A 53678-nucleotide genomic window follows, 5' to 3' on the forward strand; every position below is an offset into this window, starting at 1 on the left:
ACCACTGCTCTAGTAGGGTCACAGGCCTGCTGGGCGCTAGTCCTTGTGGGCTCTGTTGGGGCTCCTCTTTGACATTTGACAGTCTGTGATGCTGAGGTTACCCCACATTTCTTCTGAGGCCCTTTCCCAGAGGTCTACCCTGCCCAGCTGCCCTGGTCTCTTCTCTATACCCACACTTGCTTTAACTCAGGGGCGTCTCCCCGAGGGGCAAAGAGAGCTCTTCAGAGCGTCAGAATGCAACGCAGAACCCTTGTGAGTCCCCGAGACTTTTTTGGGGCTCCGAAATACTAACTAATACTAATGACATAATGAAAACATGTGGCTTTTGTCACTCTGTTCCACAGAGACCACTGAAGAGGTGACAGTAGCATCCTGCTGCCTGGAAGAGTGTTGTTTCTGCAGGTCTCTCTGAGGAGCGAGGAGCATGGGGCTGGGGCAGCAAAGCCAAAGCAACTAAGCAAGGAACTGAGCAGAGTAGGATAAGACCAGAGACCAGATACTCTGGAGACACACACGCCCTCCTTCTCAGGGACAGTGAATCTTTGCCTGAGACCTCCCACAATGCCAACTTTACCCCAGGAATGATTGCCAGTGACTGAGGCGACCTTTGGTTCCCGGCATACTTAAAAAATAAATCTTTTGTCTGGGCAGTGGTTGTGCACACCCTTAATCCCAGCTCTCGGGATGCAGAGGCAGGCAGATCACTGTGAGTTTATGGCCAGCCTGGTCTACAAATCGAGTCCTGGACAGTCAAGGCCACACAGAGAAACCTTGTCTCAAAAAACAAACAAAACAAAACAAAAATCTTTTAAAAGATGGGGTCTTGGGGCTGGGGCTATAGCTCAGTGGGTAGTGTGTTTGTGAATCACGCGGGATTCCTAACAGTGCACCCACAGTATTAGTGCACCCAGTGTGTGGTGTGTGCTGGCAATCTTAGTGTGCCGACACCTGAGAGGCAAAGGCAGAGAGGTCAGAAGTTCTCGATCATAACTGACAAATGAGAAAGTTTGAGGGCAGCCTGGGATATGTGATAGCTTGTTTCCTAAACAAACAAACAAACAAAACCCAACAACAACAAAAAAGAAAAAAAAAAAGAAACGCCAGACACAGGGGCGCACCACTGTAACCCCAGCACTCTGGGAGGCAGAGGCAGGCTGATCTCTGTGAGTTTGAGGCCAGCCTGGTGGTCTACAAAATGAGTCCAGGATAGCCAAGGCTACACAGAGAGACCCTGTCTCCGGGGGGAAAAAAAAAGACCCTGTCTCAAAAAACAAAAACAAACAAGCAAACAAAGGGGAAGTAAGACTGCTCAGCGGGTAAGGGTGCTTGCTACCAAGCCTGGCTACCTGAGTTCCACCCCCAGGCATCACATGGTGGAAAGAAAGAACAGGCTCTCACTGCTTGTCCTCTGACCTCCACATGTGCTCTGTTGCATGCCTATTCACCTACACACACAGAGAATGCATACATTCATATATGAATAAATAAATGAGAATAAAAGCCAGAATAGAGCAAAACAAAAAATGAAAAGATGAGGCCTCACTATGTGGCTGGGGTTGGTCTTGAGTTCTTGGCTCAAGTCACCCACGGCCTCTGCTTCCCACACACCTGGACTTCCCAGGGTGTGCCACCATTTCTGCTAAAAGGCATTTTATCATATGAAGAGTTTCCTTTTTTATTTGTTTGTTTGTTTTGACACAGGGTTTCTCTGTCCAGCCCCAGCTGTCCTGGACTCACTTTTGTAGACTAGGCTGGCATTGACCTCACAGAGATCCACCTGCTTCTGCCTCCTCAGTGCTGGGATTACAGGCATGTGCCACCACGCCTGGCCACATGAAGAGTTTCTAAAAGAACAAACTTCTATACCTTCAAAAGAGAAAACATAGAAAAAGCAGGAACCTTGTAAGAAGGAGCCAGTAGCATCTAGAAGGAATTGCTGATTCAAATAAAGATGAGATACCCCTTCATAGCAAAGGCATTATTCATGGCCTGTCCATCAGTCGGTGTACAGCTGCCACACAGGGCACTTGAAGATAATTTACATGGACAACACATACTCTTTCTTAGACATTTCTGATAACACTACTTGTAGGAACCAGGCCCGACGGGGCTGCCTGCCTGTCTTGCTGTTTCATGTCCTGTTTCTAGCAGCTTCCATGTCTGTGTTTATCTTGGTTAGCTAGTCGTGTTTACTGCTCTGAGAACGCGCCCCTCCCTTCCTCGAGACTTTTCCTCCTGTGTGCAATCACTTCTTGAGGGATTTCACCTGGGAGGAGGATTCCTGTTTAGCTTCCTATAAGAAGGCTCTTTGGAACTCTGGGAAAAGAATAATAAACTGCTGCCGTGGCTGCTGCTCTCTTAGCATGAAGGACCTGCTGTGTTAGTGTGTGTGTATGTGTGTGTGTGTGTGTGTGCATGAGTTAAATCTGCAGTCCCTCGCCCTGGACTCGGTACCAGGGTGGTGCGGGTGCCACAACTACTAGCAGGCTTTTAAATCAGTTTAGTGACCTGTCTTCCCACGCCAGAAGGTTGTTTGCTCTCAGGAGCATTTATGTTTTCCCTTCAAATGGGAGGGAATGCCGTGTGCCATTTACCATAAGTCAAGCCCACCGCCTGTTTTTGGCACATGTCCACTTAATTTCTAAAGTCTCTCTGTTGGCTCTGTTTCTTAACAATTAGACTTTATTATACAATCCAACAATCCTATACAAGAGGGAAAAAGGGTTAAAGGGAAACAAGAGTAAACCTTCTGGTATCTGTTCCACAGGACGGGTCCCCAGGGGTCTCTGGCTTGCACGCTGGTCTGGCCTGTAAGCTGGTCTCCGCCCAAATCCTGTTCCAAAAGATGCAGCCGTCTCCTCTCTCCTCCACCTGCGTCTCTCTCGGGTGTGCAATGGCCGGTCTGGGTCAGGGTCCGTGCCCCCATCAATGCTCGATTAGAACACAACAGCCTGGCTAGAGTCCCCCAAGTCTACTTCCTGAATGTCAGACCCAGGACGGCTCCATTCAGTCTATCCGTGGTGTTTCCAAGGGCAAAGCCCGCCAAGACTGCTTTCACCTGGGACAAAGCTTACAATCCTTCCCACACCTCTCCCAGACAAAAAACATTCTTATCTTAAAAAAAGACAACTGAACAGGTTGAAAAAAGATACGTTTACATAAAAACAGTTTTAAAAAGTGGTTCTGTGTAGTCACACTTGGAATGGGAATTTTCTTCTATTGCAGACCAATGAGCGATCATCCTCGTAGTCCATAAAGCTGGCTGGTCCAGAGGAAGGTTCTAGAAGCCACAGTCCACACCAACAAAGGGTAGAGTTTAAAGTGCTCTGAAGACAGACTGGACTTAAGAAAGCAATGGGGGGGGGCATTCTAAATGCTGATAAATGTGAAATTCTATTGGTTGGAATAACTTAAAAAAAAAAAACCAGACAGACTTCACAAAGTATTTGCGATGAAACAAGGGCTTGAAGGTACTGTTGATGTACCAAGGCTTACACAAGCACATTTCCAGGACGGAGGTGAATTACACGGTGGCACTGGAGGGGCTGAGGGAGTGCCGAGCTGTGAGGCTGCTCCCATAAGCTAGTTGGTGGGAGGCTCTGGGCTCGCCTAGAAGTCCTATCTAGCTGGGAGGACACGTGTTCTTCGCGCACGCCGTGAGGGGCTTATGCCCAAACCTGAGAAGACACAGATAGAGCCTTTTTAATAGTTAATAATTTGTAAGACTTGAGACTAAAGTTTAAAGATAGGAAGTTGGGCTGCACACACACACACACACACACACACACACACACACACACACATACACACACACACACACTCTACCAAACAGGGCTCTCACGGGCTTCAGCATGCTTGACACCTATCTCCTCAGGGCCTGTCTGCAGGGCCTGGGTGACCTGCTCACCAGCCATTGGTGACTCCCTTAGATTGGGAACTGAACCGTGTGTATCTGCACAGCTCACTATGTACACCAACCCCTCCCTACCAAAGTAGTGAACTTTCATTTCCGCAACGTCACAAATTTCCTTATTTTATCTGTTCTAAAACTAGACATCCGCTGTACTCCCTGTAAAATGTGCAGAACACAAAAGGACTGCTTCCTTTCTAAGACCTTATTAAGAATAGCTTTCATTCATCTATTTACTGCGTATGTATCTGCATACATGTGCATGTGTGTACTACTGCATGTATGTACAGGTCAGTGGATCATTTGTGGGCCTCTCCTACCACTATGTGGTTTCTAGGAATCAGACGACAGCTGTCAACCTTGGCGGCGAGTGCCTCTACCCACTGAGACACCTCGTTTGGCTCCTCTAAGACTTTCTTCAAAATCCGCCCCTTACCCTCTCCCCAGCAATGACAAAATCAGCATGCTCCAGATATGTTCAAGACTAATCAAGCCTCCATCCAAAGATCCCTGAGCCCTCACACACATCCCGGCTCTCCCTGTGGGAGATGCTAAGCCTCTGTCAGATTTGGAATCCTGGAAAGCAGTGGGCAATGTACTTAGGGCTCACATGCTTCAGCTTGCCTTCCCCATCCCCCACCCCCGCCCCCTTGCCTGCTTGCTGTGGCGGTGGTACCCCAGGGGAGTTGAAAGTCTGACCAAAGCCACAAGGTCCTTTTCCTGGAATAGCATGGACACAGTCAGCAAATAACCCCAGGGGCCTTCACAGACCTCCCGGGGGTCTGTGACCTGACACATGCCAACTGTACTGGTGTGAAGAGTTGCTCAGCACAGGGAGTAGACTGGGAATCTCTGGCTTACTCAAGGCCAGGATCTAAGAAGCCAGACTTTTAGGTTTAAAAGAAATAACCCAAGCCCCCAAGCCCACTCCTCCCCCCCCCAAGCCTCCAAACCATTTGGGTTTTCTAGCTCCACTATTCCCTCAGCATCATGGGTACCCTGTGGCCTCTCTGAACACCTGTGTGGATGAAGCCCCTGACCTGGACACACCCCCTTGCTGTCTGCATCTCTGCACAGAGCCATCGTGAGAGTGCTCAGCAGGGCCACCAGTCCACCCTCTCCTTTTACACAGGAAAATGGCGCATCTCTCTTACCCTTAGGGTGTGATCCCACGATCCTGAGCAGAATGCTGTCCCATCAGGAGAGACTCGCAGAGTGCTGACACGGTTTTCATGTCCAAACAGGATGGAGACCCGGGAGCCCTTGAGAACATCCCAGACATTGATGGTATAGTCATTGTACCCAGCGAAGAGCAGGCGACCTGGAAGTAGAAGATACAATGGTTATACTGGTTCCTGTTTTTCCTTCCTTGACAGTCACTCATACACTCACTCACTCGTTCACTCACTCATTGATCCAGTCATTAATGAATTAATCCATCCATCCATCCACCCACCCGCCCACCCACCCAACAAACACAGACCCATCTAGGCCCACTGTATGGCAGGCAATGTGTGCTGCCTTCGGAATTCAGGAGAAATCGGTCACTGTCCTCTGGGGAAAGCAGGGGACAGACAGGAATACCACTGTAGCATCATTTGGTTGAAGCCACATGCCAGGGTCAAGTGTGTGTAGGATGACATTGGGCCGCAGAGGAAGCAGGAGCTTCTGCTGTCATTTCTAAACCTTCGATGAGTTTACAGAGGTTAAGGCAACGTGATCACTGCTTTTGAGGGCTAAGCAGTTATCTTGGGTGCTTGGGTAGAGGTGCCATAATGCGGCTGCAGTTTTGTGTGCAGAGGCACAGACTCAGAACGGGGGGAGCATCCCAGGAGCACTGGCTTAGCTTCGGCTAGCTGCCTTCCAGGTTTGTTTCAGAGAGCACAGACGGGAAGTGGCCAGGGAATGGGGTGAAGGGAGGGGTGCCTGAAGTCCCACAGGGCCTCAGCATACTGCCCCGCAGAAAGCTCAGTGATGGAAAGCGTGGCAGAGAGCTGCTTGTTTATTTTAGGTCTAGTCCTATCATCCTGAGGAGGTTTCTGAAATAAAATCTTACCGCTGAGGGAGAAGTCCACGCTCGACGCTCCAAATATGATGCTCTCCTTGGAGTAGATGGCTACCTCTCTGTCCGCCCGCAGGTCGTAGAGGCGACACTAGGGTGCAAAGAAACAGAGAAACATGCCATTACTTCTGGCTTCAAGTTGTCAAAATGCAGACCACAGAGCTACTATTTGGGACCAGAAGCTTTTGTAATTTAAGGCCTGACAGGGGAAAACCTCTTAAGTTTTCTCTCCTATTATTTTATCCTTTGGTCCTGTTTCTTGCTGTTCTCTATAGGTCAGCAGAGACTCAAAGAAACAGTAAGTGTAGAAAAATGTCTTCGGGTACAGAGACAAGCATAGAACCCTTCTTTCTTTTCCTTGGTGAAGTACAGTCATTGTAGATCATTCTGAAATACTTAGAAATTCATGCATGAGGAAATGAAAGTCACCCCAAGTCCTAGTGGCAATTGCTAGTGACTGAGATGTTCTTTTTTTAAAAAAAGATTTATTTATATATTTATTATGTATACAATGTTCTCTCTGCATGTGTGCCTGCCTGCCAGTAGAGGGCACCAGATCTCATTATAGATGGCTGTGAGCTACCATGTGGTTGCTGCTGGGAATTGAACTCAGGACCTTTGGAAGAGCAGAAAGTGCTCTTAACCTCTGAGCCATCTCTCCAGCCCTGACTGGGATGTTCTAAAGCCATCGGAATGGAGGGAGCCTCAACTAAGAAGATGCCTCCAATTTTAACTGGCTTGTAGGCAAGCCTGTAGGGTATCTTCTTAATTAGCGACTGGTGTCTCCCAGTCCATTGTGAATGGGGTACCCCTGGGCTGGTGGTTCTGGGTTCTATAAAAAAGCAGGCTGAGCAAGCACGAGGAACAGGCCAGTAAGCAACATCCCTCCATGGCCTCTGCATGAGCTCCTGCCTCCAGCTTCCCGCCCTGCCTGATGGTGAGCAGTGACATGGAAGTATAAATTAAATTAAATAAACCACTTCCTCCCCAACTTGCCTTTTGGTCATGGTGTTTCATCGCGGCAGTAGAAACCCTGACTGGGACTGTGTGGAAATGGGTGGGATGGGCACTGCTTTGCTGCCTCTGTCTGCAGTATGTGGTAATAATTTTCCAAAATTAGTCTTCAAAGAAGATGACTCACATACATGTCTGCCCAATATTCCCCATGAGGCTATGTCTCAATCTGTTAAGGCACGCCAGCTGATGTTCTTCTTATGGCTAAATTTTCTCTTTTATACATAATTTTATAATAAAGATTTTTTTTGTGTGGCAAGAAAACTGATTTTTCGAATATACTACGAGGAGCAATGGGCTAGGCAGAAACAATAGAACCGCACATAGCCAAGTGATGAACACTTTTATGTAAAAAATAGTTACATACATGTTGATGTCTCCCTTGCATTAGTGTATAATAGAACTGTTCTTCCTGGAAACGGTGTGGCCAAACGTGTGCCTTTATATTGTGTTACATATTTTTTGGGGCATGGTGGCGCACGCCTTTAATCCCAGCACTGGGGAGGCAGGGGCAGGTGGATTGCTGTGAGTTCGAGGCCAGCCTGGTATACAAAGTTGAGTCCAGGATAGCCAAGGCTACCCAGAGAAACCCTGTCTCAAAAACTAAACTAAACCAAACCAACCAACCAAATAAAAAACCAAACCAAACCAAACCAAAACCAAACAAACAAAAAACCAAACCAAACCAAAAAACACAAACAAACAAACAAACAAACCCCAAACAACAACAAACCCTTGTGGTGTTTCCTTAGGGAAAGAGAGAATTTCGTTTCCTCCGATTTTTATTCAGTTACTACATATGACTTCTGTGATCAGAAAACAAATTGTTTAAAAAAATTTAAAAAACCTAAGGGGCTGGAGAGACGGCTCCGCCATAAAGATCACTGGCTTTTCCGTCCAGAGGATCAGGGTTCGAGTCCGGGTACCAGATGGTGCTCACAACATTCTGTAACTCCAGCCTCAGGGCGTCCCAGGCCCCCCTTCCAGTCTCCAAGGGCATCAAGCATGCGTGTGGTGCACAGACACACATGCAGGCAAACATCCACACACAGACAAAAACATAAACAAAAACTGAAAGAAAAATAAAACCAAGACCTTATGTTTTCCCTTTTGTTACTTTGGTTTAAATAAAAATTCCTTGCGACTTTTGCAAACAATGAAACAAAAACAAGCTATTATTTCTCCCCTCCGCCTTGAAAGGGCTGTCAATAACTGAGAACCATACCGTTGCATCATCTGACCCGGAAGCAAAAGCATCTCCACTGGGGTAGTACCTGCGGAGAAAGTTAGTGGAAAGCCTGTTATGGGGAGCACCCATTCCCGGGACACCCCCTCTCAGAGCCCCCCAGAAGGCAGCCTGGCTCAGAGTCACAGAGCCAGCAGCTCCATTTCTGGGATGCAGGCCCGATGGGAGCCTCATGTGGTGGGGCCACCAGCCTCTCATGTTCCTAGGATAAGCCTGGGATGGCGGCTCTGACTTGCAGAGAGAGGCGTGCTGAGGGCCAAGTGAGGTCACTGTATGCACGTCACGTACTGAGCAGGGCAGGAGCCCTGTGATGCACCTGACTCCCAACATGTGGCTCGGAGCACAGGGACATGGAGTCACACGGACAGAGCCACATCAGCTGTCAGGACATGCGATACTCTGCACGGTGTCGTCATCTTTCCCAGCCTCGTTTCCTCGTCTGCAAGGGGAGGATACTAAATCCTGTCCACATGGTAAAGATCTAACAGGACAGTGAGTGCTGTGGCTATTCCTGCCGTGCTCCTCCTCTCAGTGCTCAGGAGGAAGTATGTATGCATGCATGCATGTATGTGTAAGTACATACACATGTATATATGCATGCATGCATTATGTGTGTATGCATGCATGTATGTGTATGCACACACACATGTATGTATGTATGTATGTGTATGTATGTATGTATGTATGTATGTATGTATGTATGTATGTGTGTGTGTATAGCTGGAGTCTCACGAAGCCCAGGCCAGCCCTGACCTCTGCATGTGAGTGACCCTGAGTCTGGTCCTCCTGCCTGCACCTCCTCTGTTCTGAGGGTACAGGAATAAGCCACCACAGCCGGGTTTATGCCATGCTAGCGAGAGAGTGTGCATTAGTTAAGCACTCTGCCAACTGAGCTACATCTCCTGAAAATGACGTGTCTTTACGTCATTTCCCCGACACTCAGATGTATCCCATTCCTTTCAATGCAACCTCTTTCTGATTACAAATGGCTCTCACCTTACAGCCTGTAATAGGGAGCTGATAGTTAAAGAAAGAAATTGCAAATAGGGAAGTTTTGTTGTCATTTTTAATGCATGTGTATGTGTTGTATGTGTGAGTGTGTGTGGTGTGTGTGAGTGTGTGGTGTGTATGTGAGTGTCCTGTTAGGACAACCCAACCCTCAGTAAAGCCCCAGACCAGAGGATCCCAAGCACGTTACTCACTGACCGGACACTATTCACATCAGATTCGTGGGTTTCGAAGGCTTGTACACACTGGCCAGAACGCATGTCCCACACCATAGCCTTCTTGTCACAACCCTACAGACAGAAAACAACCTTATTACACACTACGAGGATGGTGTACAGACGGGGAGGAATCTTAAGTTACTCCCCCCTCCCCTTGTTGCGCTCGAGGAGGCAGCATTTTCCAGGCTGGAGGAGCAGGAGGGCACATGACTTCCTCCTTCTGCGTGTTTCCTTCTTTCGTGTATTTCTGGCTTGGAGGTAAAGACCTTCGGTGTTTCCTCCTCATTTCTCCCAGGCTCCTCACTTTCCCTCACTCCTCTTCCCTTCTCTCCTCTTCCTACCCACTTTCCTAAGCTCAAAGGTGAGCAGATGTTGGCCCATGGGGTGGGGGTAGGGGTGGGGGGTTGGGGTGTCTAGGCTGGGGACACTAGGGACAGGTTGGTGGTTTCCAAACAGAGCATCCAAGAACCTCAGCTTTGCTGGGGTTATAGAGACAACAGTCAGCAGAGTTAGGAATGGGGCTCCTCTGGGCCACCTGCACCTCAGCAGCATGCTGATCTGGGAAGCGGCTGTCCCAGGGCCTCTTCATAGGCCGATTAGGGGAGAGGGCGCCAAGTCACACCCCCCCCCACTAGCCTTCTGCCTCAACTCTGAAGACTGATGCTCTCTCTGAGTCACACACAAGCCAGAAACCACAAATAAAGATTTTCCATATTATGCGATTCATGATTCTGGGAGCTTTTTGGTGAATTCCTACAGAGCTTGAATTGCAAAAGGCATTTTCTCAACAGCTAGGTGAACTGATGGCTTCAGAGACATGAAGAGGCAAAAGTGACGTGTTAGGAGCACCTGCCGTGGGGTATAGTAAGCACCCTGAGAGTTTCACTGAGGACAGAGAGTCAATAAAACTCAAGTACCTTCAGCTTCCCACTGGACACTAAGATGGCTGGAGCTCATGTGTGCAAAGAGACAATATCATCTATAGAGATGACGGTCATTTCAAGAGAGCGGGGATGAGGCAGTTATTCGAAGGCACAGATCAGAGGCATACATGGGTGGCCAAACACACAAGAGGAAAATCGGTCCCTCCCAATGAGCAATGGGAGGTTCCCTCAGGGCCTATGTGTTGATTCCTGTGGTTCCTCTTCTGTTTCCTTCATCTGAGTGTGAGAAGGGAATGGTGGCCAAGAGATGTGGGATGGGAGTGTCCCCAGCCCAGGGCTCTGTGACAGGCCAGCACTGGCTCTTCCTGCATGCACTACACATGCACAGTGGCCTATGGTTGAGCAGAGATGCAAACTTTATTTGAGGGATCTTAGGAACACTGTGACTGACTGACTGACTGACTGACTGACTGACATACACACACACACACACACACACACACACACACATCCCAAGTTGCAGCATTCAGACAGAACATTCTGGATCTCTACAGAGACTTCACACACACACACACACACACACACACACACACACACACACACACACACCAAGTTGCAGCATTCAGACAGAACATTCTGGATCTCTACAGAGACTTCACACACACACACACACACACACACACACACACACACACACACACACACACCAAGTTGCAGCATTCAGACAGAACATTCTGGATCTCTACAGAGACTTCACACACACACACACACACACACACACACACACACACACACACACACACAGAGAACATTCTAGATCTCTACAGAGACTTCTGTTGGTGACTGAAGGAAGGGGGCTCAGAGACAGTGCTGACACTGCTGCAGGCACTGGGGTCTAGCTGCAGGGAGCTGAAGACACTTCTAGGAAAGACACAGGACCAGGTCCAAGAACAAAACAGAACTGCTAGTATCTGCTTCCCTGTGGACAAAAGACCCCAGAGATTTTCCCTGCTTTTACCCCAGACACAAAGGTGTTTCCAGTTTCTGAGGGGGCCAGGTCCAAGCAGAGGACATCAGCCCCGTGCCCATGGAAGCTCTGCAACAGCTGGCCGCTCTCCACGTCCCACAGGGCGCATGTCCCATCACCGCTGGCTGTCAGGATCTGCATGAAGAAAAGAGTTTTGGGGAAGGTTAGCTAAAGGCTTAGCCTTCCACAGAGCGTAGCACACTACACACACACACACACACACACCACTGAGTTCAAACACAGAAAAGTCTCTCCTACACCTAAAAGTGTAGGACTGTGCTTTTAACGTCCCTAAGTCACAGGTCACACACATCCGCCAGAGCTGAAATCCCGGCGGTCTCGCTGCTGTGCCTCCAGGCAGGGTGCCATGCCTGCCTTGCCTGTAGGAGATGCTCCTACTTGTGGTGCTCAAGTGTTCTCTGGCATCAGCTCACACACAAATGCAGAGCGTTTGCGGAGGGCACATGTCTAGACAGGACCTAGGAGCCCGCATGTCCCTTAACTCCTCCGTGATGAGGCTGCTGGGGTCACTGGGGTCACTGGGGTCACTGGGGTCACTGGGTTGCATGTCGAGCACTGAGGGTGGAGGAAGCCTTCCTGTGCCTGTTATTCTCTGAGCAGGACACTGTTCAGAGGCTCCGTGTACACTCCTCATGTAACCTTTGCCGTCTGCTGCTACTGTCCAGCCTCTGGCTAAGGTGTCTGTGTCTGCAGGAACATCGCATGTTGGTCTCTGTTCTCCTGAAACTATTACAGGCCTGGCAGTAAGAATAATCTCTCTCTGTATATGATTTATTTATTTGTTTGTTTATTTATTATGTATACAATGTTTTGCCTGCATGTACACCTGCAGGCCAGAAGAGGGCACCAGATCTCATTCTAGATGGTTGTGAGCCACCATGTGGTTGCTGGGAATTGAACTCAGGACCTTTGGAAGAGCAGGCAGTGCTCTTAACGGCTGAGCCATCTCTCCAGCCCAAGAATAATTTCATGTCAGTGTAACTTCCTGTCACTGTGTCAAATGACCCTGGGACTCCATGTGCGTTCCTGTTACTGTCTCGTGCAAGTGTGAGGAGCTGAGGTGGAGCCCCACACCTATGTAAGAAGCTAGGCATGACGGTGCACACTTGTAATCCTGAAGCTCAGCGGCTGCCCTACAAGCGGCACTCTGACCCTCACCTAAGCAGAGCAGAGCACTCTCTACAGCACCCTGGGTCTATCTTGGCTCTACATCAGTAACCTTGGTTTTCCTCTTTCTGATTTTACTAGGAACAGCAACCAAGGAGAAACGGCAGGTGCCTCCCCTGGAGCCTGTGCCACACAGAGCACGCCTTACCCCACAGTTCCCAGACGTGCTTGGCAAGGGTTGTGCCCCAGGGTGAAGTGTGCACGTACCTGCATGTCCGAGTTGGTAAAGCTGCAGGCAGATAGGTAGTTGGTGTGCATAGCGACCGACTTCTTCTTGGCAGCCATGTTCTCATTTTTGTCAAATGTGAGTGGGTACACAGAACACTTGTTATCCAGGCCACTGGCGCAGGAGACAGAGGACCCAAAGGTTGACATGGAAGGGTGGGAGACACACCTCCTCTTCTCATTTATACTGGCTGGGCAAATGCTTTTCCTCAGCAGTATCTTACATTGCAATCTTTCCTCCTTTACTCAATACCTTCTAATCTACAGTCACACTGAAACAGACCGACCGAAATGAATTTGAAACCTCTTTCCTCAGATTCACAAGCAGCTTGCCAAGTGAGTGGGAGAACCATGTGAATACAAACGAGGCGTTCTACCTCTACCTAGATCAAAGTGCACATTTACGTGTCTCCCGAGTAAGAACTCTCCTCATGCATCTGCTGTGTCTTTATCACAGCTGAGAGAGTCGCAAGGGCTCCCTATCAGCTAGTAAGGAGCCATGGAGCTAAGAACCTAACGGCTGGACTGATGGTTCAGTGGTTAAGAACACACTGGCTGCTCTTACAGAGGACCTGGGTCCAATTCCCAGCACCCCCATGGCAGCTCACAACCACCTGTGACTTCAGTTGCAGGGGCTCCCAAGTTCTCTTCTGGCCTCTGAGGGCACCAGGACGTATGCAGTGCACAGATTATACAAATACTCACAATAAAAATAAATAAGCATAAAAACAGCAAATGCAAATTATCTACAAAACTGTTATAAACGTGAATATTTTTAAAGGCTCATTTGTTGCTTTTGCAGAGGGCCCAGTTCATTTGCCACCTGGTGGCTCACACTCATCTTTAACTTTAGTTCCAGAGGCTCCAACGCCCTCTACTGACCTGTATACTGCACATACACACATGCAGGCAAACACCCACACACATGTAATAAAATAAATCTAAATTTTTAATTGAAAAAGTACCATTACTATTTTGTGTGCGTGTGGCTGGGGGGGGGGGGGAAGTACTACAGCATCCTCTGTCCTGTCAGAGGACAACTTTCAAGAGTCAGCTGTCTCCTTCCACAGTGGGACCCAGGGGTTGGACTCCCGCCATCAGCTTGCCCAGGAGGCTTCTTTACTCCTGACCCATCTTGAGGGTCTGGGGCCAGCTTTTCACGCGGGTGATGGGGTCTGAACTCACGTCCTTACATTCATTTGTCCTCTGAGCCATCTCCCTGGATCTCTGACTGTTTTTTTTTTTTTTCTTGTTCAGGATAGCTCTTGGCTAGCTATTAAGGGCTGCTCACTCTGGATTCAACTGTTTTTCATGGTTACAAAGTACAGGCCTGGACCAGAAATGTTTCAGACTGTTTAGATTTTGGGATATTTGCCTATATAGAGCAGAACAGCCTTTTGTGGCTAATGAGACATTTGGAAAACTTACCCACAAGCGATGGCACACCCTGACGGAGCGTAAGCGCACGCCATCACCCAGGTGCAGGGCATGGTGACCGCATGCTCCTGAAACATTAGCACCAACAGGAGTGAGTAACACGCACCTCCACACAGGTCTTAATGTCTGAGCTTTTACTAAACACAACCACCAGAGTCCCTGAAGGATCGTCACTGTTTACACAGCAGTGGCAAGGGATGGAAGTGGGCTTCACAGTGACAACGGGCCTCAGCCTTCCAGTACCAACCAAATCTCAGCTGGTAAGAAACAGCAATATTTCGCGTCACTGTTTTCTTGTCATTTGCCAGGGGTTTGACAGGTTTCCCTTGCTGTTGCCCTATCTGGTCTGGGGTCGTGGTCCTCTAGGGGGGTCAGCATTAGGGGGTGCGGGCAGAGTTGCTGTTTTCATGGGGGCCCTAACGGGGAGAGTCAGGCTGGGAAGCCGAGGCCGAGGATGTATCTGGGAGGGACACCTCACCTTGTTCGTGGTGAAGGAATCCCACACAATCACCTTCCCATCCTGGAGAGAGAAGAAACAACACGTTAGGAGCCAGCACCTGGCAGCGTGTTCCTACCCATAATGACCTAGATGTCCTCAGAGTACCCTGACCTGCCCCAACTCTCTCACCCCCTTACTCGCAAGCAGGCTGGATTTCCCAGTCAGCTCTCCACTTTATTTATTTTATTTTATTTTTTGTCTAGATAAAATGAGAGAAAGCAAGACTCTGATACTATTTTTTATTGGACAGGGTCTCCTGTAGCTTAGGTTGGCTTAGACCTTGCTATGTAGCCGAGGATGACATTGGATCTGACTGTTTTTGTCTCCTGAGTGCTGAGGTTGCACCCTCAGGCCTGGCTCGAACTCAAGTCTATCAACCCCCTGAGCCATTTGGAAGTAAAGGTGGTGAATGGCACAGGGAAGGTGCCTGAAAAATGCCCCTGAGGACAGAAGCAAGGTCTGATGTAACAGTGGCAGAATGTTCCTCCATCACATCTGATGGCTGGACGGACAAAGCGCATAGTTTAGGGCCCTTCAGCATCCCTGGCCTCACATGTCTTTAGGTCTAAATTTCTGCCTAAATGGCCAAGCAGAACACAGAGGATGCGTTAGGGAAGACAGTCATTTGTGACATGACAGGGGCTCTGCACTGCACGCGAGGGTCCTCTGCACCTGCAGTCCACCCTCCCTAGACACGGACACTGCGTCAATGTGGTTGTTTCCTCTGCCTCGCTGCCTGCCATTTCCCACCGCCTACCTGCCGTGTGCGCTGACGTCTCATTAAACTCAATGTGAGCTTCCACAAGCTGATGCACTTGCCAGGTGCCCACATACCTGGGGAGAACTTACCTCCACCCCCAGACCCTAGTCCCACTCATCAGGGTGATCAAGTCTCCTTTGTTAAAGGGACAAGGGTGCTGGTAATCCAAAGATCCTTCAGTGTTCCAGAATCTTCAAACCAGCTTGTGGTGGTTTGAATAGGAATGGGACCCACAGGACTCATGTGTGTGAATGCTCGGCCTATAGGGAGAGTGGTACTAGTAGGTGGGGTGACCTTGTTAGAGTAGGTGTGGCCTTGTTGGAGAAAGAGTGTCACTTGGAGGAAGGGCTTTGAGGTCTTTTTTTTTTTTTTTTTTTTGGTTTTTCGAGACAGGGTTTCTCTGTGTAGCCTTGGCCATCCTGGACTCACTTTGTAGACCAGGCTGGCCTCGAACTCACAGGAATCCACCTGCCTCTGCCTCCCGAGTGCTGGGATTAAAGGCGTGCGCCACCATGCCCGGCTCTTTGAGGTCTTATAAGCTCAAGTCTGGCCAGTGTGACACACCGTCTCCTTCTGCCGCCTGTGGATTCAGATGTAGCACTCTCAGCTCCTTTTCCAGCACCATGTCTGCCTACACACCACCGTGTTTGCCACCATGACAGTAATGGACTAAGCCAGCCCCAATGAAATGTCGTCCTTTATAAGAGCTGCTGTGGTCGCCGTGCCTCTTCACAGCAATAGAACACTGACTGATACAAGCCTCCATCCCACACTTCCATGCACATCCCCCTACCTCTCTGGAGCAGAGAGGGCTGCATGAAGTGTGCTCAGAATTGCCCATGTGGTCCTGCCTCTCTCCCTCTTTCTCCAATAGGGGTGGCGCCTGAGGGGCTGGGGATGTACTTGAGGTAGTAGAGCGGTGGCCTGGGATGCCTGAAGGCCGGGGTTCAGGTTTCAGCACTCCACAAAGGGGGTGTGGTGGTGCGCTTGGGGGTAGAGGCAGGAGGGTCAGGAGTTCAAGGTTATCCAAGGTAACATAGTGATTTTGAGGCCAGCCTAGGAAACAGGAGACTCTTGTCTTAAAAAAAAAAAAAAAAAAAAAGGCATGTGAGTGCCAGAAAGTCCCCCACACTTGGCATACTTGCAAAGACTGAAAAGTCAAATAGCTAAGTAGCAATCACTTTATAAAACTAAGTAGAGACTAGACAGGGATGCTCTAAATTGGGAAGTTGGGTATGATGATATAAGTCTGCAGTCTCAGCATTCAGGGAGTTGAGGCAGGAGGATGTAGCCTATAAGCCTACAAAGCAAGACTTATCTAAAAAAATAAATAAAAAAGAAAATAAAAAGAAACCTAAACAATAAATAAAATTTAATTAAGATAATGACTAATGCCGGGCGTGGTGGCGCAAGCCTTTAATCCCAGGACTCTGGAGGCAGAGGTAGGTGGATTGCTGTGAGTTCGAGGCTAGCCTGGTCTACAAAGTGAGTCCAGGACAGCCAAGCCAAGGCTACACAGAGAAACCTTGTCTCGAAAAAACAAAAAACAAAAACAAACAAACAAACGACAATGACTGAAACAGGGGAGTCAAAACTGTGCCTTACTCTCAGGTGTTTTTAATATGCATGGGTGATAAATTTATTATAGATGAAAATAAAAGACGAGTGCAACATGACTTAGTACTGCCGGACACACAGCAAATTGGTAACACCCATGCCACACAGCAGGCCACTGACAGAGACTCTACAGCAGGTGGGTCATCTGCAGCACGTGCCTTTTCTTTTTCTTTTTACTTATGTGTTTATGTGTACATCTATGTGTGGGTATGTAGATGTTTATGTGCACATCCGTGTGTGGGTATGTACATGTTTATGTGCACATCCGTGTGTGGGTATGTACATGTTTATGTGCACATCTGTGTGTACGTGTGAATGTACTGTCTGCAGAGGCCAAAGGAAGTCACTGCATCTCCTGGAGATGGAATTATAGGGTATTGTGAGCTACCTGACGTGGGTGATGGGAACTGAACCTGGGTCCGCTGCAGAAGCATTACAAATCCCTCCATCTCAGAACATGTACACTTTCATACCTTCACAAAGGTTACTAAGAAAAGATGAGCCTTCTTTTGAAAAAGCTGAAGGGAAGCCAGGTGTCAGGGGAAATCTATATTGATCCTAAGAACCTGATCTACAGAATATGACAAAAGACTTCAGTCCATAGGCTTCTGCTTGAGACAAGGTGGCATGTAGCCCAGGCTGCTCTTAAACTCATGGAACCAAGGATGACCTGGTCTCTCGATCCTCCTGCCTCCACGTCTCAGGTGCTGGGGTTGCAGGTGTGTGCAAGAGACCAGCATCACTGAAAAAAGAACTTTCTGGGAAGCGTTTCCTCAGGGTCAGGACATGGCGGCTATGGCCCAGATGTAGCCCAGGCTGAACCGCATGCTGGCAGCCTAACTTGGTAGTGTGTAAGAGTCACTCAGGCGGTCCTGATTTTGAAGGTGCAAACGGGGTCATGGAGAGAGGTTGAGGCTTGGCACTGCATTGCAAGAATGAAGTCCCGGATGGAGAGGCCATTGGAGAAGCTCAGCCTTGGTAGCGGTGGAAGGCCCAAGGTTAAAGGGGTCATTAAAGACAAGTTAAGGTATGCCACTATGCGGCAGGGTTGTAGCCCCTGAAGAGAGCCCAGAAGAAGCTACTGGTGAGGGCGCAGTGCAGTTGCAATGGCGACACCAACATTTTGGAGGTGATAATACCATGTGTCAACTACCAGGGACAGCAGTTGTGGCGTGGAGCTGGCTTGAGTCTAGGAGCAAGCCAGGGAGCAGCGTTCCTTATGGCCCCCACTTCACTTCCTGTCTCCAGGTTCATGTCTTGGGTTCCTGCCTTGAATTCCTGTCATGACAGACTGGTGATTGGAACACGTGAGCTAAAATTCCCTTTCCTTCCCAAAGTCGTGGTGTTTTATCACAGCAATAGAAATCTAGATAAAAAGACACCTAACCTAAAAATACACATACACATTACTAAGCTATGGAAGTCAGTTTCTGTTCCTATTTTATCAGGGACGTTCTACGTGTCCAACCCAATGGTAACAGAAATTACAGAATGCCAGTTCCAAGGCTCGGTCACAAAAGAGCATGGCTCTGCTTCTGTTGCCTGCCCTTGGGTCATTTGCTGTTAAGGGGTGTCGGCTACCAAGTTGTGAGAAGAAACTATGGAAAGGTTCATGTGGCAAGAAACAAAGGCGCAGCCAATAGCCACCACGTGAGCAAGGCACCCTGAGAGAGTGCGCACCTCCATCACTCAGGTAGCCAACTGCAGTCACACCTACATCTTTAGTAACCTCACAGCTGAGTAAGAACCGATGCCTACCTGTTGGATGCTCAGAAGCCCTGTGATCTGTGACGTCCTTGTGCTAGGCTGCTTAACTCAGGGGTGATTTATTTCAGTGCTGGAGATGGAAGCCAGGGCTTCGTGCTTGCCAGGCAAGTGCTGGGCCACAAAGCTAAATCTTTTGGAGTGATGTGTTAGGCAGCAATACACAACGAACACGTAAGGTATAAAAAATAAACTGCAGCCAGGTTGGTGGCGCACACCTTTTATCCCAGCACTTGGGAGGCAGAGGCAGGTGGATCACTGTGAGTTCGAGGCCAGCCTGGTCTACAAAGTGAGTATAAGACAGCCAAGGCTACACAGAGGAACCCTGTCTCAAAAACCAACCAACCAAACAAACAAACAAACCTGCATAAGCTATGTGAAGAAACTATACATCCCAAAAAGTTATGTTAAATTTCTTCTTATTAAACACAATAGGAATTAATAAACTACTGGGCATGGTGGTGCACGCCTTCAATCCCAGCACTCAGGAGACAGAGGCAGGCAGATCTCTTTAAATTCAAAGAAAGCCTGGTCTACATAGCAATTTCCAGGATAGCCAGAACTAAACAGTGAGACCCTGTAAAAAACCAAATCCAATATCAAAACCAAAAAAAAAAAAAAAAAGCCATATGTTGTTATAGTAAAAAAAAGCCATTAGTGGAATCTCAATAATTTATGTCTCCCCTTAAAGTGAGGAAAGGCTTTTAAAAAATGGGTTCATTTACAAGTGGGGCATTGTACTATGCTTAGGGAGAAATGGACCTTGAATGCTTTATCAAAGCAGCCAGGCACAGTCCACACTGTTTCTTCCATCACTAACTCAAAACCAGTGACATTCTCTTGGATGCACTGCACCTGTGTGTCCAGCCCTGGGGACCACGCCCAAGGCACGGGGCGTGCCAGACAAGGGCTCTAACACTGACGCACACCTTCACTGCTGCAGGAGAAGTCTTTGTCCACGTACATCCCTTGGAGAAGAAACAAAGTCATAGGGAGGAGATGGGGGGGGGGGGCTGTGACAGGACGGCTCTTCCTTCCTTAGCTGTGCGATCAGATAATCCACTGAGGCTGCACGGCAAGTGTGACGCGGCAGGCGCATGCGCAGTACCTGTGACGAACTCACGATCCTCCTCTTGTCTTTGCACCAATCCATGCACAGGACCTTGTTCCCGTGGCCTTTGAGGGTCCTTCTGGTCTTCATGACAAACTGGCCCAGGGCCTCCACCCGCTCAGCTACCTGGTGCACTGCAGGAACAAACACCACAGTCAGTTCTGTCACCCAGGGCCCGGCTCTCAGCCCCAGCAGGCCCAGGAAGGGCTTTGTCTCCCCAGAGGTGAATGATCGTATCCTTAGGCCTTGCAAAGCTTTCTTCTAAGGTTGGAGAGCAGAGGCAGCGGGGGGGGGGGGGGGGCAGGGGGGGGCCTCTCTTCTGCAGTTCTTAAAGTATTTCTGTATGCGCCTGTTCTGAGACTAACAAGACAGCTTCGTATTTCTAAAGCACCACTTAGACTTTCCCCTTGGTTCTGAGAAACAGGCAGGGCCGGCAGTAGAGTATGGCGGCTGCTTCCATGTGACAGCTAGACGTCAGGACTCACAGACTCTTGGGCTAATATAAGTCTGTACAAGTTGCTGGGAGCCAGGCTGGGATGTGAGGATTTTACCTTTCATTTCTTTTCGGGGGAGTGTGTGTGTGTGTGTATGTGTGTGTGGTGTGTATGTGTGGTGTGTATGTATGTGCGCGCGTGTGTGTGGTGTGTATGTATGTGCGCATGTGTGTGTGGTGTGTATGTGTGTGTGTAGTGTATGTGTGTGTGTGTGGTGTGTATGTATGTGCGCGCGTGTGTGTGGTGTGTATGTATGTGCGCATGTGTGTGTGGTGTGTATGTGTGTGTGTAGTGTATGTGTGTGTGTGTGGTGTGTATGTATGTGCGCGTGTGTGTGTTGTGTGTGTATGTGTGTGTGTGGTGTGTATGTGGTGTGTGTGTGTATGTGTGGGGTGTATGTGTGGAGTGTGTGTGTGTGTGGTGTGTGTGTGTGGTGTGTATGTGGTGTGTGTGTATGTGTGGGGTGTATGTGTGGAGTGTGTGTGTGTGGTGTGTGTGTGGTGTGTATGTGGTGTGTGTGTATGTGTGGGGTGTATGTGTGGAGTGTGTGTGTGTGGTGTGTGTGTGTAGTGTATGTGTGTGGTGTGTATGTGTGTGTGTGGTGTGTGTGTATGTGTGTGTGTGTGTGTGTGGTGTGTGTATGTGTGGGGTGTATGTGTGGAGTGTGTGTGTGTGTGTGTGTGTATGTCTGTGTACATTCCAGAAGACAACCTCAGATGCCATCTTCAGGGATGTCTACGTCTTTGAGACAGGGTCTCTCATTTGGCTTGTAATTCACCAACTAGGCTGGGTGGGCTGGCTATGTGGCCCGCCCTCCGTCTACCTCCCAACACTAGGGTTACAAGCACAAGCTATCACACCAGGCAGCTTGATGGCAAGCATTTTACTGACTGAACCATACCCAGCCTCAACCCCCTTTTTTTATGAAACTGACTTCATAAAACCCACCCCACACTGTGCACCTTGGGCCTGGCGGTAAGTGCTATATCTAACTGTCTCTGGGCCTAGCAAACGCCTGGGGCACGGTGGGAGCTGCAGGGAACAGCAGACAGGCACTGAGCAAGTGATGCACGTGTGAGGTCGCTGAGGAGCTCCGAGCCCACAGAAATCAACCCTGTCCTAAAAATCTGGACAGAATCTGCTCGCGATGTCAGAGCTCCACACAGCTTTCTCCTGTGGGGAGCGGTGGTGGTGGCTGGGACCTGCGTACTTTTCCCGAGGCCAAGAAATTGCTCATGTGCTAAGAGATGTGCGGCTAATGCTAGTCAAGTGACAGGAAATAAAAAGGCCACCGTGAAGCTGATTTGAGACGGAGGTCTGCAGGGTTCAGGGACTCCCCTCTGTGGTACGCAGTTGAGGGGTACTGCTCCCTTGCTGGGTTAGTAGCTGGACCAGGACAGGCCTGGGCTCCTGCGCCTTTCTGCAGTCAGAGGGACTAGGAGACAGCCAACAAAAGGCCTGGTTTTTGAACAGTCAGGGTAGGGGGCTGTCAGAGTGTTGAGCTGCTTCCTCCATAGACAGGTTGATGGGGACTTCTCCCTTTCTACAGCTGGAAACCAGGGCTATGACAACTGTGCCCCCAGGGACATCTTTCCTGCCTCTCTTCCTGGGCTCACACTGCCTCTCTGAGTCTTATGAAGTCATCGTGTAGTGATCTGCATGAGGGAATTGATGCTGGCTAATGTACAGGCCCTGCTATACGCTATCCCAACAACACCCTTTGTAGCAAGGGTGCATTTAAGGCCACTCACAGCATCCTCTGGGGCCCTTCAGCACCTGTCTGGTGTTGCGCACTCACGATGAGGTAATGCCTAGGCACACCTGTCGGGAACCCCACAGGGAGGCGACATGACTGCTACCCTCCGCTATTCTGTCCCTCTGCTGTTGATGGTGACTTTGGCCACTTGTTACCATTCCCCCTTCTACCGTGAAAAACTACCTTTCCGGGAGGCACCCTGGGTCACGGTCTCTGGAGGTTTTTGGGCTCCCCCCCCCCCCCCGCCAGCTCATTTCTCACCTCCCTGCTCCCCCTCTTCTACCCAGGGCACATCTAGCCAACCACTCATTTGACCTAGTGAACCCCCAGCTTTGGACCAGTGCCTTCTGAGGGAACATTGTTGATTTGTTCAGTGCAGCATCTCTAAGGGTCGAGGTGAGCCGTCATCAGGGACAGTGGAGGACCGCATCTCAGAGAGCACACCTGAAACAGTTGTTATCTGTTGACTGTTGGCGTTCTGTCATCAGAGGGATACGGATCTATCATTTTGTGGCTGTCCCTCCCTGGCTGCAGCGTGGCATAGTGACACACCAGGGGCTGGCAAACTGTGTGAGTAAAAGATAGGTGTGTGTGTGTGTGTGTGTGTGTGTGTGTGTGTGTCTGTCTGTCTGTCTGTCTGTCTATCTGTCTGTCTGTCTCTTGACAGAGAGATGCAGGAAGCAGAGATATGGAGGTTGAGGGGATCCTGAAATGAGGGGTGGAAAGAAGCTGACCCTAGTCACCAAGTGAGTGAACTGTTCTGTCTGCAGAGACCGGAAAAAGGCGTCAGATCCCCCTGGAACTGGAGTTCCGGACTGGCGAGCTGCAGGCGTGGTTGACTTAAAGGGACCACAGGTCAGAGATCAAATGCTGTTATCTCTGCAGAGGGTTCTCTCGGTGTTGGGAACTGATTCAGGCTCCTCTGGGAGAGGAGCCAGTGCTCTCAGCCCCTGAGCCGTTACCCCGTGCCCACACTCCCACAGCCTCTCTTGCTTCAGCATTAGGGGGTGCCTTAGCTTTTCAACACCCCTCTTAAAAAAAAAAAAAAAAAGACAAGATGTCTCACTGACTGAAAGAGAGCCCTCGTTATGTAAGTCTTATTTTAACACATTCCAACTATCAATTATCTTTTCTCTTCGTGCCTTCCCTTCCCACACGGATTCACTCCCAACCCACTCCATCCTGCTTCTATCTGCCAAACCTTGCAAGCATTGAATTAAAGAATTACAAAAAAAATTAAATAACAGAAAAATTGGAAATGAGCTAAATATGTATTTGTGGGGCTGGGGCAGGTATGACTCCTCCAGTGTCTTCTGGCAGATTGTTCCCCCAGAATATGATATATATATATATATGTGTGTGTGTGTATATATATATATAATAAAGAAGCGAGGAGCACACTGGTTTCTACAACAGGAATGCTAACTGGTAGGGAAATTTGGCTAGCAGGTAAGCTTCAGGAAGACAGTGGTGCGTACTGTTTGAGCCACCTGTGGGGACTGAGAGATGGCCACACAGCCATATGCCTTCTGGCAAGCCATCTCTCCCCCTTGAGGGTCTGATCCATTCTCAGTCCCTCTCACTAGTTTCTCAAGCCTGCTACAGAGGGGGTACTTGCTGAACCAGAGATGAGGACACAGAGAGCCTCTCTGGACAGCAGGAGGCTGCACTGGGTCTATGTAAGGGGTTTTCAGTGGGCATGCTCAGTGAGGAAAGGTGAGCCGTCATCAGGGACAGTGGAGGACCGCATCTCAGAGAGCACACCTGAAACAGTTGTTATCTGTTGACTGTTGGTGTTCTGTTATCAGAGGGATCTATCATTTTGTGGCTGTCCCTGGCTGCAGCATAGCATAAGTGGTAACACTGGGGAGAGAAACCAGCCAGAAGACTGCTCTTTCGGAGAACCCTCTACAGAGATAACAGCATTTGATCTCTGACCTGTGGTCCCGCTAAGTCAGCCGCGCCTGCAGCAGCCTTGAAGCTGATCCAAAGGAGCCTGTGCCCTGACCCATGCTCAGGGGGTTCACCTGTCCCCTGACCCATGCCCAGGGGTCCACCTATCCCCTAACCCATGCTCAGGGGGTTCACCTGTCCCCTGACCCATGCCCAGGGAGTCTACCTGTCCCCTGACCCATGCTCAGGGGGGTCACCTGTCCCCTGACCCATGCCCAGGGGTCCACCTGTCCCCTGACCCATGCCTGAGAGGTCCACTTTCTTCACCATCCTTCTGCTCAGGTGGGGCCCATGCAGCTTAAACTGCTAAATATTCTGGAACCAGAAGCTGGGGCCGTGCTCAACTCTGTATTAAGCACCGTGCCAAATACCTTCGTGCAAGAATAAGGCTGTCTCTGCTCTCAGGAGGCTCACAGCCTGGAACTAAGCAACAGGGCAACACCAGGTACCAAGCACTCTGTAGTGTGACAGGGACTGAGGCTGTTACATGAGGTGACGGAGCGGCAGGGTGCTATGGCTGACTTGCTGTCAGGCCATCAGAGGCAATGCCAGGAGAGCCTGAGCGTAAAGGAGTCATAAAAACTGGGGTATGGAAAAACAGGTGCCACCACATGTGCCCAGACTTTTGATGTATTTGGATAATATCCTCCATTTATTGCATTGGGTTGGGCAGGGGGCTTTATATAACAGCTTGAGGACACAGATTTTTTTTTTATTTTGAAAAAGATGTATTTATATATCTATTTTTATGTATGAATGCTCTACTTGCACGTATGCCTGCATGACAGGGAGGACATCAAATCCCACTATAGATAGATGGTTGTGAGTCACCATGTGGCTGCAGGGAAATGAACTCAGGACCTCTGGAAGAGCAGCCAGTGCTGCTCTTGGCTGTCCCGGACCTCATTTTGTAGACCAGCCTGGCCTCGAACTCAGAGATCTGCCTGCCTCTGCCTCCCGAGTGCTGGATTAAAGGCGTGTGCCGCCGCCACCACCACCACCACCACCACCACCAGGTGAGGACAGTTTTAAAGCTCTATTTCTACAGGTGACGAAGCCAAAACTCAGAAGCGCTGAGGACTTTCTGAGCGCACACTTCAGCCCTTGAGAACAGGTATACACACCCTCCAAGAATGAGGTCGACTTTATGCCAAGCGGCTGTGAGCCTTCAGGAGATTAAGGACAATGACATTCAAGCATGAAAGACACCCTCTGGAGACACCATATGGGAGGAAGCCAGATCGGCCCGTCTCAGGGTTGGTCAAGAGACTGCCTGGTCCTCCCTTGACCTCTATCTGGTTGTGGGAAGTTACCACGGTGCGTATGTACGCAGCATCTTCAGTAGCCACGCCCTGTGCTGAGCTCCAGGCCTGCGGGGCTGAACAGGATGACCAGTTCCAGCTGCATGGAGCTCGAGATCTGCTGAGCACGGCACAGTGGTTTTCAGACTTCCATCTACACCACAGAAGTGAAGTCTCCCTCCACGTTTCCTTAGAAGTGAAATCTCACCAGACACTGGTGTAGACAAACACAGAAGTGAGCCTGGACCATGAAAACACCAGGCAGAGGAGCAGCTGGGCTCCAAGGCTGGCCACACCACAAGGGGGAGGCAGCGAGCCACACTGGCTTCCCTACCTCTCCGTCAGGGCAAGGCTAACGGAAAGACATTCTTGTTAATTCCACGGAAGCCAGCAGGCTCCTTTGAGCTTCCGCTGCCCTCCCTGAAAGGCAAGTATTAGGGTTCTCTAGCTGGGACTGTGGGAGTAGTCTCTCACCCTGGGGACCACCCTTCCACCAGGACAAAAACGTCTTTCAGCTTTCAGTCAACACTGAGTAGCTGGCTGTGGGGGTGCACACCTGGAATCCCGGCATCTGGGAGGCGAAAGCATTAGAGTGAGAAGTTCAAGGTCATCCTCAGCTACATAGCATAGCTGGAGACCAGGCTGGGAAAGATGAGCTTCTGTCGCTCCACTTGTCCCCAGACAGTTTCTCCTGTACACACAGCAGGAAGTAACTATTGAGTTAAATGTAAAATGTATCTCAAGTGCATTGAATACAATCTCAAGAATGCTTAAAAAACTATAAACATAAAAGCAAGCCACGAGGGCTATCAAAGCATGGAAAGAGGTGCCCTGCAGGTGTGGGGCTACAAAGACTCTCCTCCTTTGCTTTAACTGCCCTACAGGGATCGGATACTGAGAGGACCCATTAGAAAGACTTCCCATCAGTTTGTGCAGGCTCAGGGCTTCCTCAAGACCCAGCTATTCCACTCCTTGGAATATACCTAGAAGATGCTCCACCACACAACAAGGACATATGCTCAACCATATTCATAGCAGCCTTATTCATAATAGCCAGAACATGGAAACGGCCTAAATGTCCCTCAGTAGAAGAATGGATAAAGAAACTGCAGACATTTACACTATGGAATACTACTCAGCTATTAAAAACAAGGAAATCCTGAAATTTGTGGACAAATGGATGGAACTAGAAAAGATCATACTGAGTGAGTTAACCCAGAAGCAGAAAGACTCACATGGTATATACTCACTTATAATTGGGCACTAGCCCAAAAGGCATGTCCCATGAAAGTCTTCACTTACCAGCAGATTGGGATAGATGTGAGGACATCCTACTGAGACTCTAGGTAAGAGAAATAAAGGAGATGGGGAAATAGAAGGACCCAGAGGGTCCTAGAAACCTACAAGAAGAACATCGTGACGTGTGGATCAGGGCCCAGGGGAGTCTGCTCAAACTATTGCCCTAACCAAGGACAATACAAGTAGTAAACGTCAAACCCCTACTCTGATCTACCCAATGGACAGGACATTCTCCACAGTTATGTGGAGAGCAGGGACTGACTCTGACATGAACTCTGGTGCCCCATATTTGACCACCTCTCCTTGGTGGGGAGGCTTGGCGGCACTCAGAGAAAGAATAAGCAGGCTACCAAGATGAGACTTGATAGCCTATGACCATATAGTGAGGGAGGAGGTCCCCCTCAGTCATAGACCTAGGGGAGGGGAATAGGGTAAAAGTGGGAGGGAGGGAGGAACGGGAGGATACAAGTGATGGGATAATAACTGAGCTGTAATTTGAACAAATTAATAAAATTAAAATAAAAAAGAACAATGCATGCAGAGAACCAAGACCCCCCTGTTCAGATTTAGCCAATGTGATGGACTGCCGATTCTCCGCACGAGGGGGAGGGGGAGTGCTGCTGAACCTCTGACATGCACTTGGGTACCCACAATTTAGTCCCTGCTCCTTGGCAAGACAGTCTAGTGGGCACACAGTAGAAGGGGATGGAGGCTAGCCTGATGAGACTTAAGAGGCTGGTGCCAGAGGTCTAGGGGAGGGGAATAGGGAGAAGAGAGAGGGAGGGTGGGAAAGGGAAGATAAGAGGGAGGGGATAGCAATCGGGAGGCAATGTGAATTAATTATAATAAATCAAATATATATTTTAAAAAATCTGGGCAGAGGAGGAGGTTGCTGTAGAGACTGATGCACCAACCAAGGACCATGCATGGCTGAAGATGATGCTCCAAAGTTACAGAGAGTTTTGGGTGACTGTTCAGGCAGCAAACTGTCTCTGTATTTTTTTTTTTAAACTTGAGAACCTGCTAACCTGCACTTCCTGTTTACTTAGGTAATTAATTTTATTCCTTCTCAAGTCTCTGATGGGGTTGAAGACCAGACAGTTTAGTTTTACAATTAAGCTTAATTGTTTGGGGGCTAAAATGCCTCTGTGTCTAGATAGATGTTTTACGTTGATAGAGATGAGATATGATAGATATTGATTTACATTCAGAATTTTTTTAGACACACCAAGATAGGAAAGATGTTTTCTTCAAGGTTGCCAAATACAAATAGCCAAAACACTATGAATGTAACATTAATATAATTCTGAGTGTTTCGTGGTTCTTCTTGCTGTATGTAGCTTATTTTATATATGTGTAATAATATAAATGTATATGTAAAAAAATTTAAAAAATATTTTTAAAAAAAGAAAGAAAGACTTCCCCTAGCGAGCATGCTCCAAGCCATGACTGCAGAGCAGAGGAAAGTGCACAGGAAGTGAAAGGCGGGCTGGCATTCTGCTCCCGCCCCAGGTATTATCAGAGGGCAGAGCCGCAGGCAGCAGGCCATCTGTCAGGGCATCGGCTTTCCCTCAGCCTGGGTACTGGGGCTGCCTTTCCTCAGAACACGGCCAAGCAAATGACACATTTGCTGCAGGCCTGTCTAGAGTGTGCTTCTGCCTAAATTTCCCCCCTAAGCCACGAGATCAGATTAGTACAGAGCTCCAACCATGGAGTGTTTAAGGGGAAAACCTTTCACAAGAGCATCCTCAGGACAGACAGAAAAGCCAACGCCCTCACCGGTAAATCCTGTGACTAACCCAAATGGAGTCTGGATTTAGGAAAAGTCACGTAAATTTACTTCTGCAGCTTTGTTCTTTAACAAAATTAACAGCTGTCTCGAAGGAGCTGGGACTCTGTATAACAAAGCTCACACAGCCCAGGATGCTGCTGCCTGCCAGCTCTTCCCGCTGTCAGACGGCCTTCCAGATCATTCCTCACTCTTGAGACTCGAACGTGGAGCTGTGTCTCCCCCACCCCCCCCACTGTCTTGACACTATCCCCACACCCCACCCTTCCCACCGTCCGTACTTGCCCTATATTCACATTGCTCTTTTAATTAACAAAACAAAACAACACAAAACATCTCTGCTCTCTAGAACACAGCGGAACACGGAGAGGCGCGACCTGTAGCTTTCTCACCTAAAGTGAGTGGTAGAAGTATGCTTCTGCATCAGGGGTCCGAGGCTGAAGAAGGTCCCTTCCTGACCCCTCAGGACTGTTGACAGGCTCTCCACCCGTTGCTTCTGATGAGGCTCACATCCTTAGAAACCGAGGATGTCACCTCATGTGGCAAAAGGGCTTTTGCAGACGCCACGAATGTTAAAAAGATTTTGAGATGAGACTGTCATGCGGACGAACCCAATGTGACCCCCAAGGGTCCGTTTTATAGGGGAGAGCAGAGGGAGCCACAGAGGGTGACGTGAGAAGCAATGGTCGGAATAAAGCGGGCTGGCTGTGAAGCAGGGGAGGGGCCTTTATAGATCAGCGGTTCTCAACCTGTGGGTCACGTGACCCCTCAAATCACTCCCTCTCAGGGGTCGCCTATCAGAAAAAAATCACAGCTGTGAAGTAGTGACAAAATAATTTTATGGTGTGTGTGGGGGGGGGGTCACCACAGCATGAGGAACTGTATTAAAAGGTCGCATCGTTAGGAAGGTTGAGAACCACAGCTCTAGCTGAGCCAAAACTGTAAGGCGAGGACCACGCCATCCTCAGGCTGTGGACATACGGAGAGGCTCTCTCCACAGCCTCTGAACCTGCTGACCCATTTAGACTTCTGGCTGCCCGAACTAACAGCTCTTGGCCCGTGGGAGTCTGTGCAGCAACGGCTGGTCAGGTAAATAGGAAGCTAACACAAGCCCTGCGACAAGGCTGCCCTCCCCAGTAGTGGATTGTCAGTGGGTGGGAGGCAGGGTGGGAGGCTCTGGGGAGGAGAAGGAACTCTGCCAGAAGGCTGGTGTGACAGGAACTTCTGGCTGTGCGACTTAGGCACACCGACTCCCTGTCATCCAAGCCATATGAGCTACTCCAGGCATGCCAGGCTGGCCAAGGATCTGCCTGGGGATGACGTCTACAGAGAAGGCGCTGGTCTGTCAGGGGCTGAGGACAGAGTGGGAACCAGGAGCTGAACATCCCCTTCTTGTTTTCATCTCCAACTGTCGCACTGCCTTAAGAATATTTATGTACGCGTTTATTTGTTTTTTAAACAGGATCTCAGGCAGCCCAGGTTGGCCACAAACTCAGCTGTAGTTGAGGACAAGCCTGACCTTCTTTCTGATCCTCAACCTCCCAAGTGCTGGGATTTACAGGCCCGCATTGCAGACGTGGTTTACATGGTGCAGAGAATGGAACCCAGGCCTTGTATACTCTAGGCAAGCCCTCCACCAACTGATTTTTCACTCATCTTTAAATTCCTTTCAAAATTACATTTATTTATTCATTCACTTATTTTGTGTGTGTATGTGTGTGTGTGTGTGCACATGTGTCCTAGGTGGACCTCAGATTGTCTCTCCTTCAACCACGGGGGTCCTAAGGATGCAACTGTGGTCCTTAGGTCTTAGCCACAACCTGCTGAGCTATCTCACTGGCCCCATTGGAAGGTTTTAAAAGAATTTTGACTTAATTTTCTGTGTTCTGTAAGAGTGCATATACACAAATAAAAAATGAAAAGTAATTTTTTTAAAAAACCCTGAAAAACAAACATGCCAGCGGTTCAGTTCACTCAGGCTTTTAAGAAACCCAAGTCCCAGGGCTGTGGAGATGGCACTTGAGTCCAGACCTGAGTGTGAATTCAGTTGTTAGAGTGGCTCGTGCTTGTAATACTAGGGAGCTGGGGACAGGAGGATCTGGGAACCCACTGGCAAGCTGGCTTACTTGGTCTAGGTAAAGGGGAGAGGCCTTTAAAAGACCAAGGTGGACAGCATTCTGAAGAACCCAACCTGTGGTTGACCTCAGGCCTCTCTCTCACTGTCTGGAAGTTTCTGAGCTCCCACACAGCTCATTTCCCGCCTCCGCCCCTCTATCCAGAGCACATAGCCTAGCCTACCACTTATTTGACCTATTGAACTCCTGACTCCCAGCTTTGGACCAGTGCCTTCTGAGGGAACAGTCTTGATTTGTTCACTGCAGCATCTCGAAGGGCCAAGCAGAGCCTGACACACCAGGGCTAGCAAACTGTGTGAGTAAAAGGTGTGTGGTGTGTCTGTCTGTCTGTCTGTCAACAGAGGCAGGAAGCCAAGAGATGGAGGGAAAACTAAGTATGAGGTGATTGTGGGGATCCGGAGACTAGGCGTGGGAAGAAGCTGACCCTAGGCTAGGGGGTTTGGAGCTACGAACTCAGGGGCCAGCTTTCTACCTCCCATTTTCTATGGAAGAAGTATGAAGTGGGCAGGACAGAGACCAATGTCTGACAAGAGCCAGGGTAGCGGGCTAAAGATCCTTCAGGTGTGACAGCCACTGAGCACAGCGGCCTCCTGGTGCTCTCTTCCCAGCAGCCTTTGGAGCGCAGCTGCAGAAGGAAGGATGTGGCGCCAGCCAGAGCTGAGGAGGAGGCAGGAGGGCCAGAGGCATGGTCCCTGGGCAAGACTTTTGGAAGTTGATGCCAGGGAAGGCCCGGACGCCAGGGCAGGGCTGAGAGGTACAGGAGAAAGCCAGGGTTCTGAAGGACCTGGGAGAGACTATGGTCAGAGTGGGACAGAGTCCGGGAGAGGCGAGACATGAGTGTCCCTGTGTGGGGGGCAGGGCTGTGCCAGAGTGAGGGGCACATGTCACAAGAGCCACCTGTGTAGGACTTCAGAAAGAACTCTCAAGCCCCAGGGCTAAGGAAAGCCTCCATTTCCTCAGCTGTCAGATCGAGAAGCCTGCCTGAGGCGCTAAGAGACAAGATTACTATCTGTGGCACACTGGGCTCTAGAGAGGAAGAGGAGAGACCCCGTGTCATGCCTCTGATACCTACTCCCCATTTCTCCTCAACTTTGGGGTGTCAGTGTGCTCAGCCTGGCTCCCCTTTTTCTAGTCTCCCTGACAGGGCCCACATGGCTTAGTTCTGGTCAATGAAGTACAAACAGAAATGTTGGGATGGGAGGAATTCTGGAGAAATTTTTTGCTTTCTTCCTAAGAAGGCAAAAAGCCTGGTGTTCACACTCTTCTTTCTGCTTTGGATACAGAGGCAATGTTTGGAGCCGTGGCAGTCATCTTGGAGTCACTGGGTAAATAAACGCTAATGGTCTAAAGTGTGGAAGGGCCCGGGTCCCTCAAAGCAAGCAGCTGCACCAGACCTGATCTTGTTACCAGAAAACTAACTCACAATTTAACGTACTTACATCTGGACACATTTGTAAACCACACAGGACCTTACTGCTCTTCCTTACTCAAGAGAAAGGCCCTGAGACGGCACGACCAAGATTCTATATTTCCAGCAAGTTTCAAAGAAAATTCAAAGCTAAAGGCTTTATATTGAACCGCAGTTCCTTTCTCCAAATGGAACTTTAAAAAGGGCTGGGGCCAATTAGGAAGGCGGGAGGTTGGGGGAAGGTACCACACATAAATGTGTGCGGGTGGGGGCTGGCAGGCCTTGTTCAGCAAGGGAGGGTGAGCAGGTAAGACCACTGCCCAAGCCCGGTCCCCCATTCCCAGCTTTGGCCGAGGGTCCCTGGGCCTGTTCTGAACCGGGATGCGGCACGCTGGCAAGTTCACACCACCTCGGCCCTAGTATGTCAACCGCAGCATCCATCAAACCCTTCTAAAAGGGCCTACCGCAAGCCGAGCCGGCGGATGCGGAAAGCGTATCTGTTTCCCTCCGCCACGCAGATCCCTTCCCCCAAGGTCAGTGGAGAGATGGAATACGGAGCTTCGAAATCCACGCAGAGAAAGGACCCGACAGGGGCACAGGAGCCCAGAGAGGAACAGAACAGTAAAGCGGTTTCCTCCCGGCTGGCGGCGCCTCTCTACCCGCCCCCTGGGAGGGGCTGGGCATCCTCCCACCCGGAGCGGTGGAACCGGTCCCACGCGGGTCCGCCAGCCCCTCGGAGGGTCGGGCCCACTCGGGCAGAGAGCGACCCTTCCACCCTCCCGCTCGCACTCACGCTCCACGTCATGCAGCTTGGCCCGCTCCTCCTCCAGCTTGCCCTTGAGGCTCTCGGCCTCGCTCTTCAGCGACGCCAGCGTCTCGTTCTCGTGCAGCCCATCGGTTGCCATCTTCCTCGGGATGCAGCCGGGAGAGAAACGCAAAGCGTGAGATCGTGAGCCGACGTAGGGTCCCGAGGAGAGGGCGGGGCGCAGCAGCAGCCTCCGTGACCCCCACGAACGCCACCCGGGGCCCACCCCCTCGGCGGTGACGTGACCGCTGCGTGACCGCAGACTTCCCTGGCCCCGCCCACTGAATCCTCCGTGAGAACCAGGCGGGGCTATTCCCGGGGGGGTTGGGGGGCGTGTGGGGTGTGGGGGGGGTGGGAGAATGGGGGTGGTGGTCTATTTCCGGGGTGGTGGTGGTGGGAGAATGGGGGTGGTGATGGGGGGAGTGAGAATGGGTGGGGGTGGGAGTGAGTGGTGTTGGAAGGATAGGAGAAACTGAGGCTCAGATACCAAGCTGTGACCACAAGCTCAAAGGAAAGCTAGTGGAGTTGAAGTCACACAGCCCAGTCCTCTGCATTTGGGGACTTGGACTTGGCGGGCGAAACCTTCTTTTAAAAGTGAGTTCTGACCGCGGGGGTCCTGGGGTGGGACAGCAAAAGCAGGGGCCCGTGGCACACTCTGCAGGGGTCAGGGGAGCGCTCTCCTCTGGAATGAAGGCTACTTATGTTTCCTTAAACTTGAGAAGTTGGTGGTTCCTTTGGCCCCTCTCTAGCAAATTCTGGACAGAACAGTGCTGAAACAGTCTCCAGTGCTGGCCCAGTGTGTGTGTGTGTGTGTGTGTGTGTGTGTGTGTGTGTGTGTGTGTGTGTGTCCCCTTCTCAGTTAATTAGCTGTCTTTGAGGTAAGATTCTGGGAGCCTCTCTTTCCTTAGCTGGAAAATCTATTTCCTAGCATCTACGCCTTTTATGAGCACTGGACGCTGTGGAGGACACTCGAGGCGACTTCTCTTCCAAGCCCCTTCCCCTTTCCCTTCGATAGATGGCTATCCACTGCATCTTTATTCTCTCTGTCCTTGTCTCTGTCTCTCTCTGTGGGGGTCTCCCTGTCTTTCTCTGTAGCTCTGGCTTATGTAACTCCCTTATGTAGAGCAGGCTGGCCCAGAAGTCTTATTCCTCCACCTGCCCAGAAAGTTCATCCATCATTTATCCTTTAGCCAAACATGGGCATATGGAAATGGTTCAGTTAATGTTAGCTTGTTAAAAGGATGTAATAAACAGGCCATATGAGTGCATGCATATAAAGTGTACATATAGAGAAAGCAAGGGGTTGGGGTGATGGCATAGTGGTTAAGAACACTTGATGCTATTCCAGGAGACTCAGGTTCAATCCCCAACACCCAGATGGTGGCTCACAACCCTCTGTAATGCCATCTCCAGGGAACCCAATGCCCTATTCTGGCTCCACTGGATCACTATTGTCGGGAGTATCATAGAGAGTGCATTATCACCTGTGACCACATGGGGGCACTAGTGAGCCACAGCTGCGAGCACAGCCTGGCGGATCTTCTGAGACTCAGGGACTGAGCATACTTTTATTTTCAGGTTTTTTTTTTTGGGGGGGGGGTCTTTTGAGACAGGGTCTCTCTGTGTTAGCCTTGGCTGTCCTGGACTCATTTTGTAGACCAGGCTGCCCTCAAACTCACAGCAGTCCGCCTGCCTCTGCCTCCTGAGTGCTGGGATTAAAGGCGTGCGCCACCACGCCAGGCCCTCATACTTTTATTTTTTGTTTTTGTTTGTTTGAATTTTGGTTTTTCAAGACAGGGTTTCTTTGTGTAACCTTGGCTGTTCTGGACTCACTTTGTAGACTAGACTGGTCTTGAACTTGCCGCTGCCTCTCTTGAGTGCTGGGATTATAGGCATGTGCGATGGAGCCCAGCTGGCTGAGTACGCCTTTTGGTGTTGATCTGAAGTCTGGGAATAGCCACCTTTGGCGAAGGTAGTGAAGATTGTATTTTGAAAGAAGTCAGGGTTTTTGTTCAGTTCCTTCCCTGGCCAGCAGGTGGGGCTAAGGAGCACTGTAGTTTAGTTTTGCCCTCTGCCTAGGCTGGGCAAGATCAGCCAGGCTGTCCAAACAGTCCCCTGAGACTGTTTACCTACCAGAATTTCTTATTTGTTGGCTCGTTGGACAGACCGGGAGGAGACAGAAGCAAAAATCATTAGCCCCAGGAATAACGGCTTACTAAAAAGTATTCTAGACGCCTTGTCATGACCTCACAGGACTCTGACAGAGGCCCAGGGTGCAAGTCTGTTAGCATTCTTATCTCGAGGGTGGGAAAATAGGCCTTTGGAGATGGGTGACAACCAGTGTCCCCACTGCCTAGGATAGCAAGCAGCCAGCACCCCACGCAGACACCAGAGTCACCCAGTGTGACTACTCTGTGTAACTGGTCTGTTGCAGGCTTGCACTAGGTGCCACTTTAAGGCAGGGGACTTAAAGAACAAAACGAAACGAAAAACGGGACTCACGATCTCGGCACACGTGGAACAGTAGCTGAGCTGCTGAGATTTCTTGAAAACGGGCCTCAGGGCTCGTTGTTTGAAGCATTTGTCGCAGGAGCCAAACACGTTAACCAGGAAGGTCTGATCGCACATCTTGCCTGAGATGAGGCTGAAGGACAGAAAATATGAGCAGGGCATGGGGAAAGACAGCAAGTGCTTCCGGGGACCGAGCCTCCTCCTCCCTGCCCCACCCCCCACTCCCCACCGCCCCACCCCCAGACACGTGGGCAGATCTCACCGAGAGTCCTCACCGCACTTACTGAAACATGCAACTCATTTAATCAACGAGAAAGTGTCAGCCAGCTTTCAGAAGTCCACATGGCTATCTGATTGTTTGGACAGCTCGCCTACACTCTTACAACTGATCCTTGGAACCCCATTAAAAAACATTGTAATGCATAACACAGTTAATTTCTTTTTTCTTTGTTTGTTTGTTTGTTTTTTGTTGTTTTTGTTTTTTTTGAGACAGGGTTTCTCTGTATAGCCTTGGCTGTCCTGGGCTCGCACTGTAGACCAGGCTGGCCTCAAACTCACAGTGATCCACCTGCCTCTGCCTCCCGAGTGCTGGGATGAAAGGCGTGTGCCACTGCTGCCCGGCCACAGTTAATTTCTTAACATCATCTTTTTACTTTTCATTTTTATACATTTTTTATTGGTGTGTTTGTGCACATACTCTCACATGCCATGGTACAAAGGATAGGGGTCAGAGGACAATTTGAGGACATCGGGGAATAGACTTCAGGTCACCAGGGGCCTTGCTGTCAGACACCTTTGCTCACTCAACAGTCTTGCCAGCGCTTTCTTATTTTTGGTACAAGGGTCCATGCAGCCTTGCACTTGTTAAGTATCAGAGGGTAACTTTGAACTCCTTGTTCCTCCTTCCTCTAGCTCCAGAGTGCTGGGGTTATAGGCACACCCCCCCAGACCTTGCCTATGCAGTCCTAAGAACAGAGCACAGGGCTTCCTGTGTGCTAGATAAGGACTCTACCTAGTGAGCTTTCTCCAGCTTGGAGAGCCATTTTATTTTATTTTTATTTATTTTTAAAGATTTATTTATCATATATACACATATATCAAAGCCTGCATGTACACCAGAAGAGGGCACCAGATCACATTACAGATGGTTGTGAGCCACCATGTGGTTGCTGGGAACTGAACTCAGGACCTTTGGAAGAGAGCAGCCAGTGCTCTTAACCACTGAGCCATCTCTCCAGCCCCTGGAAAGCCATTTAAAAACATTCACAAGTGTTCCTCCCTTTGGTATAAAATTTGGATTAAACACAAGAAATAGAAAATGAACCTGAGCCCAGCTAGAGGGTGGAGGCCATTTGTGTGCACTGTTACCCTCCTTAAAAAAATGGGCATTTGTATCTATTACACATGGCAGCCAAACACCCGGGACCCCAGCTGGCGGCTGCATGAGCAGAGTGGCGTAGGCGTAGGAGGATGGTGGCTCTGGGAAACAGCTCCACCAGGGGCCTGTAGACCCCAGCTCCTGGTCAGCCAGGTTCTGGTCCCTTTGGGACCAGTAGACATGACTTCCCTGAAGCTTTCTTCACTGACCCCTGTAGAGCTGTCATGGAACTTAGAAGAGACAGTATGTGATGGGCACTTAGCTCCAGGCTGGGAGTATAAGGAACCATTCCAAATCATGCTGCCTTGTGGGTGGCAGCAACAGCAAGAGCAGCAGCAGCCTTGGGAAGAAAGGGAGAGGAAAGAGCCAGAGGGCTTCTGGCAGACATGAAGGCTGGCTACGACACTGCCAGCCTTGGACAGAGCGAAGGGAAGAGGAGGAAGTGGCGCTGAAGGCCTGTGGCTGACATGTGGCTTAGGTTTCTTTTGGGAGGGGTTGTGGTGCATTATGGGAGATGGAGGACTGGGAGGCTAACAGGGAACAGCCAGCTCAGTCATGTGATCTCATGGCTGTTCTGAAGGGAGCCCCAGCTTAAGATATAAGGAAATTACCCATGAGCATATTATGGGGCAACGGACTGAACACGCCAACAAAGGAGAATTCGAGGTGTGTTTTGGGTGGAGGCGATGTTGGGGATACTTGAGAATGACAGTGCTGTGCAGACATCACCACAGGGCCAGAGAAGGAACTAGAAGCTGGGGCCAGCAAAATGCCTGAGGATGAGGTGACAAGGGAACAGAAGGCAGACCCTTAGGGACAGAGATCTCAAGGGAGCAGATACCAGCTGCCACAGAGGGCTTGCTTGGAGCTTCCCACAACCTCTTTAGAGGGAAGCAGATGTCTGTGTGGAGGCTGAGGAAACCGAGGGATGGAACAGTGGCTTCAGAGTCAGAGAGAGAGAGAGAGAGAGAGAGAGAGAGAGAGAGAGAGAGGAGAGAGAGAGAGAGGCAAAGCCTAGATTGTAGCAGGGCTCACAGAGCTGCCACTGTCAAACTGCCAGGCTTATCCCAAAGGGAGAGCTACAGAACACCAAAGGGGGCAGGGATGGCGGCTCTGTGAGTTAAGTGCTTCCGTGTAAGCATGAAGACCTCACGTTAATCCCCAGAATCGAAGCAAAAGAGCCAGGGTTGCGGGATAAACTTGTTACCTCAGAGCCGAGGAGGCAGAGACAGGCAGATCGCTGGGGCTCACTGGCCAACCTCGCCAAAGACCAGAGAGAAATCCTACTTAAAAACCAGCTAGATGGTATCTGAGGGCGGATGCCTAAGGCTGTCCATATGTATTCATAAACACACACACACACACACACACACACACACACACACACACACACGTACCCATGAACACACACACACATACACACACACACAGCATGGAAAGATGTGCTCATCAGAGCTTGGGGCTTAGTGAATGTCTTCTATCCCCAGCCCTGCAGTGAGTGGCTGCTGCTAGTCTTAAGGTCAAGTCCAGCCATCAGGTTATAATAGCATTAGGGAGCAATGTCACTCGAGGGCACCATCCCAGGATTTGCTCTCCCAGAAGTAGGTCAGGGAGAGATGAACCAAAGGAAGAGATTACGTTCTCAGAGGAAGTGACTCTCAAGGACCACGATGAAGGTTAAGAGCATCTCCAGACATAAAAGCCATGAAAAATTGGTCGTGGGTGGGGAATGGGAAAGAAAGAGAGGCCTTGAATAACCGCTGACGTTCCAAGTCTGAACAGAGACAATATTGTTTTTCTTAGTCTAAGTTCCAAGACATAGAAGGTGTTTATAATGTTCATTATAAACTATTAGGAACAGAAGGACATGGAAATGACCACCTGTATGTCCTGGGACAGCAGGCCCTGGACCTGCTCACCCTCTACGTTCACTTGCAGTTTCTTCATAAGCATAGTTATGCTTATAACTATGCAGTTACAGTCAGACAACTGGGACGCGGGATGTGGGCTGGTGAGGTGACTTAGCAGCTAAGTGGGTAAGGGGGGGGGGCGTCGGCTGCCAGGGCTGCCTATTTGAGTTTGATTCCCAGAACCCACACGGTGGAAGGAGAGAACCAACTCCCAACAGTTGTCCTCTGTCTTCCCCACGTGCGGCATGTTCATGTCCGCACAGATACACACAGAACAAACAAGTAAATGCCAGACAAAACCGAGAGGTGAGGCTGGGGACGCAGTTCCGTTGGCAGAGTGCTTGCCTAGTGTGCACAAGACCCTGGGCTCAGTCCCCAGCACTGCGGAAAAACCGCAGAACAAAAATAAAATGTCTCAGCTGGGCTGTGGTGGCGCATGCCTTTAATCCCAACACTCGGGAGGCAGAGGCAGGTGGATCGCTGTGAGTTTGAGGCCAGCCTGGTCTACAAAGCGAGTCTAGGACAACCAAGGCTACACAGAGAAACCCTGTCTTGAAACCCTGCCCCCCCAAATGTCTCCTGCATTAAAAACACATAGGAGTGTTTGAAGCAGCATTGTTCTTAGGTAAACCACGGAAACAACTCAAAGACACGGTATGTCCACGAGGCAGGCTTGTTACTTAGCAGTAATGAAGAACGAAGCTCTGATTCTCATTGCAGGATGATGTGCAATGTAAACGTCTTGATGTGTAAGGAGTTTGACAGAAAGTTCACGTGGTACCATTACATGAGTCACATGACATGAGGTCACTGTCAGTTCAGCCAGAAAGTGGTACAACTACCATGGAGAACTGGGAGGACCTCTTAATGGGAAATAAACATATATAGAGAATTATTGGGTGATAGTGTGTGTGTGTGTGTGTGTGTGCGTGTGCATATGTGTGTGTGTGTGCATGTGTGCGTGTGTGTGTGTGTGTGTGTGTGTGTGTGTGTGTGTGTGTGCATCCCAGCAATTCTACTCCTTGGTATGTATTCAACAGAAATGTATACTTATTTCCTAAAACAAAAACAACCTAAGACTGTCATAACGACTTTGTTCACAAATAGCCCTGAGCTGGCTAGGTGAGGTGGTGCACACCTGTAATCCCAGCAGCCCGGGAGGCAGAGGCAGGGGGATCTCTGTGAGTTTGAGGCCATCCTGGTCTATAAACAGAGTCCAAGAAAGTCAAGCCTACACAGAGAAACCCTGCCTCAAACAAGCAAGCAAGCAAACAAACAAAAAAAAAAACCAAAAAAAAAAAAAAAAAAAAGCAAATAGCCCTGGGCTGGAAAAATCCGCATGTTCACCGGGAGTGGACTGTATTCGAAGGAGCAGAACGCAGTAAGCTGGGGCCGAGGCAGGAGCAGATGGACCCCACAGCCCCATCTTAGTGGCCCATCTGTCCCGCCAGCTGCACTTGGGGGCTTCGGTTGTTATACTGCAACTGGACCAATTTTGAAAACCAATTAACTTATTTTAAAGAAGCTTAATTTGTTTACTGACTCCAATGTTAACGGTTTTTTAAAAATCTCATCATGATGTTTGAAATAAAGTCATAAGGGTTGAAGAAAAATTAGAATACACATATTCAGAGTGATCAGAAATAAATTAAAAAACAAACAAACAAACAAACACTCGCTGCTGAGCACTCACCACAGAGGAATCCCTGTAACCTAGGTCTGTAAGAATCCAGACAGCACAACTGAGACAGGCAGCACAACTGAGACACAATCCAGACAGCACAATTGAGAGCCTAAGCTCCCTGAGGTAAAAGAGCACTTACCTTACTTACAGAGCAAGGAAGCCCTGGGCCGGCTGGGCAGCGTGGTTACTGCTGTGGTGTGAAGGTTTGAGCCACAGGTCACCTAATCTCTTTATCTGGAATTACAGCTCAGGGCCTGCCCCTCCCCATCTGCATCCCTCCCCATGCCATGCCACGCACCACGCACTAGCACTAGCACTAGCACTAGCACACACTCGCCTCTAGAGCCCTCTCAACTCCCTTCCTGGGCTCTTTTCTCTGCTCCCTGTAGGAGATTTGATTCATTTGACCTTCTGAATCGGCCTCTACTCCACAGAGCAAGCCTGACACCCCTGCCTTGTGTGGTGAGAGCATCTCTTCCTCATGCCTTTGCACAAGTAAGCAAGGCCATGGGACCAGGCGTGGTGGCGCATGCCTTTAATCCCAGCACTCAAGAGGCAGAGGCAGGTGGATCCCTGTGAGTTCGAGGCCAGACTAGTCTACAAAGCGAGTCCAGGACAGCCAAGGCTACACAGAGAAACCCTGTCTTGAAAAACAAAAAAACAAAATAAAACAAAAAAAACCCCAACCAACCAACCAAACAAACAAACAAACAAAAAGGCCATGGGGTAAGTGTCTTCCCCTTTCTCCTTTGTGTATAAACTTAATGGCATCCCTCAAGTCTCCTGCCTCCACACAAGGTCTGCTTCTACACTCGAACCCTTGCTCTCTCCACGGTACCTTGCCAACTCAGTTGCCTCCCAACCACCGTAGCATACAAATAAAATGTAAGATAAGATGGGGCCCAGCCCTCCAGGAACTCACAGGCCAGCAGAAGGCATGGCCCAAGGCCACTGGTGTACGACCCAGGGCATTCACAAGGAGTCCTCCTGGGGCAGAGGACAGGCGTAAGCACTCAGCAGAAAACCCAGCCAGCTCCATCCCGCAGTGACAGCTGGGGAGTCCCAGACACAGTCAGCACCCGTGACATGTGTGCCCCCTCAACGTCTACATGCATAGTTCAGGTGACGCACTGAATTGTGGGACTCTAACATCTTTTTGTCTGACCCTCAGGGCAGGACACAGAACGGTGCAGGGAAAAGACCGGTGGAAGGAGCTGCATCCGATTTGCTCAATAATTTATTTTATTAAAGTATTATAAAGTTCCATTTTCATAACTTGGGCACAGTTTGAAGAGGCAGCACACATTTGTAGGTGGTGCTACTTTATAATCTCCCTGTCTTTCCAGAGACCACCGTGCTGTGACGTCACAGCTACTGCTGTGGCTGTAGACTGGAGGGTGATCAGGCCACCTGGGGTGTGTAGTTTCTCTCAGCGATGGGCCAGGAGGGCTCATCCAAGGGCTCAGGATTCTGAAGGGAAGGAAAGCAGTGTGGGAGAGGAGTAGCCAGTTCTCACAAAACCAGGAAAAATTAGATTTCTCAAAAAGAAAACTTGCCCAAATCTTCAGTTTCTTTCATGAAGAAAAAATGAAAAAGCATATTAGAACAGTGATTAGATAGAAAGGAAAAAAAAAAACCCACTTACGTTGAACATGTGTACCTGTGTGTGCATGTGCATGTGTGGTGCTGGGGCCAAACCCAGGGCCAGCTCCTTTACCACTGAGCTCTGGCCCAGAGCTAAAACCTAGTTTTTAAAGAAAGAATTGCATTTAAAAAATTTAAATGAGAGATTTTAACAAATATGTTGGCTGATACAAGTTTTTAAAATTTCAGAAAAAAGATAAATGGCATAAAAGTAAGCTTTGAAAGTAAATTTGTTTTAAATAGATATATACATAAAATTCCTCCCCCCCCCCCGTCTCTTTTCTGAGATGGGGGTCTCACTCTGTAGTCCAAGCTGACACTGAACTTGGGATAATCCTCCTGTCTCATCTTCCTGAGTGCTGGTATTATAGATATGTGTCACTATATCCAGCTCTCAGACTGAATACTCTCTTTAAAATAAGGCATTATTATTATTATTATTTTATTTTTATTTATTTATTTGGTTTTTCGAGACAGGGTTTCTCTGTATAGCCTTGACTGTCCTGGACTCACTTTGTAGACCAGGCTGGCCTCAAACTCACACTGATGCATCTGCCTCTGCCTCCGGAGTGCTGGGATTAAAGGTGTGCGCCACCACGCCCAGCTAAACTAAAGCATTCTAAGGGAACAGTTTTCCTCTGTTCCAGTGGCCACGTAGGACTCTTTCCTGGAAGAGTTCCATGGACATCACCTGTGGCTTCATAAATATCTTTGGATTTCATGGGAACTTTAGAAACCTTGGGAGCCACGGTGACCCCAGATTTTACTCCTGTACGTGGGGCGGGGTCCCTGCCACAAAACAGAATAAACAAAGTTCCTGGGGACAAAACTGAGCCTTCAGGTCAGAAGCAGTACCCTTGGTGGAAGGCAGGCAAGGTGTGGGCTTTCCTCCTTAAACGGCAACCCATCACGATGCTAGCTCTGGCGAATAACGGGGGCACCCCCGCTGCTGGATCTGCACCCAGGGCTCCAGGGAACCCACGTCCATCTTTTCTCCAGCTACAGTCTCCGGAGAAAGCCGAGCTTGAAGCTGCTGGGGATCTCGATCATCTCCAGGGCGTGCGGTGAGGCGGTGAAGGGAAATGTGACTTGAAAAAGATACTTGGTGTCCAGCATCAACTGTGACGAGTCACCCCGGTTATTCAGGAGAGCCTGAGGTCAGAACCAAGGGGAGAGGTCAGGGAGCAGGCGCGTCTTGGCTCACCACCACTTGGAGGTCAAGAGCCAGGAAAACCCAACAGCTCTGTCTCCTCCAAGAAACCCCAGCAACCACCAGAGGTGACAACCAGGGTGTTGTAGCACAGCTCTGTGTGTGTGTTGGGGGGGGGGGCATGGGATAGCCTATCAGGGCGTCCGGTGCAGCTATCTCCCAGGAAATAGTCAAATAGTCACCCAATAGTTCACTCCAAAAGCCTGCTCCCTATAAGACAGGCTGATTGTAAATCTGACGTTACCCCTTATCAAAAATTACATTTATTCGTGTGTGTGTGTGTGTGTGTGTGTGTGTGTGTGTGTGTGTATAACTTGTGGGAGTCTGTTCTCCACCATACAGTGCTTCCATCATGAAGGTTCTAGGGGTCAAACTCAGACCTTTAGCTTGGCAGCGAGGACCTTCACCTGCTGAGCCATCTTACTGAGCCATTTTATTCTTCTGTATACATCAAGGACTAACTCTAAGCCCAGACATGACTGGATCTTACGTTTTACAGTTTTGTTTCGCTTTTTGTTCGGTTTTTCGAGGCAGGATTTCTCTGTGTAGCCTTGGCTGTCCTAGACTCGCTCTGTGGACCAGGCTGGCCTCGAACTCATAGCGATCCACCTGCCTCTGCCTCTTGAGTGCTGGGATTACAGGCGTGCACCACCGCACCCGGATAAGTGTTAAGATTTTATTGAATCCATTTGCTTCTTTATTCTCTGAAAATTATTTGGTGTCATGATTGCTTTCTCCTCTTACCTGCTGAGCCGGCTATCTAGCGCTTGCTTTCTATTCTTTACATTTTGAAACATTGCCAAGGTGGGGGCTGGAGAGATGGCTCAGAGGTTAAGAGCACTGTCTGATCTTCCAGAGGTCCTGAGTTCAATTCCCAGCACCCACATGGTGGCTCACAACCATCAGTACTGGCATCTGATGCCCTCTTCTGTCACGCAGATAGAGCGTTCATATACATAAAATAAATATTTTTTAAATTGCCAAGTGTGGTAGTGCACACCTTTATCCCAGTACTCAGAAGGCAGAGGCAGGTAGATCTCTGAGTTCAAGGCCAGCCTAATCTATAGCACACAGAAAAACCCTGTTGTGAAAAACCAATCAACCAAACATTTAAAGTTAAAAAATGTGTGTATCTCTGTTCCACATGTATGCAGTACCCACATAGTCCAAAAGGGGGCACCAGATTCCCAGGAGCTGGAGTTCCAGGCAATTGTAGGTCTCAGGACATGGATGCTGGGAACTGAACTTGTGTCCTTTGTGAGGGCAGCGAGCGCTTTTAACTGCTGAGTCATTTCTTCACACTTACATTATATTTTTTAATAAATCTGAGGAGTCCAAGGAGCTTTTGTATATGTGGGTCTAGCTAGTGATGTTTTTAAAAACCATATTAGTAACTTAAACAATATTTAAATAATAATAAACTTGTTAAAAGGAACACAACATTTTGTTGAAAAACAGCTAAATTTTGATAATGAAAAACAAAAACAGAAATGAAGAGGCAACACAGCGAGAAGCAGGACAGTTCTCTGGTCTGAGGACCTCTCAGTGTCCTACCTGCTGAGAGACGTGTGTGGGATGCCTGCTCTGCCTTCCGGGTGCTGAGGCAAACTGCTCTGGATTGAGTATGAAGGAGCTTTCCCTCACACAGGCACAGCTCCGCAAAAAGCAAAGGTTTCACAGGCTCCTGGAAGGGTCTCCAGGGCCCCCCAAGATCCACCTCATTTACTGGGGAGAGAAACTCTGGGAATGATCACAGAAAACTGGGGTCTGCAGGTCTGTTTCCCTTGTGCCCTGCCTGTGCACCGGCTCTCAACACCAGCTGGTGAGTGATGTGGCTCAGCGGGTACAGGCGCTTGCTGCCAAGCCTGACTGCCCTGAGTTCAATCCCAGGGACCCACAGGATGCAGAGAGAGAGAGAACTGACTCCTGTAAGCTGTCCTCTGACCTCTATTCCACACTGTGCCCTGCAGGTACACACACTGTGGGGTGCATGTGTTTGTACCCCCCCCCCAAAAACAAACTGTCTTTAAAATCAAATTTTAAAAAGGGGATGTGAGTGAAGGTCAGGTCTTGGCTTATGTGTTTCTAGTCCCTTCCCATTAGGACCAGCACGAGTGAGAATCCACCCGCTGTCTTTGGGCTGGTGTCGCACATGCTTGGCGACCGCACCGTGTTAACTGAACATCAGGTTCTTACAGTGTGCATTGGAGGTCAGGTCAACACGCCGACACACAGACCTCACCTGCACTTTTCGAACGAAGGAGGGAGTGACCCTTTTCTCGAAGTCATCGATGGGTGTGTATGAATTGAGGATCTTTATGATCTGCGAACATTACAAAGCAGGGAATCAGACCAAGAAAAACAGCCAACGGTTATGGACAATTAGGAGGCTTTGGGACGCACGGGTGGTTCTTTTATAGTATAATTTGTGTCTGGAGCCAAGTGTTGTCTATTCCCAAGAGACCCGAAAACAGCACAGGGTACAGAGTGGAGCACGGACCACACAGTCAGAGAGCAGTGAGGGACGCTCCCAGCTGCACCCCACCCCCCACCCCGCCTTTAGTACACATATACATATTTATAACCTTGAAGTCTGCAATCAGTATCCACCAAAGAGTTATCAGGAAAAAGAGGAGAAGTCACACAGCGGCACCACGCAGGCCGCTACGCTGGGCCAGGGAACGCCTCGGGATCTCCCCTCCAAGGAAGGTCCAGCCGGCTCAGCTCACCTGCACGGCGGACAGGGAGGTGCAGCATTCGGAGATCTCCTTGGCGTCGCTGTCTGTGGTCTTCTTGACCTGGAGCAGCCAGGCTGCCTGGGAGAGGGGCTCCAAAGTCTCCTTGGCTAAACTGTTCTGCAAGTTCTTATCTTTAAGCCACTCTTCTAAGAAGCTGATGTTGCACCTAGGAAGAAGCCAGAGGATGCTTCAGGAACGAGTGTCAAGTCCCCTCGGTGCGTCCTGGAGCCTGGCGGAGCTCGCTGTACCGGCTCGAGGAAAACAGGAGGGGATGGGCTAGAAGACAACGTTCCGGGCCGCCGCCACCGCCGCCGCCACCGCCGCCGCCGCCGCCACCACCACCATCTTCAAGACAGCTGTGACGTGACAGGACAGTGTCAAAAGCCCTGTACGGTGGGGGAAATGCTTAACACACCCCTTAACACGATGTTGATTCTAAATGGGTAGTGAAAACATAAGTAAGGGTACTTTGATTCCCAGAGCAACCACAAAACAACAACAACAAAACAAACAAACAAACAAACAAAAGCCATTAAAAAGTAAATTAGAAAGATAACAAAATGTCCCAGTGACACCAAAAAAAAGGCAGAAAAGGGGAATCAGAGAAACAAAAACCAGGAGGGGAAATAGTAAGTAGAATAGCAGGGTCTGGAGAGAGGGCGAGGGCTCAGAGGACTGTCTGCTGTTGCAGAGGGGACCGCAGCCCAGTTCCCAACGTGCTGGGAGCCTCACAACTGCCTATAACTCCAACTCCAGGGGCTCTGCCTCTGGGATCTGTAGACACTGCATCCATGCATACATTACCCCCCACACATGCACATAATTGAAAAACAATAAAAATAAATTGCAAGAAAGAAAACAGCACAGTAAATAAATCTAAACACATAATGAATTATATTAAGTTAAAACAGTCTAAATTCTTCGATTAAGAAGCACACATGGTCAGAGTAGAATAAAAAAAAAGAAAGAAAACATGACCTGGGCTGGAGAAACAGCTCAGCAGTTAAGTTTGGGTCCCAGCACCCACAGCAGGCAACTCACAATCACCTAATCTTCCCACTCTCAACCTTCCTAATGCTGCGGCCCTTTAATAATGTTCCTCATGTTGTGGTGATTCCTCTACCAGAAAATTATCTTGTGGCTATTTCATAACTAATTTTGCTACTGTTATGAATCGTAATGTAAATGTTCTATATGTGACCACTGTGAAAAGGAGCATGACCCACCAGTTGAGAACCTCTGCTCTGGAGGAATCTGATGCCCCCTCCTGGCCTCTTTGGGTACTGCACTGACATATCCATAGTCCCTCATACAGTAATTTTAAAACAAAGTCTTAAAACCAAAACAACAAGACACACACTCATGTGGGGATATCTACAGGACACTCACCTCAAATATGCTGCAGGCATGTTAAAAGTAAATAAATAGAAAGTATGTTATGGAAATATTAATCAAATAAATCTGGAGTGGCTATAATAAATTTAAAGATTTCCAGAAAAGAAAATTACTAGGAAGGGATAGTAGCACATGACGTAATGGCAAGGCGGCCAGGTCACCCGGGGCGCTTGTGCTGCCATCTGTCCCCTTAGTCCCTGTGACTGCAATGGGATTAAACTAGACAACAGACAGGTGCCAGGCCAGGGTAGCATCACAGGTGTGCACAAGGTGCGATGCTGGGGACGGGACCTAGGGCTTTGCGTATGCCAGGCAAGCGCTACCGACTGAGAGTCTCTCAGCCCACTGCCCTGTCTTTCAGTGGAGGCTTGTTCCAGCTCACAGCCATCTGCGTAGATGTGAAATGGGCAGAGGTTTTTATCCTCTGTCAACCAAGAGAGAAGATCTGCCCAGGCTGGCGCTTTTGGGTTCCCCTCTGTGCCTAACACCTACAGTGAGGTGCCGTGGGATTTTGTCCATGTGGTTTATGAGAAATCTAACTCCAAATTTCACGAGTGCTAAGAAGGCATGATGGGTCCTTTGCAGGTATTTCTTGGCTTGATAAACTTTGTCACCTCCCTCAGATCACAGCCCACACCTGTGGTCACTTCGCCAAGCTCTCATAGCACACCAAACAGAGAGAGGGGAGGGGGAGGGGCCACTCCTTTGTCTTCATTCGGCTTATGCTTGGGATGCTCCTTTTTCTCAACCTCCCGTCATGCGTGTTGACTCATCTCTTTGGTTTCCTCAGTGCACCTGTCCTCACCTGCTTGTGACTAAATAATTGATGTCTTGGACTACTACTTAGCCGTTTTGAGTCTCTCAGCATCTTATTGGAGTCTCTCTCTCTCCCTTTCCCTCCCTCCCTCCCTCCCTCCCTCCCTCTCTCTCTCTTTTTGTGGGGGTGGGGGGTGTTTTAAGACAAGGTTTCTCTGTATTAGCCTTGGCTGTCCTGGAGTAGCTTTGTAGACCAGGCTGGCCTCGAACTCACAGCGATCTGCCTGCCTCTGCCTCCCGAGTGTTGGGATTAAAGGCGTGCGCCACTGACAGGAGCAGATAACTGATACTGCTATGTGTATGATAACCTTGGATACTAATCCAGTTCTCTCAGGCTAGAGTTGGCAGTGGATCATGGAGGCGCTGGTGTGGAGCCACCAACAAACTGACACTCAGGAGGCTCGGGGGGTGAGGGTGCTTGGATGCATCCCGGGAAAGACAGGGAGAGTCTTGCACTTGGTCTTCCTGGGGCACTCCTTCCTGCTGGCCTCTGGGGGTGACATGCAGGGTGGGGGGGGGCATGGCTTGTGGGTGTTTACCTGATTTGCATCCCTTTCCTGCAGGAGCACATGTCCTTGCGCAGGAGAAGGCTGTTGAGCGTCACCGCCCCGATCAGGTAGAACAGCTGCTTGACCACCTGCCTCACGAGCTCCGGGTCCAGGCCGTTCTGACACATGGTGCTGTAGAAGTAGCTCAGCTGCTGCAGGACTGACGTCATGGTGTAGGCATCCGTGTCATCGATGCTGGATGAGCGCTTCCGGAAACCGGTGGGCTTCAGGCTGGAAATGCCCTGCAGACTCTCATACTCCAGCATGCCTGGCACTGCCGGGAGGGTGGAAGGCTTCTTACACAGGTGGTCGGCCAGGGCGCGCGCCCCCTAACCTCATGTGTCTGTTTCTCATAGTTAGTGGGCGTAGTTGTGATAAAGCGCAGCGGTTAATCTTGGTTACGAGCTCCATGGGATTTAGAACCACCTAGGAGACAAACTTTTGGGCCTGTCTGTGAGGGATTTTTCTAGAATTGGGTAAATGAGGTGGGCAACCCCACCCCAAGTGTTGGTCAGTCACATTCATACACTGGTGTCCTGGACCAAATAAAAGGGAAAAAAGCTGCCTGTGCTCAGGTGACCATCCTCTCTGCTTCCTCACTGGGCATGAGATTTGGCCAGCTGCCTCAAGGTCCGGCCAGTGGCCACTGTGACCTTGGTGGACTGTTTCCTTAATCTGTAAGCTGAAATAAACTCGTCCTTATGTTTCTTTTGGCATAGAAACAAAAACTACTAATATTGAAAAAAAAAAAGAGAACTGAGTATATTGGGGTACCAGAGTATGCTAGGACCTGGACCACAGTTTACAGAAGGGCAGGTAGGTGTACTTCCTGGAGGCTTAAAACAGGGTCCCCAGGGGAAAGCGATCTAGCTAACAGTAAGGAGCTCAGGGTTTGGGAGTCATCAAAGCTTGAGGTATTTAAGTGTCAGAGAGCAGAGTAAAGCATACACAAACGTGGATAGGATTTGAGGATTTCAGAAATACTTGGTGTGACCCCACAAGAACGCAAAATGACACATAAAATGAATAATGTAAGTTCTCTACAGGGTTTCTTCGGGGAAAGGCATCCTTACTCAAAGAAAATGGCCGACTGTGTGTCATTATTTATGGGTCACCCACAGCAGGAGTTAAAAGGTAACCATTTATGGTGATTATGTTTTCTAGCTATGCTATTTATAATCACATATACCACCTACAAAATTTTTACTTTAAAAAGTCTCTTGGGCTGGGATTGGAGCTCGGGTGGTAGAATGCTTGCCTAGCATGCATGAAGTCTTGGTTTGACTTTTCAGTACTAAGTGAAACCAGGCACTGTGGCACATGCCTGTAATCCCTGCACCCAGGAGACACAGGCAGAGGAATCCTGAGTTCAAGACCTGCCTTGGCTATAGTTACATATCAAGTTCAAGGCCAGCCGAGGCTACAGGAGGCTCTGTCTCAAAACAGAGAGACAGCTTCAGTGTCAGCACTTCTCTCTTACCTATTATTGGCTGGATGTCCTTTTCCATCACAGTGATGAACTGATGATAAATCCGTATTGCCACGTCACTCAGAATCTGCCTGTACTCTGTGAGATCAAAATTGTCCAAGCAGTTCTTATTCTGCTGTGGGCTGTTAAACTTCATGAACTCCTGAAAGCAATTCGCGCATAAACATGAGTGACCTGTGCACAAGAAGGAAGCTGAAATACTGTCCATACTAAAGATGTTATAATCAGCACCTAGGATAATTTCTGTAGCTTAAAACTTAATGTCTACTTTTAAATGAGTTTTTCTAGTTTATTTCGTGTGACAAAAAAAAAAAAAAAAAGCAATTTACTGCATGATGTCAGTCAATTACAGCACTGCTCCTGAGGCAAAGACCTATAGAAGCAGACCCCCAATGTCCTGCTTTGGCCTCTGCACATGGAATAAAAATACCCTAAAAGTCACTTGTTCTAATTCAGTGAAAAATGCCCCAAGTGAAGTTTGAAGGAGAACATTTCACAATGTCAGTTCCTGGAAGGAGGTTGGGATGCACGGGTCATCTGTTTATGGATTATGAGAGAACAGGGTCCTCTAGAGAAAACAGTTCGCAAAGACAAAGCAGAGGTTCTGTCTTGGGTCTTAATACTGAAATCCACAGAATGTCGCCAGCAGGAGGAAACAGGACACTCTCATCTGCTGACTTGACAGCTTGTGAACCAAAGCCTCACACTAAAGCCCAAGGTCTGCACTTCCCAGAGTCCCCAGCGTGAGGTAACAGCCAGGCACACAGCAAGGGGAAGCAGATTGGCAAGCTAGCCGGCGGCGCAGAGGCCGCGTGGGCTGGGGAGTGGGCATCGTGGTTACTGACGCTGCCTTTGCGAGCCGGATCGTGAGGTGGCCCCAGGATGCCACCAGCAGGACGGGGTGCACCGTACCTCTTCTCCACTGTACTGCTTCAAGCAGTTGAGGAAATGGCAAGTGTTGGAAAGCCAGAAGGACAGCATCTCCAAATCTTCAAAGTGTTCCTTAGACAAGAGAAGACAGTGTCGGGTGGGCACGGTGACACACACCTTTCTCCCCGGCACTCGGGAGGCAGAGGATGGTAGATCTCCAAGTCTGAGGTCAGTCTGGGTGGGCTACACAGCGAAACCCTGTGCCAGCAAACGTCAGACTAAGCTTAGCTGCTGACTTCTGTGCGGCTGGAGCACGTGGCCAGCTGTGGCTTGTTTAACTACCCAGTCACCCTGATGTGACAGACAGGGAGGGGCATTCGGCAGGCTGACTAGAGTCTGGGGTCCCAAGTAACTGTGTGGAGCAGAGCCACCCTCCGACCTGGATGAGTCGCGATGGGGGGAGTGAGGACCACACACACAGGCTCTCCATCTTCTTCAACACACTGCGTATTGGGGAGTGGGGCTGGGGTGGGGTGGGAGGTGTCTCAGCGACAGTGTTTTAACCTTACAAAGTCACCGACCTAAGAGGCACGTGGTTCTTCTTTTTTTTTTTTTTCTGGACCAGGAAAAACAGCTATAAAAACATTTTAATTAAAAAATTAATTACATATATGGGTGTTTTATTTCCATATGTGTCTATGCACCATGTGTGCACAGTGTCCATGGAGGTAAAAAAAAAAAAGGGGGGGGGGAGCATTGGACCCCCTGACACTGGAGTTATGGATGGTTATGAGCTTCTTGTGTGGGTTCTGGGAATCAAACCCAGAACCTCTGTGAGAACATCCAGAGCTCTTAACCACTGAGCTCTCTCTCTCCAGGCCCAATAATAATGTTTTAGGAAGGAGAGTAAAATACTTGCCAATGGAAGAGATGCATAGTTTTCCAGTTTCCCATCCCCTTTACCGCTACACTGATGGAGCACATATCCCTTACACACGAGGGCATGGGAAGGGGAGGAGGGTGACTTCCAGCTGTACCCGCTCCATAAGTCTTTGATGGCCACTGGCAGAGCCTTGCCCACCTGTCTTTCCTTAGGAGCTTGGCTTCTTCAGGGAAGAAGGGCCAAGGGTGGACAAAGACTGGGGGTCTGTCCTTTCCCAGAACTGTTTCCAAAGCAGGTACCACGCCTAGGGCCCCTACCTTAACCACGTGCTTGATGCCGCTGATGGCACTGTTCATGAGCGATTTGAGCATGCTGGCATCGTTCAGGGAGTCAGCATATCGCACGCACATGAACAGGATATGAGCTGGCAGTCCCGGGATCATGTTCACGACCACGCCTCGGGGCTTCAGGTCTGCACGGGGAAAGAAACACAGCTCTCAGCTGCTGGTAAGCCCTCCTCCTGTGGCTGCTGGTGGGAGGGGGCACAGGACGGGAGGCTGCGGTGGGGTGGGGTGGGATGTGACCTGGGTGGAGCCTGCGAGCACAGGTGTGTCTTCTGGCTGAGAAAGCCAATCTGGGTTCTTACTTGGCAAAAGTACATGAGGGCCACTGGCTCCCCTCACATCTCTTTGTAAAGTGCTTCCACTTTTTTTTTAATTAAAAAAAAAAAGATGTATTTATTATTATGTATAGTGCTCTGCCTGCATGTACACCTGCAGGCCAGAAGAGGGCGTCAGACCACATTATACATGGTTGTGAGCCACCATATGGTTGCTGGGAATTGGAACTTAGTGCTCTTAACCTCTGAGCCATCTCTCCAGCCCAGTGCTTCCACTTTTAGGAGGCCAGACAGGAGAAAAGAAGTTGTAATTTCCCCTGGAGAGAAGGCTCTAGACATTGGATCCCCAATATAAGAAAGGAACCCAAGCCTCAGGTACCTCACCCCAATCTCTTTGATAAGGATGAGAGCAATCTCAAGTCCCAGGAAGCTGCCTTAAGTAGAGACACTAGAGGCCTGCAGTACTGCAGAGGGGACAAGTGGCCTCGGGATAGGAGATGTCAGAGAGGGACTGGAGAGATGCTCAGAGGTTAAGAGCACTGGCTGCTCTTGCAGAGGACCCGGTTCTGTTCCCAGCACCCATGGTGGCTCACGATCATATCTGGCACCCTTTCTCGGCCTCCACGAACACTGAGAACCCACATGGCGCACATTCACACACATATACATGCAGGTAGACACTCATACACACCAGATAAATAAATCAGTCTTTTAAAGAGCGAGGCCTTGGAGAGAAAGAGTGTGGATGAAGAGGGAAACCACGCAGGGAAGCATAGGAAACGACAGCAGCGCCTTCCTGTGGCTGAGCTAAGACAACCACAGAGACAGGGCCCTCCGTGTCCAGGTGGGGAGGGCGTTGTAGGCCTTAGATCTGGAATGTCTCTTAAACCTATGTTCCGAATGCTTGTTTCCCAACTAGTGGTGCTATTTTGAGAGGCGGGTACCTGGTGAAATTAGGTCATTAGGGTGGGCCTTCAAAGAAGGACCCTGGTCCCTGCTGCTGTCTCTGTCTCCAGCTGCTGTGATGTAGACAGATTTCACCACCCACTCTTAGCACCAGGAACTCAGCTGGC

The 53678-nt window shown here is 49.4% G+C and overlaps 2 protein-coding genes across 2 annotated transcripts in view; both read right to left on the bottom strand.

The window, feature by feature from the left end:
* Positions 1-2660: 2660 nt before the first annotated feature.
* Positions 2661-33161, bottom strand: GNB5 (G protein subunit beta 5). Its single transcript, XM_084754576.1, has 11 exons — positions 32899-33161; positions 19968-20104; positions 14698-14739; positions 14211-14287; positions 12765-12897; positions 11361-11504; positions 9439-9530; positions 8212-8260; positions 5967-6063; positions 5065-5231; positions 2661-3677 (listed from the first exon to the last, which is right to left on the bottom strand). Exons 1-11 carry the CDS (start codon positions 33008-33010, stop codon positions 3666-3668), a joined length of 1062 nt encoding a protein of 353 aa, XP_084610702.1. The 5' UTR covers positions 33011-33161; the 3' UTR covers positions 2661-3665.
* Positions 33162-41092: 7931 nt separating this feature from the next.
* MYO5C (myosin VC) overlaps positions 41093-53678 on the bottom strand; it is an 80335-nt gene continuing 67749 nt past the window's right edge. Inside the window, exons 35-41 of the mRNA XM_084754568.1 lie at positions 52304-52458; positions 51146-51235; positions 50225-50375; positions 48736-49018; positions 45977-46151; positions 45490-45570; positions 41093-43189 (exon numbers count right to left, since the gene is read on the bottom strand). Of these exons, the coding sequence (XP_084610694.1) occupies positions 43037-43189; positions 45490-45570; positions 45977-46151; positions 48736-49018; positions 50225-50375; positions 51146-51235; positions 52304-52458 (1088 nt within the window). The 3' untranslated portion in view covers positions 41093-43036. The remainder of the gene's footprint in view (positions 43190-45489; positions 45571-45976; positions 46152-48735; positions 49019-50224; positions 50376-51145; positions 51236-52303; positions 52459-53678) is intronic.

This window comes from Acomys minous (genome assembly GCF_964271855.1).
Source record: "Acomys minous genome assembly, chromosome: 13".
NCBI classification, from domain to species: Eukaryota; Metazoa; Chordata; class Mammalia; order Rodentia; family Muridae; genus Acomys; species Acomys minous.

Coding starts and splice junctions, on each gene's coding strand:
- GNB5 (XM_084754576.1), bottom strand. CDS start 33,010: ATGGCAACCGATGGGCTGCACGAGAACGAGACGCTGGCGTCGCTGAAG. Junction 20,105..32,898: donor CAAGCTGCATGACGTGGAGC/GTGAGTGCGAGC, acceptor TTGTTCCTGCAG/TGCACCAGGTAGCTGAGCGG. Junction 9,531..11,360: donor GAAACACCTTTGTGTCTGGG/GTAAAAGCAGGG, acceptor TTCTGTCTGTAG/GGTTGTGACAAGAAGGCTAT.